We start from the raw sequence: 72,089 nt of genomic DNA, 5'->3' as shown, positions 1-72,089 counted from the left end.
GTTTCTGATGAGTTATGAGCAATACAAATAGGCCCTTGGTCGTCATCACGGTTTACGTTCAGCGCAGTACACGCCCTCCCGTACTAGAGGCGTTTTAGCGCGGACTTCGCGGTACAAAATTGTTTGTGCAAGAACGCCCTGCCGATCAACATGTCGTCTGCCGGGGATTCCAGTCTACTACGTAAGCAATTAAATAAACAAATTGTAATGTGCAGATAAGTCATTTATATCAGTTACTTATGGCTTTATGGTTGTTGAAAGTATTTAAGTGCCGATATACGTATTAAATGATTTTATTGTTGGTATACGGTACTGAAGAGTGTCTGGTGATGAACAAATTTAGTACACCTGTCCCACGTATTGTATATCGTGTCTTGTTATGGCGAATACGGCTTAGACTTACAATATAAGTGTCGGGTCTATGGCGACCTTTGGCACACAAACATGTAGCTATGAACATCTTTATTCGCTTATATAACAAAAATCATATGGTTATGATTAAAGGTGAATTAATATGAGGTGCATGTCCATCATTTTGTTTCATTAAATCCAAACATGTAGCTATGATTATGAACATCTTTATTCGCTTATGTACAAAAATCATATGGTTATGATTAAAGGTGAAATAATATGAGGTGCATGTGCATAATTTTGTTTCATTAAATATATTCTAGTCTAGATCGATCTAGTCTGTACTATATATTATAGACATCTAAAGATCTAGATTCTAGACTAAATCTAAGTAGATCTAGACCCTAGACTCTATAATAATTATTTTGTTATCATTATTAAACTGCATTAATTAATGTGTGATTGCGATGGAAGAAAAGACGCAACAGACGGTTTTCTAAGAAAAAAATTCGCCATTCCATGTCATGTTATAATCAATGTCAGAGTTAATGCAACTTTTGTAGTTTTTATAAATCTCACAATTAATGGCTGCAAATTGGATGTACATAAAATTGAATGGGGTGCACATACTTAAGTGCACATCAATGTTCTAGCCAAGCGGAGAGGTGTTAAATGTGAGTTAGTTGTTCAGATTTTTTTCATCAATCTTCCGAATAATTTTTGAACAAGTCACGCAGGTATTTAGTTTTAGATTCATGTTTAACATTTTTCATTTTTGTATGAAAAGTCTTGGTGCGCAGACTAGGGTACTTGGAATGTAGATTTCAAATCTTTTCAACACCACATAGCTGAACAATTCAAATTTGTTAAATTGACTGCTGTTATTTTTTGTTTACAGCTGAAACAAATGGTATAGACCTCCTCATCCAATGGAAGAAGGATGGATCCAGGCACTACGTTGATTCGAGAGATGTTTGGTTCTTTAAGAAGAATCCATTAAGGAAAGGGACCAACGTGAAGATGAAAGATGAACGTGGGCGTTGGTGGGCAGGGAAGGTACTTCAAGTGATTTATCGTACCTCATCAGGTAACTTATATATCATTTATTTTGAGTTGTAGAAAATATCAGTCATTCAAAATGTTAGCCATTAAAACATCAATCTTACATAAAATAAAATTTCATATGATTGAATGAGGAAAAGAAAACATTTCCCATCCATTCCTCTCTTTCTCAACTATGCAATGGCTAGTCAGCAAAACAAGTATTGAATATGAATTCTCTCTTTTTAGGGGATGCTGATAGTGTCAACACAGTTCTCTCCTTTGCCTCAGTGCAAAATGATGTCATGGATCCCGATGATATGCCTCTAAAGCACCTAGTCCATAATGGTAAGCGATTAACAAACATTCTTTACAATATCTGGAGGTGTATTATATTTTGAGTTGTAGAAAATATCAGTCATTGTAAATATTATGAATAAAAACATTAATCTTACATTAAATACATTTCATATGATTGAATGCTGAAAAGAAAAAAATTCCCATCTATCCATTTGTCTCCACTCTGCAATCGCTAGTCACTAAAAACGAGTATGTAATATGAATTTTTTTCTTTTTAGGGGATGCTGATTGGGACAACATGGATGCCTCCTTTGCCTCAGTGCAAAATGATGTCAGTGATCCTGATGATGATATCCCGCTTAAGCACCTAGTACATAATGGTAAGCGATTAACAAACAAGCTTTCTAATATCTGCATGCGACAATATCATTTAATTGGTATGTGTTTTACAGCAAATGGGACATTGATTTTTTTTTTTCACCTTTAAAGATGAAGTTGAGTTGTGGTCATGCGATTGCATTATGAAAGAAACGGTGTGGAACCGACCAGAAAAGGTTGATCATCTAGCATATAAGAATGTGTGTGTATTGCAAGGTTCTGGAATCATCAAAGTGATAAGAAATTTGGCCAAGTCTTGGTAAAGTTACAAACACTTGCACAGAAAGATGTATATGGGACTACACGAACACGTGGCGTAAAAAGCCGGCCCCCCGATTTTTACGATGTTACATGCATATTTAGAATATGAAGGCATTTGAAGAGCCATGCTTTTCAGGGAACATGTCTTAATTGATGTTCTTCCACACTTGCATAATAAGAATGAGTAATGCTCACAAATTATTTTTCACCTCTTCCCAGAACTCAACCTTCTCTTTAATTGTCACACTGTAATAATGTACACATTATAATTAAAACATCATTCACATTACTTTTTGCAAAATTAATATTCAAAGGACTAAGTTTTTAGTGATTTGAGGTATCTTTCTATTTTAGTATCATTTAGATTCATCTAATATTATTTGTATGCCACACAGTTAAATGTACTTTATACAAGTTTTCTAACAATAGCTATACATTGTAGTTATAATCTGAATTCAAGGCATAATTATATTTTTTACTTTGGTCAAATTCCTCACTTCTATTCAAATTATGCAAGGAAACCCGTTTACTTGCTAGACTTCACTGTCAGACACTATTGAGTGACTCTCTGACTGTTTTCTTTGGTAATAACATACATAAATATTAAAGAGAAAAAAAAACATACATAAAATGAGCTGTAAAGGGTACATGAGCATTTGCCTACATCAACAACCCACTTCTTGTAATGGCCAAAATTAAACGGATTGAATCTCTGCGCAGCACCAAACGTACAACGAGTCGGTACAAGGGTTTGAAAATCAGAATATTACCTTGGTGATTGCAATCACTAAAGTCGATTCGACAACTAATGGTCGTTTTTTTTCTTCCAACTTAAAGACATTTTTAAGCCCTTCGTTTTTGAGGGAATTTCTAAATTAGTATTATCTTTCAAATCCCGTTGGAATTTAACCTTTTCATTAGTTTGGCATGCAAATGGGACATAATACCTTTAAGTAACATTTTAAAGTTAGATTTATATAAATATGAAAACAGTGTAACTATTATTAAAACGATACCCCTCCCCCTCTATATTGTAGGTTCCTACAGCAAGATGAGTAAGCAGCCAAGCAAACGTGTGGCAGATAGTGCCATATCCCTGAAGCATGTGCCTGCTAAGAAGTCTTCCAAAGATATGAGCACTGACTACACAAAATGCATCATATGCCAACAAGAGTCTTTGATGAGTCTATACTTCATCCAGTTAACAACATATTCAAAGCTTATACAAGCCATGTTCGCTCGACAAGATGAAGTGTTTAACAGAATTCACACCGAGTCAGCATCAGAAACCTGGTTGGAGGAAAATGCACCAAGGTGGCATGCAAAATGTCGTAACTGGTACATACATGAGAAAGGCTACCAGTGTGCTGAAAAGAAACGTCTTGCTGATAACCAGAGTACAGAAGGTGAGTCTCATGCAGGATGCAGCTCATCGCAGTCGAAGCAACCTGTCAAGTTAACCCGTCAGAACACTGAGAGCTTTGAAGCAAAGAAGACATGTATAATTTGCAATAAGAAGTGGAAGTTGAAGGGAAAGGGGCCAGTGTGTAAGGTATCAACAAAGAGCAGTCAAATGTCGATTGAGGAGAGGGCAAGGAAGCTGGGCAAAGATGACATATTACAGAGGCTGATTGGGCAGGGACATGATACGATTGCCAATGATATAACCTATCATTCAACATGTATGAACAAATTCAAGGCTCTTCGCATTCATTCTGGTCAGCCAAAATTAAACCCTTATGATGTTGCATTCAGCCGACTAGTAGATGAGCTGGAAGCTCCTCTTTTCCATGATCCGTCCGGATTCCTCGTAGAATCACTCCGCGATAGGTACCGAGACATTCTTATGGAGCTTGGTGTCGATAAAGGAAATCAATACCGGGCGACTGTCTTGAAACAGAAGTTACAGGATCACTATGGGTCACGTATTTCAGTCCTCGATCAAACAAAAGGTTCGGGATTTATATGTGCTTCCACAGTACCACTTGGTGACGCACTGGATAAACTGAGGCGCCTAGAAGGAGACGATATCGATGAAAAACACCATACACTTCTGCAAGCATCAAAGATTCTTAGAGCAGATTGTGAAAAGTGTAAGAAAGAGACTCGTGAGAAAAATTCAACTGAGATTTCCTTCACATCTGCATACAACATGGTTCCAGACTCGCTTTTCAACTTCTCAGCAATGCTGCTCAAAGACCATGTACCAGAATTGAGTGAAGGAGGTAAAGTTCATGTAGACCAGGCAACAGCAGAAAAGGCTATCATCATGTCACAGTATGTCCTACAGCATGTATTTGGCATACCCACACCTCTAGGAATTTCCACTGCATACTACATATTCAATCAGACACGAAGCAAATCACAAGTAGTGATGAACAACCGATCTGGCTTGGGGATCAGTTATGAACGTCTTCATCGGCAACTGACAGCACAGAGTGTGAAGGCCATGCAGCAGGTTGAAACTGATGGTGTTTACATCCCAGAGACAATGGCAAAAAACAGTGAAATTCCCCATGTGTTTGCCATGGACAATCTGGACTGGAAGAAGAAAACACTTGAAGGTGGAAGTTTCAATGCTACTACTGCAATCGTCATTGAAAACCAGGAGTTGGAGAGGGCCCAGGAAGGCACTAGACTGCGTACTTCCACGTCAGACAGAAGAAAAACTCTCTTTGATGTTGAAGACCCACCTCCTTCTACATGCCATATTTCAGCTAGAGACAGGCAGACATCTAGGTCACTTCAATGCATAGAGAAACTGGAGAGTCTGATGACTTCTTCAGATGGCCAGGCTGAGGATGTTTTGCTTATGTGGCGCCTCGGTAGAATGATCACTACTTCGCAACTGTTGGATGCTCGTACAGATTTAGGAGCAGGACTTCCAGGCTTTTCTGCGTTCTGTGCTGACCTCCACCCACATAGACAGGCGAGCATCATTGGCTACCTTCCTCTGATCCCATCCTCTCCAACCAACCCTACTATACTAAAGGAAATGATGATTCGACTTGTCAAGACATCACGTGCACTTGACGACAAATACACAATTATCACTGGAGATCAGGCAACATATGAGCTCGCCGTAGCCATCAGAGACAAGCATCGTAATGAGTTCAGCAATGTGGTCTTACTGCTGGGTGGCTTTCATCAAGCTCAAAACTACATGAAAGCAGTTTGCAAGATCATCAGGGAGGCAGGTGCAGAAGATCTTCTCGTTGCAGCTGGTCTATGCCAGGAAGGGACTGCCAAGAAGATGTTTGGTGAGAAAGCTGACTACTACCAGACCATACATGCCCTGAGAATCCTAAGCGAAGCTATGTGGCGCCTCTACTGGGAAGCATTTGAGACATGGGCAGCAGACAGAGCAACAGATCACTGGCAGCCTCAGGTGGAATCTGTCTTGAAGATGCTCTTTGAAAAAGACATCCCTGCCACTGAAAAGTTGCAAATGCTTCGGAATTCCCATGAACAGTTATCAGCCCTGCGGGAACAGATGATGCTTTTCCAAGAATCAATGGTTGAGCAGCCAACAGCAATCCTATGGTCCACCTTCCTGATTATGTCAGATGTTCTCCATAGATTTATCTACTACCAGCGAGAAGCTGACTGGGTAGGACACCTCTGTGAATCATATCGAATGCTACCTTACCTCACAGCAGCAGGGCATTACAAATATGGGCAGCAGTCTCTCCCACTCTATCTTGATGAGATGAAGAAACTTCCTGAAACAGCCCCTGATGTACATGAAGCACTTCTGGCGGGTGCATTTGTTGGAAGGAGAGCAGACGGCAAGCACAATTGTGTTTCTCCTGACATGCTTCTTGAACAGACTTACAATGCCGATGCCAAGGAAGCTAGCGGTCTTGACGGAATTACACTAAACCCTGCCGCACGGATGAAATGGGTTTACACTAAACCCATCACTGCATCTGTCTCTGCACAGTTGAAATCAATGCTACATCTTCATTCAACCAGCCCTCATCATGAATCTGGTGCATGTCGAGTAACAAGGGATGCAGAGATGGTCATCAAGGTAATGGCAGCAGTCGAGACGAATCCATTCAGTGCAACCACGACATCCCTGATAAATGTGGCAACTGGGCAATGTGCTGATTGCAAAGTTAAGGACAACTTGACCAGTGTTAAACAAATAGGCCTGGATGCACTCTCTAAGTCACTGTCCAGTCTTCAGAAGAAGACAAGTATTGTGAAGCTGAACACGTTCCACACACAAAACAAGAAACAAAAGAAGTCTGCCCCCCAAACAGCTAAATCGGGGAAGAGTAATGAAGTAACTGCTCTTCTGCGAATGACACAGATCGTTGCTAGTGGTGGAGAACTAGACATTGTTGACTTCATAGGGAACCACGAATGCAATGAATACCCACCGTCTCTCTTTCAAGATGATGGCAGAATGAGAAAAGGTACCAAATCAAGCCTCGTGAAAACCCTGAAAGAGGTGACCAAAGTTACCAGCACGCCTGATCTGCCCCAACATGTCAGAAAGACAGCAGTAGTCATTGATGCCATGTGTGCCATCCGACATTGGTCTTTCAACAAAGGCGAACGATTTGGAACCATTGCTGAACGATACAAATACCTGCTACTGAATGATGTGCCTGCTGGTACGGAGTTCATACACTTCTGCTGTGACAGGTACAGCGGACCAAGCTTGAAGTCTGCTGAGCAAGAGCACAGGTATGCCCGATCTAAACCCGCCCGGGAATATGAAGTCAGTGACCATTACACAGCTCCTGACCCACAGGAATTCTTTGCAGTGGCTGCAAACAAGGCTAATCTCCAAAACTATCTATGCGAGAAATGGTGTGAGAATAAGCATCTGGATGACAATGTAGGCCCAACCCATCTCTATCTGGGCGGTGGATTCACAGAAGAGACTAAGACTGTATTGATCACAAGAGAGTCTGTTATGGATGTTCCAGCTCTTGAATCGACTCAGAAGGAGGCTGATACAAGGGTAATTCTGCACACCCTGTACAGTGTCCAAAATGACAAAGTTGAAAGGGTAGTCATCCATGCCAATGACACAGATATTATTATCACGTGTCTACACTATGGAGCGACATACCTGAAAGATATATCGAACTATGGATAAGGACAGCCAAGGACTCATACTTGCCGATCCATGAAATGGTGGTAGCACTGGGAGCTTCACCGTGTCGTGCAATGCCCTTCATCCATAGCCTGAGTGGCAGAGATACTACAAGTTATCCATTCTTCACCGGCAAGAAGGCATGGTTCAAGCGCAGCTTGAGTCTTGACATACCCACGATTGAACAGTTTGGTGAGAATCCAGCTGACGTTGTATCTGGAGACCTAATCAAGGAGGCAAGGGCCATCACGACTGCTGTTTACACCTCAGCAAGTGATGACTTCAATGAGTCTGATCTAGGCAAAATCAGGGCATACAAGTTTTTGAACAACAGATCTACTCTCCTAAGGCTCCTGCCCCCCACAGAGGACGCATTTCTTCTACATGTAAAGAGAGCTGCCCTTGCAACGATGATAGATAAGACAGCACACATTGCCAAGCCTCAAATCCCTGCCTGGACAGAATTTGGGTGGAATCTGGATGGTCAGCACGTGCTTCCTATTCCAAGTACCCATGAAGCCTGGCCCGTTTCGATGAAGAAGGCTATATCATGCGGATGTACTAAAGGGTGCAAGAAGAACTGCTCATGTGCCAAGACGGAAATACCATGCTACATAGGGTGCCGTTGCCAAGGACTATCAAGCAAATGTAGCAGGGTGCAGGAGATCGAATTTGACATCGGAGCAGCGAATATCAGTGACAGTAGCAGCGACTCAGACAGTGATTTAAGAAAGAAAAACAGTGATGTCGGAAATGAAGAATAGTCGCTTTAAATGCAACTACGATATACCGGGGTATTGAAATATGTTCACAAATTGAATAACATTAACGACTTTTATTTTCATCTTAATTCCCTTTTCAGTTAGATATTATCATCATTATTAACATTTTTATTTACATTTAATCAGGTATGTGCACTGTAATTTTAGCCAAAACCGCTATAACAGTATAATTGGAAGGAGGTTAAGTGAACATTAAATACATTTAAAGACTTGGTGTTAAAAACCTTATTGATAGATCATTTGAACACTAAACATGTATATCTCCAAGTTTTGATTTCCACTATGCATTATCCATTCAATACATGTACGTGAAGTTTGCACCCTGTAGCTTGTTATGGTTACTGATCCTTGAACAAAACATTCAGGGGCAGCAATATCTTGTAATGGCGGGAAGGGGGGGGGGTTAACCTTAATAGATCCTTCCCCCTTCAGTTGCCGAGCTACCTAAAATATCGCACCCTCCCCAGTGGCGTACCTGGGGTACTCCGTCAGGGGGGGCAAGCGACCGAAACAAACAAAAAAGGCGATGCTAATTTTCACTTCTGGCGAGCGAGCGAGCAAAAAAAAATCTTTAAGTAACGTTTGGTATATAAACTGGTATTGTTGCAAGTTGGGGGTGGGAACATTCACTTGTTAGCGACGTTAAAATCATTTTTTTTGCAAACGAGTGTAGCGAGCAAGAAAAAAAATCACTTCTTTTTAAAGAATTGCCACTTAAACTTGGTTCAATTTTCCCATGCAGGGCGCGGGAACAATATTGTGTTTAGGGTGATTTTATACCCATTTTAGCTAGCGAGCGAAAATACATCTTTCTCTCAATGAATTGCTACATAAAATTTGTTTCATTGTTGCAGGTAGGGGGCGGGCACAATCGTGTTTAAGGCAATGTCAATCCCATTTTGGCGGGCAGGCAACCCCCTACATTTCTCTTTTTAATGATATTGTAGCAGGTTAGTTGTGGGCACATAATTCCACGAGCTAGCGAGCGTAGCGAGCGAAAAAAAATCACTTCCTTTTATAGGGAAAATATGGTACATAAAACTTGGGTTCATTGTTCCATGTCAGGGACGTGATTATTAAAAGCGGTGTTATTTCTATTTTGGCGAGCGAGCGTAGCGAGCGAGCAAAAAAAAAATCACTTCTCTTTTATAGGGAAAATATGGTATATAAACTTGGGTTCATTGTTCCATGTCAGGGACGTGATTATTAAAAGCTGTGTTATTTCTATTTTGGCGAGCGAGCGTAGCGAGCGAGCAAAATTTTTGTAATGATAATTGGTTCATAAATTTCAGATTTTTTTGTTGCAGGGCAGGGCTTACACAATCATGTCTAAGGTGATGTTAATTCCGTTTTGGCGAGCACGAGCACACCAAAACTTCTTTGAATAACGTTTGGAACATAATTATTAACTGGTTGTTGCAGGTTGGGGCGGGCACGTTTGCGGTGTCAATTCCATTTTGGCGAGCGAGCATAGCGAGCAAGCAAAAAAATAGAAATTAATAAATAAACTTGTTTTTATTGGTGCAGGTCAGGATGGACGCAATCGCGCGATTCAATTCCTCTTTGGCGAGAGGGCGAAAAAACTCTTCCATTTTTAATGATATTGTTGCAGGTCAAGGGTGGGCACAATTGTTTCCAAAGCAATGTCTATTCATTTTATTCGCGAGCGAGTGTAGCGAGCGATAAAAATGAATTAGTCTCTTTTAGTAACATTTGGTACATATATTGTGTGTTATTGTTGCCATCATAGCCATGGTTGCAGGTCGGGGCCCGTCGGGGCAGGCACAATTGCACTCTAGGCAATACTAATCCTTTTCTTTTTTCAGGGGGACGAGCAAGTGAAAACATTTAATACAAAATAGGCTAGCAAGCAGTTCGCGCCAGCGAAGAGTTTCGAATTTGTTATATCACTTATATGTTCCTATTTTAATTTTTCAGGGCCGTATGCGGAATATTTTTCTGGTGGGGGAGGGGGAAAGATGCGTTAAAAGTTTTCGAAGAATCTCAAAAGCAAAAGGAGTGAAGGGAGTTCGAGCGACCGAACTGGTCATGAGGGTACTTTTGCATTTTTAAAAGTAGAATTGAAGGATTTGGTATAGGCCTACACTACATTTTCAGGAAAAAACTGTACGTTTTCAAAATATCTGGGGTCAACTGCCCCTCCCCCCTGGTGCGTATGGCCATGGTCTTTTTTAAAAAAAATTCCCCATTTTTATTCCTTTCCTTTTCTTTTCCCTTTTTCTTCCTTTTCTCTTCTTCTTCCTTTTTTCTGTCCTTTTTTTCCTTTTTTCTCTTTCTTTCCTTTTTTTTCCCTTTTCCTTTTTTCTTCCCTTTTCCTTTTTCCTTTTTCTTTCCTTTCCTTTCTTTTCTTTTCTTTCCCCTTTTTCTTTTTTTCCCCTGGAGCCCGTCAGGGGGGGGGGGGCACTCTGCCCCCCCCCTGCCCCCCCCCCATAGGTACGCCAGTGACCCTCCCCCACTAAGACTTTGCATTTTGCATTTGAGAACATTTTGCAACGCCCTTGTGTAAATAGAATTGGGACGTTGCATAGTGACAGCACTTTCAATCAAAAACGAATATCAGGACGTGATATTGATTTCTATACAAATTGTTGTGTCTGTAAATTCGTATAGGTAGCCTGGAAACCATAATTTTTTATAATAATTCTACATTTCCCCCTAAAGTTTAGTGTGGGGGAGAAACTTTTCCACCCCCCCCCCCCCCCCCCCACGTCCCCTATCAATTACTGACCCTGCATTTCGAAGTTTAGCCAATGTTTTGGAGTTTACATTATCGAACACCTAAAAGACAAGATCGATGTCACACTAACTTAAGCAGTTCAGACATCTTATAGGCATATACCATTTCATATCTGTTTTAAATCAAAGTTTACTACGCTCAGTAGTGTAGCGCCCTGTGTGTAGCGAATATATTTCTAAATTTGGAGTAGTAAAATTTGTTTATTTTGTCTTTTCTATTCATTTATTTAACAATTTCAAACTTTCCAGAGGGGAACAAACCACCAAAAAAAATAAACTGGGGGACCGCCCCCCCCCCCACCCTTCCCCTACCCCCTTCGCAACTCCTGCAAATAATGATTGCACAGTTATTATGTAGAAATGGGAAACAAATCTAAAGAAAGAGATAGAATGCTCAAAATTAATGTTTCAGTTGCAAACAACCTTCAAACCCTACAGCAAGATGGCAACACATGTGCGCATATTGTGCGTCAATAGCATAAATACTATAGCCTGTGCGTATTGTAAAAAAACGTTGTATTAGTGAACATCAATATGTGAACTTTGGAGCGCTATATCTTTTTTGTTAGGAAAGCAATAAAGCTGTACTTTTCAGGTCATATTAAACTGATGTTGGGACAGTTTTCAGCAATTTATCGATTCTTCATTTTTAATTTGTATTGAGATATAGGAAATATGTATTTGAGCAAAATTATTTTTGTGAGAAAAAATGTTTAAAAAAATCACATTTCGGGCAATTTTGTTAAAGTATTATGACATCAATCAATATAAATGTAGTATCATCTTGTAGGAAATTGAATTACCTTTCATATGATACCAAACACAAGGTAAAATGAGGTTTTGTTCAAAACTTATCGTTATATTATTAAAAAATATTTTTTTATGGCGGCCATTTTGAAAAAATGGCCGCCATTTTTTTCCAGCAACATAATTTCGAGGTAGTCCACCTGGAAATTGTTAAGGGAGTTCCTCTGAACAGGTTGATACCCAACAACCTTTTACAACATTCCATGTCTCAAAAACCTGTCTTGCCCCCTGGGTAACAGGAAGAGGGTAGGGCCGATGACGGATCCCTGGGGGACTCCAGATGTTACATCCCTCCATGTTGATTTGGATCCATCAACTACGACTGCCTGTTGTCTATCAGTGAGGAGAGACATTATCCACTGGAGTGAGTCACCACTTATTCCATAGTACTGAAGTTTGGTTGACAGGAGAAGGTGTGGTACTCGATCAAATGCCTTCTTGAAGTCCAAGAAGATTATATCAGCTTGGCTACGCTGCTGTAGGATGGAGGACCAGTCGTGGACGGCTGTTGTCAATTGAGTGGTTGTTGACAATCCTCGTCGGAAGCCATGCTGTGCATCAGTGAGGATATTATTCACTGCAACATGCTTCGACACATGGCTCAGGATGATGTGTTTCATGACTTTGCAGCAAACGCAGGTAAGTGAGATCGGTCTGTAGTTGGAGGGGTCACACTTTTCTCCCGACTTGTGTATAGGGGTAACCAGTGCTTGTTTCCATTGGGCTGGAACGATGCCACTGTTGTAGCTTTGTTGAAACAGGAAGGACAGTGGAGAAGCGATCTCGCGAGCTACCAGCTTTAGGAGATTGGGTGGAAGTTCATCAGGTCCGCTGGCCTTTGAAGGGTCCAGTTGTTGGAGGCGTTTCTCGACACCGGTCCTGTGAACTTGCAGGTGACCAATAGTTGGAAAAGGAGAAGGTCCTTTCTGTACAAGAGGGTGGAGCTGGTGAGGGGTAAAGACAGACTGGAAGTAGTCGTTCAGTGTCTCTGCCTTGTCTAATGCTGAGGCGCATAGTTTAGATGGAGTACGCAAGGTAGGAATACCAATGTTTTCAGAACGACATGTCTTGATGTAAGACCAGAAAGACTTCGGGTTGACCTTAAGGCTTGCCCCGATGATGTTGTTGACGTACTCACAACGTGCTCTGTGCACATTTTTGGCAACTTGGTTCCTGAATTGTCGGTAGGCTGTCCAAGCTGTGGAGCAGCCATAAGAGGGTATATGCCATAAGAGGGTATATGCCATAAGAGGGTATATGCCATAAGTTCAGTTTTACGAGGAGAGTTCCAGAGTATGTAGGTCACTTTCATCCCTGATAGCTCTATTTATTGTTTTCCCATTTGATGCTTGGAGTTTTGCAATCACGCGACCATCACTAGACCAGGCAGTGAGAACATTCTTGATCTTCTTCACGCTCTTCAAAAGCTGTAAGTTGGCTTTTGTTAATTATTCTTGAATAGCAATATATGTGCCTTTCAATCTCCGACGGCGAGAGATTACCGCATGCCGGGTCCGATACGATGTAAACTTGACAACAATGGGGCGCGCTCTTTTCTCGGGTTTTCCATTCTTTCTCTTCGGTTGCTTGTTCGGGTCACTGACTTTATGCGAACGATCTATGTCATCCTTGGAAATGGTAACCCAAGGCAATCCCGCGCTAACTGGCAGATGATGTCATCCGTAGATTCATTGACCTGCTCTTCAACACCAAATATTTGCAGACAATTTCTTCGCGAATACTGATCAAGGTCAGCTACAAATAAGCGAAGGTTGTTCATCGTGGTGCGTTGATCCGTAACAATGGTTGAGAGACGTTGGATCTCCTCAGCCTGCGACTCGTTCTTGAATTCAGCATCAAACAATTAACAATTAACATCATCAAGAATCTCACATTCTACAAAGGTCTTCTTAAGAGTGTTATATATCTCCTGTCTCTGAAGGGAATATCAAATTGAATGATTAAATCATCAAAAGACTTGAGGACTGGGATAGGAAGATCCATATACAGTAAATCAGGTTAATCAGCAAATACAGAAATACCCCTTTCATATCATGAATCATAATAAAAGTATTCTTTTGATTTGGACCTAACATGCTTATTATACCAAATGCATTCACTTGTTAAAATAAAACTATATCAACTATATCAAACTATGATCCTGAGCTGCTTTCTCATGGAAAACATATAGATACCAACGTGTACGTTATGATTATTATGATTTAATAATGTACAAGTTGGTATCTAAACCAATCAGTCTAAAGATATATTTTTACAAAATGATGAATCGACTTCAAAGCAGATATTTCAAATAATTTTTTTTTTAAATAGAAATTATCATTCAGAATGTGTTTAAGTTAACCCAAATCAACTTCTGAGCATGGGCAAATACTTTAGGGTCAACCATTCGGAGACCCAAATTATAATCGAATTAAAGATAATTTCGTTTTATCCTGTCATTTCCCCAGTCCAAATAAATTTGAAAACAAGTGTATTATTTTCTATTTTAAGAATCCAGAATTGTGGTACAGAGGACCGAAAAAAATATATTAAAGTTGAGGTAAAGAAAGCGATTTGATGTGGCTGGTTAATTTATTTTATTTATTTGTATTTATTTTTAATCTTTTGACAGGGTAGCTCATTAACCAATAAGAAGTGGTCTTCCATGGGGGCCCTGAATAAAACATGAACATATTTACATCAAAAAGCATAACGTTTATACAAAACAGTTAAAAAATAATACTCGTTTCAAAACAAACATATATCATTAACCTAGTACAACAGTAATGTTAATACGCGAATATTGATTAAGTCGCAATTATGTGAATAAGTCATGTTAATATTACAAAACATGCACGTAGTGCATATATGTTCGGCTGAGCCATTCACAAATAACAACTTTGTTTAAACAATCTCTTAAATGAATTGACAGAGGAAGCCGTTCTCATCGTATTATCTAGCTTAATCCATTCAAATATGGACGAAACAATTGGGCTACACTTATAACAATCAGTGTGAAATCTAGGCACACGTAAACATCCACTGTCTATTTGCCTTGTATGATGCTGATGTACATCATTATGATTGAATAAGCCTACCTGAAGGTAAGAACGTGCTAAGGTATGAACGCATTTGTATATCATCATAACGCGACTTAAAGGGGCACGTTCCGCCAGCGTAGTTATCGGAACATGCCATCTGCGTAAGAGCCGTATTCTGTTGGTGTCAATAGGCAGCTATATACGCCGTCCGCCAGCGCGTACGTATTTTGAACGCCCACTGGAATACGGGGAACATGCCTCTTTAACTCAAACAGTTTGTCTAGTGTCATCCATTTAAGACTTGTGAACAAATCGGCCGACGGTGTGTCATATGTCTTGTTCAATATTATTCTTGCGGCCCTCTTTGATTTTTTTTGCAACTTAGTTGTATGACAATGAATTCTGTTCGACCATACAACAGAGCAGTAAACTAATCGTGGCAAGACTGTTATAAAGTAACTTTAAGGATTTTTCAGGTGAAAAACTCTTTGCTCTCTTTATCATGCTAATGTTTTTCTGGTTAAGTTTACTTACGTTTTCGATTTGTTTAGACCATTTCAATTCTTCATCTACCAAAAGTCCTAAGCATTTGGTGAATTGAACTCTTTTGATCAAATTGCCATTTTACCCCCCCCCCCCCCGCTTATTCAGCGGCTGGATGAGTCGTTGCGAAATTTTGGGCCCGATTTTAACCCCCCCCCCCCCCTGAAAAAATCCTGCGTACGCCACTGGTGGCCACTATTAAAGGCCCATTGGTGACTATTATACAAATCATGCATGCGCATGAGTTCATTACATGATCTATCCACACTCGAGTTGAGGCTGTGTGTATCTATTGCAAACATTCCAATTGGAAACAATAAACGTTAAGGCCTTAAAATTTGTTATTAATCAAATCCTGCAAATGAGAAATATGAATAGATTCATGGGGATCATGCTCTACTACTATTTAGAAATAACTTTCTTACTTTCTAACGAATGTCAAGCAGTCAATCGAGAATAGTCTGTTGCTTTGGCCGAACGTGGACAAAAGCTAGCAGGGAAAAGTACCAAGCTGTCTGAGCTGCGCTTCCGTATTGTGCGAGATACAAGATACCACACACCACATGATTCGTGCGTCATTTTACCTTCCAACGAATTCGTCATTCATGCCCTAACTCATCCACGGAAAATACACCTAGCTCATAAATAATCATGGAAACAGAAAATCATGCCATTTATCAACCTTCTTTGTAATGAGCGATCCAATTCCTTCAAAATGTATGAAGCGGTGGAAAAGAAGGATGTGTGATTTTGTATAATCCACTGATGCTGAATCTGTTTCGTTGGGCAAACGAGAGTATAATCACTTATCAGAGACCAACAGGTTGCGTGTGGTATAATGCCAAGTTGGGAAGTTTGGTATTATATTCGTGTCATGTGTAGTCGGCGGGAACACCCGTTGGGTAGCATATCATGATTGTCACAAGTTATAATGGCAACATGAAAATGCATTATTCCTGTCACAGACGTACGTTGCTCCGGAATAAAGAAAATCGCTTTAAAGGGACGAAGTACTCCGTGAAGCGAAGTACAAACAAATATTTGAAAATAGCAGTATGGTCATCGGAGCGGCATTATTCTCCCTAATCGAACCGGTTTCGTAATAACATAGTGACGAATTCCTATCCAAAAGGGGTTACATCCATGTTTCATCAAATTTGATTTGATTTTTCATTCAGACATGCATCATTCTTTCGTGGCTTCATACTAAGAAGCTTTCAAAAAGATGAATTGTAGAGAAAAAAATGACAAAGAAAACATTTGCACGTAGCAGCTCAATGTACCTACTGGGTGTTAACAAAAATTGACATTTTTTGTCAGGTACTTGCATGTTGTTTAAATGTCGATGGTTGACAGCCAGATTTTGTAAACAAAACTGTCTGACTTTGGAATTAGATGGTAGAACACGTTTTAATAAGCGACTTCGTAATTAGGATTTGCGCATGGGCAGATAAAGGTCATTCGTACTCAAATTGTAAAAGCATTGAGACGAATACTCGGATCGTGCTCATGAAAGTTATGTCATCAGTGTTCATTTATGCACCAACAGTGCATTTATCTGATACACAGGTGGAAGTATTCTTCTCAACAGGCAAACAAAAGGTATTCATGAAGCACTTCCATCCCTTTGGCAGTGGTTATTCATGTGGGACGTATCCATCGTGTAAAAGATCTGTGGATATTTTCGGGTCATGCGTTCCAGAGCTATTTACGAACTCGCTTATTTTGTCACTATTTTAATTCCTTTCAAGAATTTCTTCCCGTTCGCACAAAGCCACATGGCAATTTCGACATACGTTAACACTGAGGGAATATATTCATTATATATTTATATATATATATAATATATATATATAGTGTTTATACATATACATATATTGTATAAATGGTAATACAAATATATATAATACAACAAATTAATTTAGATAATCCTCCGTCACGGCAATATACAACTAATATTTAAATAATCGAAATAAAAATCCTAGAGAGTTCTCTTCTTCACTATTACCGATTCAACTGTATTCCTTCAGAAAGTTGATATTTTATATATTTTTTAATAAATTGTAACCGGTCATAGTGAAGAAGAGAACTTTCACGTACTTTCGTTTCGATTATTTAAATTACTATTTATGAATGTATATATATATATATATATTATACAAAATATATGTAGTTAGGTCCTTATATTTTAGCCCATCATTTCATTCCCAAGCCGCTGTTACTATAATTGTTTGTAAACGGCCAATATTTATTTTCTGCCGTAGAACAAACTATTTGTGTAATGGCCATATGTAATAGAATAATCATAGACAATATTACACCCCGCCCCCCCCCCTCACTTAAAAAGGGAAAAGGACCTTCATACAAGAGTAGCTCTGGTATTGTTTCTGTTTACACAAAAACACATTGTTGACTGCGATGTCGGTAATTCGTCAATAGAAAATAGGGCACAACTTTGGGAATCCCAAAGTTAGTCTCCGATCAATGACTATTCAATAAACATTACACAATTTCCAGCACTTTCGACATATTTTTATACATATGAATATATTTATTCACAATTTAGTTTTTTTCATCAAAATATATTTTGTTAGATCCTTACTTTTTACCCTACAAATTCATTCTGGACTCGTTGTTATTATCATTCTTTGTAATGTCCCATATTTATTGACCAAATGTAATAGAACAATCGTAGACAACATAACATCCAGCCCTCTTAGTTACTCTTGTATTCCCCGCAGTTATTTTTGTACTTCATGAATAGTTTTGTTTGCCGATTTATTTCATTTCCTCGTATCCTATATTAGACTTACAAAAATGTAAATGTAATGTATTGAAAAGATTCAAAAATTGTAGATTATATTGAGAAAAAAAAATCAAACTGAATTCGAATTCATGTTTACAAGTACATGTATATATTAATTACTCGCGTCCAGGGGTGGGAGGGGGGTGCTTCACCCCCTATGGGAATATTACAACAAACAAAAAATTTATTATAGAGAAAGAGACAAACAGACAGCAAGTTTGGAAGAAAGAATGGAAAAAAAATCGCTTCTTTTTCCAAGCTTTTGTTTATTAAACTATTCTACCTTTTTGGAATGATTAAGTGTTCCATTAATCACCTTCGTGGTTAGTTTAAGAGGGCATTGTATATCCTTGTAATATTGACATAACATCTCCTTTGGTCCTTTCTGAAATTTAGAATGTCTATGCTCTCTGTAAAGTTAAGCAGGGCTCCCACTTAGCCGAGTTGGAGCCTCGAGTTGTGGCGAGCGGGCGCGATCTTATGGCAAGCAGTTTTATCATTAAAACATATTTCTTGATATCAAGAAATAAGTTTACGTTGTAAAGCAATGGTAATTCTTGATATCACGAAATCGAATTCTTTATATCACGAAATCGATTTCTTGATATCACGAATTCATTTCTTGATATCAAGAAATATGGTTTAATGATAAGACGGCTTGCCATAAGATCGCGCGAGCTCGCCACAACTCGAGGCTCCAACTCGGCTACGTGGGAGCCCTGCTTTAGTCTAAGTAAAGAAAACTGTGCAGTTACCATAAAATGTCTTTTGATAGACATATGACTCAAAATGTGTTTAGTATCTCTCCTCCAGTTTACATTTGCGACTTTCGATAATAATTTGTTCAGGAAGATTTTTCCCCAATTAAGTGAGAAGAGAACATTCCGCTTACATATCGAAACAGTCATCTTTACTATGTTCTTATGATTTCAAGAAATATCCCTCAATACTGAGGGAATTTAATTCCAGCAATGGCGGTCGTCCATGTGACATTTGCTTGAAATACAAAAATGTAGGACCATTCTCAATATTCCGTAATTAACAAATATATACACTGTATAATGAAATCAAAGTTAAAGTATTTAAACTACAGTTCAATACAAAATTATAAACATGTATAAGCTTTGAGAGACAAAAATTGTCATTGAAGCCAATGATGGTTAATTCTATATTATCGAAAATTTAAAACTCTGAGTGCCACTCTTTCTGGCATGTTATTAGACACCACACGAATGTCAAGCAGTCAATCAAGAATAGTCTGTTGCATGGGCTGAACGTGAACAAAAGCCGGGAAAAGTACCAAGCTGTCTGAGCTGCGCTTCCGTATTGTGCGAGATACAAGATACCACACACCACATGATTCGGGCGCCATTTTACCTTCCAACGAATTCGTCACTTATGCCCTAACAGATCCACGGAAATTACACCTAGCTCATAAATAATCATGCAAATAGAAAATCATGCCATTTTCAACTTACTTTGTAATGAGCGATCCAATTCCTTCAAAATGTAGGAAGCGGTTGAAAAGAAAGGTGTGTGATTTGTATAATCCACTAATGCTTAATCTGCTTCGTTGGGCGAATGAGAATATAATCACTTATCAGAGACCAACAGGTTGCGTGTGGTATTATGCCAAGTTGGGAAGTTTGGTATTCTATTCGTGGCATGTGTAGTCGGCGGGAACACCCGTTGGGTAGCATATAATGATTGTCAACAAGTTAAATGGTAACAAAATTGTATGCATCATTCCCTACCTCACAGACGCACGTTGCTCCGGAATAAAGAGTATCACTATAGAGGGACGAAGTACTCCGTGAAGCCAAGTACAAACAAAGAATTAAAAATAGCAGTATGGTCCTCATTCTCGAGCTGCTGTTATTATAATTGTTCGTAAAGGGCCAATATTTATTGTCTGGAGAGTATATGCGTAATACAGAGTATTCGATGTCAATGACATAGATGATAAAGTTAAAATCTGGGAAGAATTGATCTTAGATATTACTAATAAGCACATGCCAATTTGCCATAAACGCGTTAAGAGTAGATCTTCCCCTTGGATGTGTTCTCAAATTACTAACTTGATTAAAGAAAGAGATAAATTAAAAAATAAGATATATAAGTTGAAATTTGAATTGCTTGAAGAAAATAATGCAGTTTTAAGGAAATCAAAAGAAGAATTATACGAACAATCATGGAGTAGTTACAAGAAACTTAGAAATTTAGTCACGTCTAAAGTAAGGAAACGTAAACGAAGTTATTATTCTGAGAGATTATCTTCTGCAAATTCATCCTCTGATGTTTGGAACGTTCTTAAATCTATTATGCCTAAAAGCAAATCTAAGCAATCTGTCATTTCAGAAATCTCTCAAGACGTAATAATAGCTGAACAATTTAACAAGTATTTTGCAAAGGTTGGTGAAGACTTAGCAGCTAATATTCCTCATGTTCCTCTTATTCCTTTTCATGGAAATGTTAAATCCTCATTTTTCTCTTAGACAGGTTTCTGAAAATGAAGTTATGAAGGTATTATGTGGTATGAAAAATAAGAAATCTATCGGGACTGATGGCATCCCTATGTACATTTTAAAACTATCTGCTCCAGTGATAATTCCTTCTTTGACTCACATTATAAATACTTCATTGTCACGTGGTGTAATGCCCCTACATTGGAAACAGGCCAAAGTTGTACCGATTTTTAAATCTGGTGATAAAACACATCCCTCTAATTATAGATCAATTGCAATTCTTTCATCCGCTTCTAAAATCATTGAAAAACTCGTTCAAATTCAATTAACCAATCACTTAAAAATAAACAATTTACTTTCATCTGAGCAGTCTGGCTTCAGAGAAAAGCATTAAACCGTTACTTCTCTTGTTAGAGTCACCGATGAATGGCTTCGCGCTACTGACAATGGCTTATACACTGGAGTAGTATTATGCGTAAGCTAGGCGTTCGATACTGTTGATCCATGTATTTTGTTTAAAAAACTCAAATCTTTTGGTATGTCAGATGATAGTCTTGTCTGGTTTAAAAGTTATTTGAACGACCGCAAAATATGTACATGTATGAATCTGGCTGTGTCTGACTTTTCAGACATCCACTACGGTGTGCCCCGGGGCTCAATTTTAGGGCCACTGCTATTTACTGTTTACATATTGATGTAATTAATAATATTGATCAATGTACTATCCATTTGTACGCTGATGACACAGTTCTTTATTTTTCCCATAAAAATGTAACAATTATAGAAAATACAAATCATATTTACAAATGGATGTGTTCTAATGAGCTAAGTCTAAACTTTGACAAAACATAAAGTCTGTTGATTGGGTCTCGTAACATGTTAAACAAGCGTAATGCACTTAAATTAATTATACAGGGTAAGTGCATCCAACCACAAGAAAGTGTAAAACATATTGGAGTTATTGTAGATCAGCAATTGAAATGGGATAAACATATTGAACTTACATCTGCAAAAGTTAGTAAGCTTATACATTTTTTGGGCCGGCTTCGTCATTATTTGAATGAGCCTAGCTTAAAATTGATCTATCAATCCATTATTCTTCCTATGTTTGATTATGCTGATGTAGTGTACGACTCAAGTAATAAAAAATATAGCACTCAATAGCAAAAGTTACAAAATAGAGCAGGCAGAATTATTCTTGGGATAAGTCCTTTCAAACACATATCAAATTGTAATATTCACCAGATGTTAAATTGGGAATCATTGGCCTGTCGTCGTTTAAAACATACAAACTCCATGGTTTTTAAAATCCTTCATGACCTCAGTGCCCCTTACTTAAAGGACTCCTTCACTTTGTTAATCACCAATATTCGTTACGTTCCATCGGAAATTTATCTTTACCTAAACCACATACCGAATCATGTCGTAGAATGTTTTCATATCGTGGGGCATCACAGTTTAACGTTTTACCTTTTACTTTAAAATCATCCCGAAATTACAATGAATTCATAAGATTACTAAATAAACATACGTTGAAAACTATCTCCCTTTGAAATAAAAGAATTTTAATATTGATAAATAATTGGGTGGGTGGGGGTTTTGGGTTTTGCTCTTGGGTGGGTGGGGGCATGATACTGTGTAAACGATGTTGTTTTTATATTTTATCAATATGTTAAGAATTTAATTTGTGAGATATCATTTTCTCTCATTTGTTTTGTATTGTAACTGGACCCCTCGGTAGAACAGCTGTGCTGTACTGGCACAGCTGAGCAGGGCGATCCATCCAATGTTATTTTCTCATGTTATCATGTATATTGTTATTTATATGTTTTTATATCGGTCAATAAAATAAAATAAAATCAAACCATGTAATAGAATAATCGTAGACAGCAAAAAAACCGCCCCCCCCCCTTAAAACGGGATAAAACAATTTCTTAGAATAAAAGTCCTTCATACAAGAGTAACTCTGGTATTGTTTCTGTTTGTACAAAAACACATTGTTGACTGCGATTTCAGTAATTCGTCAATAGAAAATAGGGCACAATTTTGGGAATCCCAAAGTTAGTCTCCGATCAATGACTATTTAATAAACTATTCTATAATTTCCAGCAATTTCGACATACGTTTATACTGAGCAGACGCGTACGCAGGATTTTGTTCGAAGGGGGGGTTTTAAAATGTTACAATCACGCCGAAAATTCCGCAAAGACTCAGCCAGCCGCTGAATAAGCGGGGGGAGGGGAGGGGTTGTCCCAAAATTTTAAAATTGGGTCGATCGATATTTCGTTTCGTTGGGGGGGGGGGGGGGGGGGGGGGTAAGGTAAGCTTTTTTGGGTCACCCGTTACCATAATGATTTTTTTAACATAAAGAGGGGGGGGGGGTTCCTCCTAACACACACATACAAAAAGTTAAGGGGGGTTCAACCCCCCCCCCCCCTGCGTACGCGCCTGATACTGAGAATGTATATGTTTATATAAATATATATATAATACTACTACTACTAGTAGTAGTAGTACTAATAATAATAATAACAAAATTTATCAAGCACAACATATCCATCTCTATAGATGCTCAAGGCGCATACAAATACTTATATCAGGAACTTAACATTTTTATGATTACAAAAATATTAAATGTGTACTTACATGTCAGTTCATCGTGGCATCAGTATTTTATAGATCACAAAACTTCATTATGCCATGACACATACAATGTGGCACGGGATGATTATTTGTTCAGCATGCATTGCATAAAGAAAACTTACATTAACATTTAACAGTATGCATATGTATACATATATATATATATTTATTCATAATTTTGTTCTTTTAATCAAGATATATGTAGTTAGATCCTTACATTTTATCCCACCAATAAATTATGGAGTCGTTGTTATTATCCGTACCAGAACAATTACCCCCTAGGCAATCACCCCGGAAACCCCCCCCCCCCCGGAAATATACCCCCAAGGACAATCCCCCCTGAAAAATACCCCCGGAGAATTAACGCCGAGGAAAATTACCCCCCGATGACATTTACCCCCCAAGGACAATTGCCCCCGAGGACAACTACTCCCGAAGACAATTACCCCCCGAGGACAATTACCCCCCGAGGACAACTACCCCCCATCGACAATCACCCCCGAGAAATGTGTAACACTGTGACGTATAATGCGAGCTACTTTCCAACTTGCTATTTACAGAAAATTTTATGAACTTTCATTTTCTTGGTTATTTATGAAGTTCATTTCTGAAATGAACTTCATAAATAACCGAGAAAATGAAAGTTCATAATAATTTGAAAAGACTGAATCAGTCTTTTCAAATAATTCAATTTGATGTGGGGGTGGAAGTTGTCCAGTTCCCCCGTAGTTTTGCCACTGAGTAAAGAACAGAAATTACATTTCTTAGAAATTTAACAATATATTGCGCGCAGATGAGTAAACGTTACACCCTCTCTCACCAACAATGGCACAACAAAGACATTAAGAAGTAGGATTTCATTTATGCATCCTCTGTAACTTTTTTAATCAGCTGATCGTGTATGTGTCTATATGCAGTGGCATACTGAGGGGGGGGGGGGGGGGGGGGGGGGGGGGGGGGGGGGGGCTGGCAGACAAAAGAATCCGCATCACCTCAATCTAACATGCAGGCCCAGAGTAAATTTGCGTGTGGTCAAGGGGCAGAGTCCCCGGAAACTCAGGGGGTATGGGCATTTAACTACGGTCAGATGAGCATATTTTGATACATTATTCATGACACTGGCAGGTCACTAATTGGCGTAGGGTCCAGGGGACGGAGCCCCAAAAAAACGTTTAGGTAATAAATGATTGTCAGATGAGTATCCAGGGGCCTGTCTTAGGGCCATTGGTTGGGTCCAGGGGACAGAGGAAATCTTCTGTGTGCCCATGCCTTGAGCCATAATGCATGGCCGTCCAGAGGATTGTTTTATGTTGGGGACCGGGGTAAAATGCAATAAATTATTGAAAAATTATTACATTTTCTGTTTTTTTTTAAATTTATGGAAACTGCCCCTATCCTAGCCCCCGCTCGGTACAGTCATGGTTCAGTGACAAAGCAAAGGCCTCGTAACTGTGAGGCCCCAGGATCAAAACCGTGTTGACGTGCTATATTAGTGCCCTTTTGTGGGGCATTAATCCTCATTACTGTCATTTATGACTTGAGGGCGTAGGTCCCCTAGTTAATAAGCATAGTAACATACACATGCTTTAGCAGTCCCGCAAAACACACATTGGCAAATTATTATTCAATAAAATCTGAGATTGTATACTATTATCTAGATCTATTATTTTTAAATTATTTTTAGAATAATGCCATAAATTGGGGTAAAACTAAAATATTCCAACTTAATTTGAGCGACAGTGTATATCTTCTGATGTTTTTTTTTTTAAAGAGATGCGAAATAAAATTGAATTGAATTGAATTGAATGTCAAGAACATTTATAAATCACTTGTATGGAATTGTAAATAAGTCATGGTTTAATTTTATTGGGGGGCTAGCGCCCCCAAGGCCCCGTCCCCCGGCCCCCACCACCAGAACGCCAGTGTCTCTATGTATAATGGGCTCTCATCCATGATCCAAAATTAAGGTTTTCTTCACGTTATCTATATAATTATATTGTCATGCTGTATAATATGTTTTCTTGTACGGTAAATTATTTTGAAATAGAAATTGCCTTCAAGTCATATGTACGATGTCAAAAGAAAATAAATATCCGGTCTTTGGGGATTCATCTCATATGATTTTGTAACTCCAGAGCAGCGTTTCCATCGGGGTGCCGCAAGCGAATGTTAGTTACCTTTGGAAAACGTTGATTTTGTGAAAAACAAAGATCAGAAACGGCTAGAGTATATTATTACAAGAGAAAACAAATTTTTTTAAATAATGAAGTGTCTTTCTTCCTCGCTCGCGGACAATATTTTGACAGCAAGGCGCCCGAATGAATATTAAATATTTTATTTCGAGATTACATTGTTACCACACTCATTGCCTTTAAAATCATGATAAATAAGGGCAGGCGCGCCGGAAGCAGTTTGGGATGGGGGGGGGGGGGGGGGGGGGGGGGGGGGCAAAAGTTCGAGGGGGCTCACCTTCCAAGGGCAGTGGCGTAATGAGTAAAACAGTTTTTGTTGGGGGGGGGGGAAGAATCTGCATCACCACTACCACCAGAAGCTCAGGGTTTTTAGGCATTAAATTACGGTCAGGTAAGCATATTTAGATACCTTATTTGTGACACTGCATGGTAGGTCACTTTTATTGGCGGGGGGTCCAGGGGGCAGAGCCCCCGGAAACTCATGGGTTTTAGGTGTGTAATTACGGTCAGATGAGCATCCAGGAACCATCTTTAGGGCCCTTGGTGGGGTCCAGGGGGCAGAGCCCTCGGAAGCTAATAGGTTTTAGGTATTTAATTACGGTTAGATGAGCATGCGACATTGGCAGTCACTTTTTTTGCTCGCCCTCTCTCTCTCTCTCTTCTTTTTTTTTTTTACTCTTTAACATAATTTTTTTTAAGTGAGAGGGCTCCAGCCCCCTAGCCCCGCCGTGCAGCAGGCCCTGAAATGAAGGCTTTTAAATAAGCATATTTTTCGCCCGACTGTAAATTTGGGAATTTCTAATTTTCCATCAAACCATAAAAAGGTATATGATACACACACGCTTTCGCGTCTTCTCACAATGTTTCCACGACATGCGCGTATCGCATTGATAAATATAGGTGGCACGCAGAATGTTTAGGACATTTAATTTCTTTTAACTTTCCTTTTCTTTGGATGGAATACAATTTATATGTGATTCAATTCAGGTTTTATTATTTTTATGTTCTTTTTTGGTGAAAAAATAAAAAACATCTTTACTCATTTACTGTTATTGTTTTTTGAGAGGTTGGGGGGGGGGGGGGGGGCAAAAATGCGTTTCGCACCCCCCCCCCCCACTTTTTTGGTTGGGGGTGGGGACAAGTGCCCCCCTGCCCCCCACTTTCCGTGCCTATCAAGGGCAACGAGAGGCCCGAATATCCTCATATTCGTGTATCAAGGTCATGACCGAATATATCAGATTTTATTCATGTACATTCGGCGGCAAGGTGCCCGCATATGGTACTTTAAATCGTTTCCAGTGTGTGATTATTTTTCTTTTCATTTTTGCTCCTGGGAATTCGAAAATTGCGCAGACTGTTTTTCGCTCAGTGGGGAGGGGGGGGGGGGTAGGTTGAGCACTTACTTTTTACTTTAAAAAAAAGAGAGAAAAAAGGTCGGGCCCGGCCCCCCCCCCCCCCCCGTGAATCCGCGCCTGCTTTTCCTCGCAGTTATTTAGATTCAATTCATTTCCTCGTATCCTATATTAGACTTACACAAATGTAAATATAATATATTGAAACATTCAAAAATTGTATAGATTCTATTTAGGGACAAATCTAATTGAATTTGAATTCATGTTTACAAGTAGGCCTACGGTAGGCGTACGGGGGTGGGGAAAAGAGGGGCTCTATCCCCCTATGGGAATTATTACAAAAAGAAAAATATCATAGAGAAAGAGACAGACAGAGGTTGGAAGAAAGGTTTGAAATAGAAGGGGGAGAGATAGGCACTAAAGATGAAGAATATCAGGGGAAGATCCCAAAAGGATTGCCATGGGTGTTAATATAACTAGATGGAACTTCAACTGCGCGCAGTCGAAAATGATGCCTCCGTCATAGAGCAATTTTACAAACCAAAACAGAAATTTTTCAAATTCAAGTTCAATTGTAATCCATTAACAGGTTCTCAGAATATCGTGATTACAAGCAATTTCTCATATACATATGACCCTTTGATCTTTGACCTCATGACCCTAAAGTCTACTCAGTTCATTGGCTCTGCAAGATGTCCTGAGTTAAATAGTAATCCATCTGTCAGTTCTAATGAGAATGCGTTCACAAGCTATTTTTGCATACATAATGAGCCGCATGACCTTTGACCTCGTGACCCCAAAATCTAATCAGTTCATCGGCTCTGCAAGTAACATACATGACCTATTAAGTTTGGCAGGAATCCATCAATCGGTTCTTGAGATGACGCGATCACGAGCTGTTTTTGCATACAAAATGAGCCCTGTGACCTTTGACCTCGTGACCCCAAAATTTAATAAGTTCATTGGCTCTGCAAGATACATACATGACCAAAGTTTGGCAGGAATCCATCAATCGGTTCTTCAGATAACGCGATCACGAGCTGTTTTTGCATACATAATGAGCCCTGTGACCTTAGACCTCGTGACCCCAAAATCGAATAAGTTCATCGGCTCTGCAAGACACATACATGACCAAAGTTTGGCAGGAATCCATCAATCGGTTCTTCAGATAACGCGATCACGAGAACGGGACGTACGTACAGACGTACGGACGGACGGACAACCCGAAAACATAATGCCTCTGGCTACTTCGTAACGGAGTCATAAAAATGGTGAACTAGGGGGAAGGGAAACCAAAATGGATGAAGACATAAAGGAGGTAGATAAAATGAAAAAGGAGGAATAGCCCCTAGAATACAGGACAAACAAAAAATGACGTACAGAAGGGACAAGGACAAGACGGAAGGGGGCAGCCACTTAACCCCGTCACCGTGGCCGCACCGACGGCTTTCAAAGTCGATTAAAAAACGAAAATATTTTCCATTTAGATATTGTTTTATTCATTTAATGTCAATTTCAACGATTCTTTCACATGTCCCCCCCCCCCCCTCCCCCTCGATAGAAACATACACACACATCACAACACACATACCAATGTCCACACATGTACGCAAACACAAACACCAAAGTGAAAATACATTCACATGTAATAATTATGAGAATGAGATGGGAACAGGGAATGGGTGGAAGGGACGGAGAGAGAGAGAGAGAGAGGGACAGACGGCGAGCGACAGGGGGGAAGAGAATTGAGGGAAGGATGGAGTGATGTCCTGAGAGTGTGGATGAAGATAAGAGAAGGTAGTATAAACAGACCGACAATAAGAGATGAGCAGAGATAATGGGAGAGGAAGGGAGATGGGGGAGATGAAGGAAATGGGGAAGGGCGAGCTTGCATACAGACCATCTCCATTTATTACACATATTTCACAGGGTGGGCGGACTCACTTGTGAAGAAGGCCGGAGACTATTATTAAAATGAATTAAAGCTATCTCCAAACTCGTCAATTTCGCATCTAAAATTGTGAACCGCTTCTGCAGTTTTAATTAAAGATTGATCCGTAATACCCTTGGTCACGTGATACCCAAAGAAATCACACATGAATGAATACAAAAAGAAGACATTTTGTATAAAATCAATATTATATATTTGTTCAGAAATCTGTGCAAGACCTTATAGAAAGCAGATGTTGTTGAATTTAACACTTACAAATATCAGCTGATCGTAAACCTTGAGTCAAAATTGAGAGTCTCACTTCAATTCCTGACAAGAGGCATATATTATGCAGTAATAAGTGAAAACTATATATTATGATAAGTTTGTATCAATGAAAGCCTCTTAATGCATTTAATTAAACCATCAAAATTACCTTGCAAATAAATGATATACGGAGACATGAGATATAAAAAATACAAAGTGTAAAAAGAGTTTTTTTTTTTTTAAAGAATCCTCACCATGGCATGGCAGACATAATACACCTCAACTTTTAGTAATTATAATATTTTGCATATTATCTAAATCGGCAGCTTGTCGTATTTAGCTGTGAATGGAATATCAGATTAAATATTGTCATTAATGCCCTCTTCCACCTTTCAGTGATGTGCTTGAAGAAGCTTTGAAGCATGCAGGAGTGTTGTGAGTTCATAACTGATCATCATTTCGTTTGGACCCTTCAGCCTCTCAAGGGCGTCACTGATCCTGTGGGTCCACAATCACATACAAGTCATGAATTGCTTCTCTGATCAAGTTTACTATCTCTTGGATATCATAGTACTCACACAGAATTGTCAAATCTCCAGCTGCATGATTAAAGGTGATACGCTATGTATACATATATATATATATATAGTGCCCTTTTCACTATGACATTTTCCATGTCATATTTGCCCTTTACAATTCAAATATGTTACAGAATGATTCATATGATGAAAGTAATCTTTACAATGGCATCCACTATTCATCTAAGAGGCAAACTTTTACCAATTCTGCATGAAAATTTCAATTATGCCTTTACCTAACAATTTATTTCTTACAATTTATAATCTTACATAATAAAGGAATCAATTCATGTGAAGGAGAGTATTGTACAATTAAACCTCATTCAAGGTTATATGCAATATAGCTAACAAGAGAGTAAATGAACACTAGCAAAGGTCAATTCCAAGCAATACAGAATGATATTTCAAGATAAACTTTATTTAGATATTATAGACATTGTAATAAATAAAACCCACAAATTAACAATATGATATGAGATACTTTAACAGCATTTGGGTTTCCTTTCAATAATTCATCAAATTTATGGAATATTGAATTGTATAAAAGTTTGGTAGGGAATGATTTACACTAGGTTTTGTTTTTATTCATTTTGTAACAAAGCTGTATAAATGTGAATGTTTTACAAATTCAATCAATGATTGGCAGAGAGCTCCATAAGGCATTACAAAAAAAAAAATGTTGTCTTGCCATTTGCGAAAGACCCCAAAATCACGAAATCTATGGGCGGTTTTTTAAAGGGATTACTGTTTTTTAGAGAAAAAAATGTTAAATGAATATAAAAATAAGTATTGAAGCATTCAAAACTGAGAAATATCAGCCCAAAGTGGAAGAAAAAAAATTAAAAAGATTTCCGACTGACTGAGCCATATTTTGGCACCTAAAGAGCAATAAAACATCTTTTTTTAGGCCTGATTGTGAAAGTACCTCAAATTAGTTTGTTATAACATAAGTTTGTAGATTTTCATGAAACTATCTATAGTACGTGTTTTTGAAAATATATATATCTGGAAATGATATTCAGTAAAGCTTGGAACTGACTGAAAACAAACACTTGAAAAAAAGAGTTCTTCATTCCACTAAAGGCAACTCATCATGAACCAACCTTTGGAAGACCTCACATGATATACTAAATTAAATTAAGAGATGGTCTATTACCTATATAGTCACAAGTATAAGCTAACGTCTTCATTGGGTGTGTGCACTGAAAGCTGACTTAACTTTACTCTGAACTTTCGTCTTAAGCCCCTCAGTTAATTGAGCAATAACCTCTATATCAGTATTTATGAAAGTTTAATTGGCATTTCGAACTCCTGCATCATCAAAATATTCCCCTCCTATTTTTAATCTGTTTCCACCAATCAGATTCACTGAAAGAAAAATGAATATGCATTTCAACTTGAAAGTAGCAAATTGTGTAAGGCACAGTCCATGCAAGCTGCTGTAAAGTGAATTCAGAAGGCTTTGAAAGAATTTGCCTTTCTAGATCTATGTACAACATCTATCAAATGTTTAAAACTTACATTTAGACTGCTACAATGTGTTGAAATTGATAAGTTAATCCTCATTTAATCAAGTATCCCATCCTTGCAATTGAATGTTCTTTATACAAAATGAAAATACAATAAAATAGTGCTGTGTCCTCAGAGGAGTTACAAGACCTACTCTGTACAAAACAACCACAAACAGGGTGTAATTAGTCTAAACGGTTGATTATGAGAGTCCGATTATTGATTTTGTATAACAGTAAGGATTTGTTCACATAAGTCAGTAAAAACTGTATAGGCCAGTATTCTGAAGTCCTGACTAAGTTGTTGTTTAAAGTCATGTCTAAGACTGGTCTTAATTTAGTCATGACTGCGACCTTGTGTTTAACTCCTGTCTAACTCAACAGTTGTTTAACTTTAGTCATGACTAAGTTAGAAACGACTTAAGAATACCGGCCTATGGGTTTTTGAAGCATTTTAAATCTTACAATGAACATGTGGACAGGTAGGACCAGTGCGCGAAGGAGCCTGGTGGTCGACTCACTTCATGGAGAAGACAAGATCAGGACGTTTATACATCATTAGGTCATCTTTTACAATGTAACCAATTGTCTTGAAGAGAAACTCCATACTGCTGTACCATTGATATTCTGGGCTCAGTGGGAAGTCCGTCTGTGACCTAGATCTGTCACTTTTCTTTTAAAGACTGGTTTGAGGTCAGGCTGTGCAAACAAAGAAGTGGTCTTGCTATCATCATAGGATAGTTAAAATTCATGTGAAGTTTGAAGTGCAAGTCCAAGTCACTCCCTTTAACTTTTTATTTGGATACCCAGACAATTTGTGCTTAGTTGCTACAGTAGCTTTATTACATTGTGATGGTAAATTACAGTGACAATGACATACATGTACATAGAGTTTACATGCCTCCAAGGAATGCAAGGAAGATACCTTTAGGTTGCTTGAAAATAATGTAATGCAGGATTTACTCATGGTCACATATGGTCAACCAGTCATTTTGAGCACTAAATCCCATAGTATACTATTTAAGTATGACAAATAAATTCTTGTGTGTCTGGTCGAGTGACAAATCTCATCATACCGTTACCTATAAATATGTTAAAGTCTCTCCTATACCTGGGTTCCACAATAAATAGTATCACAAGGAAGGGGAGGGGGTCCACATTGAATCCTATATAGTCTCAAGAGATGGAATGTGGGGGGGGGGGGGGGGAGCAGGCAATGTGTACAGGGTGCATGAGACATGGCTGTACTGTACATACAAATTTTACACCAAACAATCTACACATATTAAAGGAAAGTTCACACTGATATTAAATTAGTTTCAATATCAACAGAAGAATGAAGGAACAGATCAGTGTGATCAATCAAAACGTAAAATGGCAACTCTATGAAATATATTGTGAGGTCCCTCCCTTTGCTCTGTAATTGTTTTTAAATCAGAATTACAATCTTCCCTAAACAAAATTTTCTATTATACATGTACCTGCACCATAAATCATAATACTGCAAACATGTTATTATACAACCTTGCATGAAACTAATCTATTCTGCCCTCAATAACTAAGAAAATAAAAGTTTACACAAATGTATAATGTGACAAACATTTTTAATAATGACTATCATAAAAGCGAGATTTCTGACAGTGATTTTGACATAATAATGGTATTGATTCTTTATTCATGCATTTGTTCAAACCAGAGCTCTTATTGGTTTTTGAAGAGCTCTGGTAGAAAAAGATAATATATGACAACTTACTGTCAGAAATCTTGCTTTCATGAAAGTAAATGAAAATAAAACTCATGGGTTTGAAACAAACAAACAAGCATTTTAAAAAGAAATTACTGTTACTTGTATTTACTATCCCCATGTTTTCCTTTCATGTTTGTACTGAATAGCTTCCTTTTAAAATCTTGACTGAAAATATATATTCATAAACTTCACACAAACTTAGCACTCTCCAGTGTGAGTTGCATGCATACCACAGAATACTACATTTGTACCTTACCATGAATACCGAGTGCACTCATAAGCTTCATGATGTATCGTGACATAATTGATCGATCAATTCCTCTCTTTGTAGAAATAATAGTCCAATGTCCATGTACATTTAGGTATCTTGAGGCTCACTTGTTCTTTTGTCTTTGTTGGGACGAGCTTTCTTGACATGTTTATCATAATAGCGATATAAAGCTCTGAAATGTCTGTCTTTGAGCAGGATATGAGGGCGCTTTGCTTCCATGAAGGTCTGTGCTTCCTGAGGAGTACAATGGTTCATCTAAACAAAACAAAACAAAAGACAAGAGACCAGATGAATGCGACTGGTTCTATAAATGGCTTTGCCTACCGGTAAATGAACATTCATTGATCACTGACCTTTACCATTTGACCTAGCAAACACATACTCAAATCATCTTTTCATGCCACAGCACTAATGTCCTTTGGCAAGACATCAATCTACATTTGCCAGACTCCCCCCAGGTGAGGTAAATGGGTACCTGGCAGAATTAGTCCTTGAAATTCATTGTGCGCCGATTATAACGGATGCCGGAGCTAATGCTAAGGGTAATAATTTCCAAAGCTCTTTTGAAGCACTCATAGAGGTTAAATACAGTGCGTCCCAGAAAAAACAAAACCAAGATTTATCAATGTTTTATCATAACTTAATCACAACTATAATTAATAAATGACACATATTTTTAAAGCTTAGATCCTTCTCTTTCATTTGATGCAACTCATATGATGCATATTTCATGCATGAGTGATTAAAAATGATTTGAAGAGAGGGAACCAAAAAAGTCATTTGGCGGGCGGTATCTGAATTTCAAAGAGAAAATCACATTTCTAGAAAGTTTGTGTTCTGCCCTTTCATATGACACCTCAATCAGGAAAAATGAGCCAGGAATAAAACAGTTCTGTTAGTTTAAAGTAATGCTTGCATTTCCATGATTAGATTTAACAAAATCGTTTTCATTGGCTGCCTGTCGTAGCAACAGAGTTGACAAATGATTTAACTCTGTTTTGTTGACGATCAGCCATGCACAAAGAAGACGAAATACTTGAAGCATGGCTGATCGTCAACAAAACAGAGTTAAATCATTTGTCAACTCTGTTCATTGCTACGGCAGGCAGCCAGTGAATGGTGCAACATACAAAATGTGGCCTCTTACCATCATAAGATAACAGCCCACTAGTGTAGCACTCCTAGTTCTCCCTGCTTTACAATGTACGTACACACTGCTACCATCATTAGCATGCTGTTGAATGAACTCTACACCTCTTTCTAAGTACTCCAGGCTAGGGGCCTCGGTGAAGTCTACTGTAGGGAGCTGAAGATGCTCTATTCCATGATTTTTCCATTCCTATAGATCAAACGAAGAAACAAAAAGATAAATAGGTACATAAAGCACACATTATAGAGGGGTTCTACATAATTCATAGAAGGATAATAGATGGACACATCAAGCGCATTTTTCTTAAGGATACAAAGCGCTATATTCAACATTTGTTATTTTCCGCAGCTTTAGTCTAGCTACATGTAAAAGGACCATGATATTAAATCACCAATTTGAAAGCATTCCTAACATTTCTGCAATCTGTTCTCACTTGGATTGACAGGAATTTGAATACCCGTACCACAAGAAAGAGAAATGGATCAGTAAACATTTGAGAAAAATCAATAAAAATAAGAAAGTTTTGTAGCTTGAATCAATCAAACACAAATTGGCAAGTCTGTGATTGTGAGGTTCTCTCCCATTTGGTTTGTACACCGTACTAAACATTTACAAATTTTTTTTTCTTCATCAAATATGCATCCTAAATAAAATCAGAGCAAATATGTTTGAATATAACCATGTAGGAAACATAGCTATTCTTTCTTCAGCAACTAAGAAATAAAATTGATTAGATATTGTGATAACAAGAAAGCGGGACGGACAACCCAAAAGCATTATGACTCTGGCACCACCTTTGGTGGGCAGAGGCATACAAATAAAGAATACCTTCCTACCTCTACAGTAGGAGCATGTCTTCTCAGCTCATGATCTTCATTCAGAGATATAACGCCTTTTACATTCTCTTCTTTTAGCTGGAAGATACAAAGGATGCATAGAATGGAAATAGATTAGCAAAGGATTAAATCAATCAAAGAGTCTTTATTTCATATGTTCCTATGTTCATTAACCAAATGATTTCAACCCATAATCAGTTTGTGTTAGCTGTTAACTTTTAAAAAGAAGATTGCATTCATGAGCTTTCTCAGCAGTCATGAGACCATCCCCCTTTCGTTAGGAAGTTTAAAGGGCCAACATTGAAATATTGTACCTATTTGCATTTTGACAGAAATAAGGTAGTTTTAACTGAAATTTAAAATACATGTATGGCTTTGTAATTTTTTAGTTTTATGCCATGAAGTCCTTTAACAAAGCCTTACCATAAAATGGTCAATACATGTATGTTGATTGTGTACAATTTTTTTGTTTAAATAAGTGTATTTTCTTATTTCATGCCACCTTCCCTCCCAAAATGCCCAGTGTTATTTTGCTTTCACTATCTTGTTTGGTCTTGTATGTTTATCTCACCAAGGATACACACAACCAGTCAGAGAGTCTTGACAATGCTTCATTATGATCATCCTCTTATACTCAGTAATACTCACAAACAGTACTCCACATTTGAATTGCACTTTTAAATGCTCCATACACTTCTCATGCCTTTGATAAATTGAAAAAGTAATGGAAATGATTTCATTCCTTTAAAGCCCGTCTGCACTAGTTTGGCCAGGAGGGATAAGACCACCCAGAATGGTCACGGACAGGTTGTTATCTCATCAACTCAGCTCTCAAATAACATAAGAAAAGAGGATCATGGGGGACCAACGAGCACCACTTAGGCATTGCTTTCTATTTAGAGGGGAAAAGTGTATGTATAGCTACAAGTAGTGCAGTAGGGCTTTAATAAGGATCTAAAGGCATGTACATCTAAGACGTGGGAGGGTTCAGGTCACACTGTGTACTAATGAGATTATGGTGTATCTCATGAGAAAAGTACATTGTCATGAAATTCAACAAAATCTTTGCTTAATAACAAAAGACGCCATCACCCCTGGGGAAATCATCCACATAATAGATTGTACAGGTACATGTAATTCACTCAATAGTGCAGAACATTTGAAAATAACTTTAAATGTGACCTTGTTAAGTACAGCAGACTGATATGGAGCAAGCAGGAGATGTGCATGTAGCCTGCATTGAGGTAAAAGCCAAGCACTTCATCCATTGTTAACAGTGCCCTCAATGGTTATGGTTCATTGGCTACATAATAAAGAATGACCTCATCAGAAGGGAATTTCTTTTATCCAGTCTTTGTCCTCAAAAGTATGCGTTCAAATGGTACACTTAAAACTGGTAATCAAAATTATCAAATACATATATTATCAAAATACAGAGTGTACAGTGTAGATGTAGATGCATGTACTTTGATTATCTTGAATATATACATACAGTAACTGTATGATGACTCTGGTTCAATTTTTTAAAAGCACCGTAATTCTGTCTTTAAACAAAATGAAAATGAAAACAAATTTCAAGCAGAAAACAACTACTGTGAGCCTGATTGAATTTGATACAACTGTATGATTCATATTTTTATATGTGATTTCAAAATACACCATGACATGGTATTGTTTGAATTGAAGTGTAGGCCTACTAACCTGGTCGATATAACTCCTGAAAGGTAAAGCACCCAATATGACGGTTGAATCTATTCTGTCATATCAGTTTCTTGTTTTACTGTACTAGTCTACATACTAACCTGGTCGATATAACTCCTGAAAGGTAAAGCACCCAATATGACGGTTGAATCTATTCTGTCATATCAGTTTCTTGTTTTACTGTACTAGTCTACATACAACCTGGTCGATATAACTCCTGAAAGGTAAAGCACCCAATATGACGGTTGAATCTATTCTGTCATATCAGTTTCTTGTTTTACTGTACTAGTCTACATACTAACCTGGTCGATATAACTCCTGAAAGGTAAAGCACCCAATATGACGGTTGAATCTATTCTGTCATATCAGTTTCTTGTTTTACTGTACTAGTCTACATACTAACCTGGTCGATATAACTCCTGAAAGGTAAAGCACCCAATATGACGGTTGAATCTATTCTGTCATATCAGTTTCTTGTTTTACTGTACTAGTCTACATACTAACCTGGTCGATATAACTCCTGAAAGGTAAAGCACCCAATATGACGGTTGAATCTATTCTGTCATATCAGTTTCTTGTTTTACTGTACTAGTCTACATACTAACCTGGTCGATATAACTCCTGAAAGGTAAAGCACCCAATATGACGGTTGAATCTATTCTGTCATATCAGTTTCTTGTTTTACTGTACTAGTCTACATACTAACCTGGTCGATATAACTCCTGAAAGGTAAAGCACCCAATATGACGGTTGAATCTATTCTGTCATATCAGTTTCTTGTTTTACTGTACTAGTCTACATACTAACCTGGTCGATATAACTCCTGAAAGGTAAAGCACCCAATATGACGGTTGAATCTATTCTGTCATATCAGTTTCTTGTTTTACTGTACTAGTCTACATACTAACCTGGTCGATATAACTCCTGAAAGGTAAAGCACCCAATATGACGGTTTAATCTATTCTGTCATATCAGTTTCTTGTTTTACTGTACTAGTCTACATACTAACCTGGTCGATATAACTCCTGAAAGGTAAAGCACCCAATATGACGGTTGAATCTATTCTGTCATATCAGTTTCTTGTTTTACTGTACTATTCTACATACTAACCTGGTCGATATAACTCCTGAAAGGTAAAGCACCCAATATGACGGTTGAATCTATTCTGTCATATCAGTTTCTTGTTTTACTGTACTAGTCTACATACTAACCTGGTCGATATAACTCCTGAAAGGTAAAGCACCCAATATGACGGTTGAATCTATTCTGTCATATCAGTTTCTTGTTTTACTGTACTAGTCTACATACTAACCTGGTCGATATAACTCCTGAAAGGTAAAGCACCCAATATGACGGTTGAATCTATTCTGTCATACCAGTTTCTTGTCTTAACTAGTCTAAGTGTACTAACCTGGTCGATATAACTCCTGAATGGTAAAGCACCCAATATGACGGTTGAATCTATTCTGTCATACCAGTTTCTTGATGTCACATTCTTCATGAATACATTCCAGTACAGAGTAGGATAGAATAGTGCTCTTGATCCACCCATCTTTCTTCGATCCTAAATGAATTACAATAGAAAAGTGGCTCTACCATTACTCAAAGATGATGGAACTTATTGAACTAGTTCACCCAGATTAGCAAGCATAGATTACGGGTGACTTCCTAGAAACTCCAATTTACTATTAAAATACCGTTAGCTGTTTGAAATGTTGTACAAGATGTACACTGTAGTTCTGTCAGGAGTATGTTCAGATATAGTCACTCCATTCTATCCATAAGATTTGATTCCTCAAAGTACAATTTCCATGTAATGTAATTCATGACAAAAAAAGTTGTCAGTCTGACTGTGGCTGTCAGTCACTCATGTTTGGCCCTCTCACCCCCCCCCCCCCAAAAAAAAAAAAAACTAGATGGAACTTCGACTGCACGCAGTCGAAAATGATGCCTCCGTCATAGAGCAATTTTACAAACCAAAACAGAAGAAATTTTTCAAATTCAAGTTCAATTGTAATCCATTAAGAGGTTCTCAGAATATCGTGATTACAAGCAATTTCTCATATACATATATGACCCTTTGATCTTTGACCTGATGACCCTAAAATCTACTCAGTTCATTGGCTCTGCAAGATGTCCTGAGTTAAATAGTAATCCATCTGTCAGTTCTAATGAGAATGCGTTCACAAGTTATTTTTGGATACATAATGAGCCCATGACCTTTGACCTCATGCCCCATGAATCTACTCAGTTCATTGGCTCTGCAAGATACATACATGATCGAAATTTGGCAGGAATCCATCAATCTGTTCTAATGAGAATGCGATCACAAGCTATTTTTGCATACATAATGAGCCCTGTGACCTTTGACCTTTGACCTCGTGACCCCAAAATCTATTCAGTTCATCGGCTCTGCAAGATACATACATGACCAAAGTTTGGCAGGAATCCATCAATCGGTTCTTGAGATAATGCGATCACGAGCTCTTTTTGCATACCTAATGAGCCCTGTGACCTGTGACCTTTGACCTTGTGACCCCAAAATCTAATCAGTTCATCGGCTCTGCAAGATACATACAAGACCAAAGTTTGGCAGGAATCCATCAATCGGTTCTTCAGATAACGCGATCACGAGCTGTTTTTGCATACATAATGAGCCCTGTGACCTTTGACCTTTGACCTCGTGACCCCAAAATCTAATCAGTTCATCGGCTCTGCAAGTAACATACATGACCAAAGTTTGGCAGGAATCCATCAATCGGTTCTTCAGATAACGCGATCACGAGAACGGGACGTACGGACGGACGGACGGACAACCCGAAAACATAAAGACTCCGGCTACTTCGTAACGGAGGCATAAAACAGACCCCAATGTTGGGGCGATTTTATCCTCTACATCTAGCCCATGAACCAAACTTTTTCAGTAGGTAACATGTAGTTTTGTCAAACTGGCTTTAGTGACCAACTGACTACAAGTCCAAAGACCACATTTTTGGGTTCCTTTGAAAATGTTTTTTCATGGAAACATGTCGTAAAGAAACCTGTCTACAAAGACCACTTAGATGGGTTTTACTGTAGTATGACTCAACTATTACAAAACACACAAAAAGTTACAAAAGTTTTAACGCTGGGATTAAATGTCAGAAGGAAGAGCTATGGCTGTACATTACATTCTAACCTTTATAATAAAAAAGAATTTAGTTCAATTCAGTTCAAATTTACATTGTGTGATCAAAGCATTATAAAGTGGGGGTAATGTGCAATTTCAATTGAAATAATCATTTCATTAATAATTTATTACATTGTAAACATAATGTATCGCCTTATCAAAATGTATACAGGATAATGTACATGGAAACACAGTCATTAAACCTCTGCACTTGTATAAATGTATGATAGAGGAACTTGTTAGGTACATGTATCTCAGCTAGTGCTAATCTGGGCTATGTGACTGCCATGCTGAAATTTACCATTCATGTGTTGATTACACAAATAATTTGAATATTCCTCTATTGTTACTTGTTCAAGTGAAGATGGCTAATACCTTTAGTATTTTGGGCTACTTTTAAGAAAGATAATATCTAATGAGAAATTTAACCTTAAAGGGATCAGGTAACTTTGTCTCAGATCCTTAAACAAAAACTTGATTTACATGTAGCTCATGCTGCAATCATAATTATAAACCTTTAGGTCAGTCAGGAATCCCATGACTTTTACAAGCTGATCGCCTGTCTGATTATCAAGATATTTATGATTGAAAATCGAAATTTAATTTTTGCATTTTCATAACACTACAGTCTATTGGGGAAAATGAGTACCGGTATGGTAAAAGCAGTCATTCAAAGATTTTTTCTTTTTTGAGGCACTTCATGATCATTTTGAAGCGCAATTTTTTTTTTTTAATTCAAAATTACACCATATCACAGATACTGATAACACGTAGGGCCACGCATCTCAGATTTAACAATTGTTAAGTGATGTCTTCAAGGTTCAAAATTTTCACGGGCCCTTAAGCGGACCTCTGACCCCAAGCAATAAAGGCGTTGCGCTTCCATTTTCGTACATTTCACGCCCCCCCCCCCCCCTTTGGAAAATCCTGAATACGCGCCCCTGCTCAATAGCAACATTTAGAAGACCTGCACTACTGTTACATGTATGACAAGTTCGTATACAGCACAAGACTTGTATACTGCGCACATCACATCTTTATTTTGAGTTAGAGTTAGAAAAGGGAAAGAAGATAGCTTACTTAGCAGTGTTAGCACTATCCACTGCACTATGTATGATCTCTTAAGTTCCCATAACTTTGGTAGAATGGGGAGTGTTCAGGGGCATGACATCGCACACAATAAAGAATCATTGAGCCTCCACCCTCATATTATTCAATAAAATCAATGAATAGAAATCAACTACAATGCCCGCACCCTCAGATCATTCAATACAAACCAAATCTTTGCATTTTGGAAGTTGAATGAGTCAACATGTAATTCACAAATACAAGTGTGCAGAGTCCATGACTACATGTATCTACACTGTATCTCAGTAAAGTGCTTGATTAATTTGAATGACAATAAAGATTACGGTAAAGTGAATTATTACAATACTGATAAAAAGTAAATTATTCTAAATATGATGAATTAAATTATTACAATCATGATAAAGTAAATTATGATAGTTATGAATTATAACTGTAATCATTCTCAAAGGATACAGGACACCAATAAAACTAGATCAATAATAAATTTATTTTGTACTCACCTACCTTCATGTACAGTACATTTTGCATACTGGTAATATCATTATAAATGAGACCCTTGTTATGTGCCGGATTTGTTGTCAAACCTTGATAATGCTGGGATCATATATGCCAACATTACCTGTTCAGGAAATAGGACAGGTGACTTGCATACCCGTTAATGCCCAATGAACGTATTCTTTTCATTTGATTCTTTTAATAATAATGGCAATGCCCTCATTACAAAATAGATACTGTAGTTGAATTATCGGCAATGGTAAGGGGAAAGGAAATTCTATAAATCATTCAAATCTGATTTAGTGGCCACCTGTAGAAAGACCCCCTGTCTACAAAGACCCCTTTTTTGTCTCTCTTGGGTTTGTACCTGTAGTTATCTATAGAGAGTATTTTATGTTATTTGTTTTCTTCTTCTATTTTTTTTCCTTTTACTGGGGGGGGGGGGAGGGCATTTTACAGAACTGCTTTAAAGGCACACTGTCCTACTTGTAGCTACTTGCTCCCTCTATATAGAAAACTTCCCCAATCAGTGCCTGTTGGTCCCCTGTGATCCTCTTTTTCTTATGTTAAATGAGAGCTGAGTTAATGAGATAGCCACCTGTCACAGTGACCTCGCTGGCTCGCTGGGTGGTCTAATCCCTTCTAGCTGAAATAGTAAAGCCTGCCTTTAAAGAACATACCTGACAGTAAAGTCAGATTAAAGTAGAGCGTGTGGCTTTCTTTTAATGCAAAGATTGTAAGATATAGAAGACAATGTTTATGTCAATCTTGAGTTGCTTTGAGCCCCATGGCTACAGCCATCTCAAAATGAGAGGGAAAACTGTGAAAGGTGAGCTCATTTTTCATGCCTAGAATAGAATAGATGAAAAATGGGTATTGCGATGTTGAATGTGAATGAGCTGCTAAGAGATCACGCGACTGAACATGTGTAGCGTAGTCTCACACCTAGTCTCTTATTCTCACAGCACTAGACACGGTGTCATGTATGGGAATTTTTTAAAAAGATATTTCAGTAAAGATGACTGGATAACAGTCTATACTCCAATTGATAAATTATGAAGATCATGTGTTACGTGTAGAGAGAGAGAGAGAAACATATACTGGTACGTACGTAGATATAGATGGAGTTTCGAGCACTGCAAGAGGAATACAGGAGGTCATTCTTGTTGATTGTAGACTGAAATCATTACTCATTGGGAAATAAAGTTATTGGAATATCGGAATACAACTCTAATCTACGGTTATTCTTAATCAATTAATCTTGATTTTTAATGAATTTTTAAAGACTGCATGTTTTTATTTGAACTACAATCACCGTTGGCTCGTACGCACATTGATGGGTACATTTCAGGATTGCGGCTTGTCTGTGTCAGTGTCTGCGACTGATTCAAGACTAGCGATTGTACTCTCGCACAGAGTTTAATTGTTATTATGGACTTTGTCCCGGCAATGACATGCCCATTCCCTCCGGCCGGTCTATTTCTGAACGTAAATTAGTGACCATGAAATTTAAGTTTAAGCCTCTTACGGACAGATTAGCACACAGAGAACTTTAACAATTAACGCAAGTGCAGATCGTTCATCCGATCTCAGCCTTATTTTTATAAGTTGGCGCCTAGCCTAGCCGACATGGACCCTTCAGATTGGCTATTGCTGTTCTCGATTGACTCAATGCTAGAAGATATTTGTGCGAGGAGCAAGCTTGCGATTTTTCTGTTTTTTTTTCAATACCAAAATTATGATATTTCAGTCAAACCCTCTATTTCACTTAAAGATACTACATGTATGTCCCTTTTGCAGCCAACCTCAAATTCTGTAGAACTTTGCAGGAATTATCAATTTGTCATGTATGTCCTATCTGTCAACTTTAAACGTTAGCAGTGTCCTAGTATTCAAATTATGCAAGGAAACCCGTCTACGTGCTATACTTCACTGTCAGACACTATTGAGTGACTGGCTGGCTTTTCTTCTTCTTCAGTAATAACATACATAAAATGAGCTGTAATTGTAAAGGGTACATGAGCATTTGTCTATATCAATAACCCACTTCTTGTGATGGCCAAAATTAAAACTGATTGAATCTTTGCGCAGCATGAAACGTACGACCATTTGGTACAATGGTCTGAAAATCAAGACTATATTACTTACTGGCTCTACATTATACATTGTACATGTAGCTCCTTGCAGTCGATTTGACAACTTTTTTTGGCCTGCAAATGGGATATAGTACCTTTAAGTTTTACTTAACTATTTATTAAGTTTGAACAATTCTCATTTTCGTCATATTCAAGGTACTACAAACTGGAAATTCATTCTGAGATGTTCGTTGATTTTTCTATTTTATGTGTTAGCAAAGCTGTGTGTGCGTCAGTTATGTTTGAAGTGTGTCACCTGACCTAAATTGCGCTTTAATAACTTAAGTAGGCCCTCTCTCACTTAAATTCGAAGCCACTCGAGCGGATCGGCCAATAAGAGCGCTTATACTAGTGACACTCCTGGCGCTCCCAACAGTGTAGTACACTGTTGGGAGCGCCAGGAGTGTCACGTATGACAGACATGAGTGCTATACAAAAACCCACTAATCATTATTATTTTTATTACAGCGCTATGTAGTATGTGCGCAAAGTCCTCCGTGCCGAGTAGCGTAGAAAGAATCCCCAACTTTGGAGCTATTTTATGACATTACTGGAGTTGGTGGATGGGTGAGTTGTCTTATGCTATGGTCACATTACCCAAAAGTAGCCTGCTGGGCGGCCGAGCGGCGAGTTTTTTAACCAATTCTGCCCGGCGGCCGTCGCCCAGGCACCGCTCGTTTTTAGGGCATCGCTTAGTCGCCGCTGAAGTTTTAGCGCGGAGTTAAAATTTGGGCGGCGCCTGCTCACCTAATCGCTGGGCGATGCCTAATTCCAGCAGGGACCATGCAGGCTACTGATCGGTCGGTCGCTGCTCTTATTTGTGACCATAGCTTTAGATAAGACAGTTGCTTTCTTTTAAAACTAGTTCTATCATTGATAAATGTGAAATTAAGAATTTAGCTTTTGGTATTGGCCTCCCTATTTATTTTCATACAAAAATGACGCTGTTTTTTCATCAACCTTCAACAACAATGTTACAGAGTCACAGTTTAATATAATTGTGACCCCCTGACTGACTAAATCCAAAGAATACTGGCTAATGCTATTTATTTTAAATATATATATATATATAGAAATAAAATTAAAAGTACTTACCGGTTCACACTTAGTTTGAGACTGTCTGTAAAGTCACTGAGTTGAGCGGAGAGTACCTGTGACTGCAGGCTGCTAGCTGCTGAGAGCTGAGCTACGGTTCACTGCCACACTTGTACGCCGAGAGATAGGGCCAGTGAATGACCAATGATGCCGCTCATGCATAAACACAAACGCGAGTGATTTTCATGTTTCCATTCGTAACTATTTCACATTATGTTGATGGACGTGAAGTAGGTTGAATTGGCATAATTCACAGCGGCATTAGCTAAAGAAAGAGATGAATAAGGTTTGCTTTAATAGAGAAGTATTCTGAAGCACTGGCTTTCTATTCTAGTCTCGATCAGGTGCCTGCGATCAATGAGTCGAGTCGAGTCGGAATATGATCTGCACTGAGCGCGTATGAGCTGCTGATGGCGCTATTCAATTTCAGTGCTATTGATTCTTTGAACATTGCGACTGCAAAAGTAGTACATTATTGAGAACGACATTGCTTCACGAAAATAGGACTAGAACGAAAACGCCTCAACCAGAATTGACAATTTGTATGTCATATCATTCGGAAAAAAATATTCTATCCAATAAAACAAAATTTAGTTGCACTTTGTCAATAAAATCGAGAGTAGAAATTGTATGCCATTATACCAACCCAAATTATAAAATGTATAAAATCGTATATAAATTTGCAACAATGCAGAATATTTTGATATCGTATTTTCTGTGGAAAATATGTTTATATAGTTATGATTATTACAAATGAAAACATAAACACAGTATTTTACATGTAAATTCATTGCATAATAACTACATGCATGTATATGCATTTTATGAGTTAAAATTTCCATGACTATCGTAACCACCAAAATGCGATAAATTTGTATGAATTGGCATTTTTCACTAAAGAGCTGCGATCGAACCTTCTAATTAGTGACATATCCCTCCTAAAATGTTTTCTTAATTTGATACACATGACTCAAACGGGTAAAATTGCACTTTTGTTCGCTCTGACTACATTGTATTATTCGCTTTGTTGGCCATGATAATGATAATAGACACACTTTTTTGGCAAATGAAAGCTTAAATCACTTTTCCAAGCAAGATGTGTTTTTGTTGTTTCTGTTTTGTTTTGTTTTTGTTTATGTTTTTGATTTACTTTAAGAATAGGCATTAAACATTTAGCTCCGTTATTATGGTTAAACTTGAAAAAGAAGTGCAGTAATAACAAAAAAAGGAATTAAAAACGAGTCACTGCTTGAGGCCTGTCTAACTATATTTAAAGGAAGGGCATCTATTCTGTTATAAATAGGTAACTAAGGGCATATCAGATGAAAAGAAGGCGATCAAGAGGGGCATATGGTTAATCAAGTGATGGGCGTGTGTTCTGTTCTCTGGGGAAAAAACGTGCGATTTTTCAAATTTTCGAGGGCCAAAAGAAAAATGTGCTCACTAAACTACCCCCCACCCCCCCCCCCCCCACCCCCACTCCCTCCACTTAGCGAATTTTCGGCCGGCGCGATTTTCAAATTTTCGGAGCAAAAAAAAAAAAAAAAAATAGTGCTCACCCCCCCCCCCCCCCCCCCCCCCCCAGAAACCAGAGTGTTATTATAAAAAATACAAATTAAACTAATTATGCCTTGGCTTTCGAGAAATTCATATTATCAAAGCTTTGAGAACAGAAATATATGCTAATACTGAAAACTGTCCCCATAATGATCTTGATATCAGTTATTTACAAAGGTTTATAATGCGCCCTGTAAAAGCATTTTATTGGCAGAGTGGAGGTATAGAAGAAGGAGGAGTAGTAGTAGTAATAGTTGAAGTATAGTAATAGGGACTTTTAGATTCTGCACGAAGAAAACGTGGACTGCCCTTTTAAGGCAATGTGACGTCCTTTTAAGGCACTGGCAGTGACGTCACTTTGCCTTTAAAGGGCAGTCCGCGTTCGATTTCTCGTCGTGCAGAATCTAATATTAGAAGTAGCAGGCGCGTACGCAGGGAGGGGGCGGGGGGGGGGGGTATTGTGGGTTTAATCCCCCTCAATTTTCTTTTTATGTGTATATTTTGGAGGAACCCCCCCCCCCCAAAGGGTGACAAAAAAGTGACCTTACCCCCCTCCCCCCCCCCCCCCCCCCCCTACCGAAATATCGGTCTTCAGGGCTTTTCCAAAACTGTCAGTGCTTCCAACATCTCGAAGCTGGTCAGGAAGTTAGTTCCACAGGACAGGCACGAGAACCAAACGTTTAGGTTGATGTGGTAGGGACAGTCATGAAATTCTTTGTTGAGGAGCGGAGATTTCTGCCGGGCATGTAAGAACGAATAATATCAAGAAGATAAGTCGGGAATTTAAGAATCATTACCTTGTGACGCAAGTACGCAACATAAGAACTTTATAAACAATTCTTTCTTTTCCAGGTAACCAGTAAAGGCGAGTCAACATGGGTGTTACTGGATCTTTCCCCAGGGAGTGGAGAATTTGCATATATTTTGTGCGAGCAAGGCTTGATCCGATGACCTGGGTCATAATATATCTGTAGAACGTTTAGAGACATCGTTGATGTATTTAGCGCTAAAAGTGCATTTTATTATTAACATTATTAGTAAGAAAGTATAAACTTTCAGGAATGATGTTGAAAGAAAACACTCATCACTTTCTTATTCCTTCATCGCAAGTGACTTTTTTCGCATTTACTGGGCTGCAAGCGCAAAGCTTCATACCGACTCTGTTATTAAGCACTCCCATATCCAATCAAAACACACGGTCATTTTAAAAAGCCTAAAATGACCGACTCAGTGATCTGAGAAAGGTTGTTAAAGAGTTATACTTAATTAGCCATATATCCGGATATTTCATTGTTATTATCATCAAAGTTGTTATTTTTATTATTACCATCGTTATTTTATCAGTTATTCTCTTAAGTGTAAGCAAAATACACTATGCAGATCTCTGAAACATTAATAAGATATCAATCATCGTACGTTGTTAATAGCGTCAAGCAAATTTATACCATTTTAGACATTGGTATAACCCCACATTGGGCGTACATTATCAGGGATTTTTCTCTCTTTAAATGGTCCAAGTAATGCTTAAGCATTATACTTTGCAGTTGGGTGTAATGGTCTGAATATTTATATATTCATCTTTATGGGGTTTTAAGCACAATCTAATCATGACAGACTAAAAAGATCTTTCTTTGCCTTAGAAATGCCGTATACTTTTACATAGCAATAACATTTCCTTCAATACAGCACATATAATTTAATTGTTTAAAGATTCCTTACTGTTGATGCCAAGGGCACCTTTAAATTATTTTGAATATTCGTTTATCGATTAAGACCTACACTAAGAAACATGGAACATAATATTGAAACGAAATATGCGCACTGTAAAGATATAATCAATCTTATTAACTATTTGTATAAATAAAGCTGACAATGCTTACCTTATACACACCATTGCTAGTGGTTAATTTATCAAACATGCTGTATATTTCGTTGAGGAAATGAATAACTTGGATTGGTTCACAACGGGAACACATGTCTGTAAACTTCACGAATTCACTGAACATAACAGTTACTTCTGGATATACACCTAAAAAAGACAGGAAGGAAAATGTTATCACCGAAATATTACAACTAGTTCTTAAAGTTTATATCAGAAGACATATTATGGTCCATCGAATATCATAGTCATTTCTGGAAAAGTCTCCATATACACCTATTATGAATTTGAAATAGTTATCTCAACTTACCAGCTTTAAAGGGATTTGGTAACATTGTTCAGATGAGAGAATGTGGTGCTAAGGTAGTGACCTCAATGCCAGATGTACAATTAAAGATAATCTGAAAATTTGAGTGAAATCGGACCATTATTAATGATACAAATCGGGAACAACTGATCAGATCAATTTCTTAATTCTTCCAACTATATTATTACAAACATATTGATAACATGTTAGGTATATGTAAATCGTTACAAAGCAATAAATTGGCTCTACATACCATTCCAGACATTTAAGTGTCGGAAGATTTTTAATAGCCTATTTTATGTCTTTTTTTTCATGGAAAAATGTTTGGGAAAATTCAAAAATTATGGGAGAATTTACTGCTAATCACTGTTAGAGCATGTTGTACAGTGACGCTTTCATAGAAAACCATAAATACCTTCGTGGTTTGAGAATTTGTTTAGGATTGTTTACATGTCAGAGGGTTAGTACAGTTGAGGGAACATGATAAGTAACATTTTTATACAAAAATAAGCATTTTTGTCATCAAACTTCAACAATGTTACCATGTCACTTTAACATATTTGCCTTCTCGGAGATCATTGGCATATTCTTTCGGTAGCATATAAAATAACAAGCTGTCTGTCTTTTTTTTCCTCCATTGCCAAGTCTCTCATTAAAGTACGCAACTCTCTTTCTTCTGCTCCAATTCTTTCGCGAACCCCCACCCGGGTAAATTAAACAAAGTCAACACGTTAAGTCGATAAAGTTATGGTAAAACAGGGTTGTTAGAAAAGGGGTGGAAGAAATATTTGGTAAACATGAAATTGCATGATACCTCCCCTTGCAACTGAAAGGGAATTTCATCGCCTATTTCTCCTTTTCCATCGGCTATTTATCCTGATTTTTCTCCTCTACACCATTCAAAGCGGCCGTTTCATCGACTTTGAAAGGGGTATAATTAATTCACTATTTGTTCACACACACACACACACACACACACGTATTTTATCTTTTAGGCCTTATCGCTCTGGCTCACTCATACAATGTACCTATTTCTCTCTCGTTCACCCACACACTCACTCATTCTTTCTCTCTGTCTGGATATATTGACATCAGTTTCTTTTTGATAACTAAAAGACACAACTAAAAAAACCAGGTTCATCAATAAAACCCGTCACAAATGCAAATACAACATGATAATGTTAGTTTAGCCATGCGTGCGAACGGTGCGATCATGCCAGGCGAATATTGTTCATTTCTTTTATTACACACATTCAAGTGAGTTCCTGACGCTGTGTACATGACTGTGTTATTAACTTCCTCGTAGGTTCTACATGTCGTGCTGTTCGGAACGCAGAATAGGCATTTGAGAACGTTCCTAATTTCTCTAGTCGAGCAAGTTTTATCGGATTTTGCGAATTAGGTGAAATCTGAGCCGGAAATGTCAAGAAGTCGGCTGGAATTGTTATTTATAAGATTCATGTTGAAAGTGTCGCCATTTTTGCAATTTACACCAATTTGAGCTGCATGCACCGCCGTACTTAAGTTTGGATTTTACTCCACGGACTATATCGTTAGACTTGTTACACAGCAGCTTATAGTACATTATTCCTCAATAATTGTTACGTTGACATAACTCGCCATGCACCTGAGCTAAAGGCGGCGAATGATGTCATTGATCTACACGGACAAGTCTATTGCTTGATAAACATATCGTGAGTAGTTCATACTAGCCGTAAGGGCTTGGTGATAATGTAAAATATTGATAAAGATATCACCAAGCCTTAAACGGCTCCCATGGAAGTGGAATACAATTCATCGAGGCCACTGTTCAATATTGGTTGGTGTTACGATATACGATATCCAATATATCCGGTATCCGTCGTAGTTCAATAAACATGGTCACCATCATCACAAACCTGACTGCCGACTCGTCTATTATCATGAGTATCTACCAAATCTAAGACCCTCGAACCCATCATGGTGGCAGCTGCTGGGATCTTCGAAATCAAGTTTGATTTTTGAAGACACAATTGATCCAGTTCACGACAGTTGGGAAGTATAATTAGCAAAATTATCGTCGATTAGCGATTTGTCACGTCGCACTTTTTCGTATGCATAGTACGTGCATCGTACATACCGCACAGTGTACCGAGACACTGATGCTACTGCATAATCCCGATGAACTCGTACGTGAATGGTGATGTGTGTATGAGCATATAAAGGTTCATAAAGCCTGCTCAGAATAGCCTAATCAAGTTATAACTGTGCTCAATCACTGACACAGGGGTCTGCATAATAACCCGTTCAACTCGGGAACCGAGATTTCTCGGGTCCCGAGGTACGTACTCACAAACGGGAACCGAGATTTCTCGGGTCCGAGCAAGGGCTTCTTTTATTGCAGAAAAGTACATCTATTCACCTTCTAAATACAATATAAACTACCTGTATACAAACCTTGAACCTTTGGCTACATGCATCTCATTTTTTACCGACTGTAGATGCCTAATTTTTGTTTTATTACAAGTTTAGCATGAGAATGCACGAGTCCTCTTTCAGGATATTCGTATAGAACACATGCAAGTCAGTTTACGTTATTTTCATAGATTTTCGGATTCGCTGCTGCTAGCTAGCTAGCTGGGTCTACTATGCCTAGGACTGTGTAAGCCGGACATAATGATTTTGCAAGCAGCGAATTCCACACTCGCTCTGGATGCGCATCCCGCGCGTTTCCGTTTTACACCCTGCCCTAGGCTTTTCGGCAAGAAATTACACGAAACATGCTGTATCCGAAGTCTACGTTTGTTTATATCGACGTCAAGAATAGCGAAGCCAAAGCTTATGTACAATTTCAATTGGGGATGCGAGGGTCTTCTTGTTCAAGACGGTTTTCCCGATATATTATTGTTTTGTTATCGCTGGGCTAAATTTTGCGAGCTGATCACGCATCCTCACGCTCTTAGAGTATTGCGTATTAATGGATAAAAATAAATGATACGACTAGGAAGATCAACTAGTTAGTATAGAGAGTTAGCTAGCGCTACGTGACGTTTTCAGAGTTCTGGTGGTGTGCAGAGCGCCGAGGCAAGATGTGGACGACTAGACTCCGAATACCAGTCGGTTTGTAAAATTTTATTGGAGAAAAGCCTAGGGCAGGGTGTAAAACGGAAACGCGCGCTCTGGATACCTTTGTACTCGGCACGCGCGGATACACCGTTCAATGCATGAGCCTTGGCCTTATATGGTCATTGACGCCTATTCATGGTAACGGGCCGATTATTGAAAAGCTTATAGTATATTACAGTCTCGTTCGACCTAGCGCTCTCAGTTCAGTTTACTCATGCGTACGTATACAGGGTACCGGGCCGACCTATTATTGGGGAGATTAGCTAGTCTCGATATAGTCCATCCCTTTGTTTCGTTTCAAGGTTGTCGGCTATTATTTACTTATCGTGCTATAAAGTGTCGGAGTTTTACTATTTAGTTCAGCTTTTTGATTTTCATGATAGTTGGTTGCACAAATTAGTTCTCAATTATTTGCTTATAACTGCTCTTTATCTATGTAAGATAGTTTCTCAAAATGTCTCGTCATCGGAGAAAGCCTATTTTTAGCGTTGAAGATGCTCGAGAAGCGATCCTTGACTCGGACTCAGAAAATGAATATGATACAAATGGACTTATCAAGCGAAGAAGAGTATTCATCGGACGTAGAAAATGAAGAATATGAAACAACGACATTCGATGATATTTCCATAAGTTATCTATAAAGCCTGTCGTCTCAAAAGTTTTGACTCCACAGCTATCTTTTACGTCATTGTATTTACATGACAATACGCTTTTCATGTTATCAACTTGACCAATTTAGCGAATCATTCATGTATGGACCTCCTCTTTTATGAAAGGCTTATCCAGGCTCCCTCAGCTGCCCCACGCTAAGGGGGAACAAAAGAATGTAAAGAAGTAACTACTCTGGAACATTGCCGTTTTGAAAGAAGAGGATGTAGGCGTAAATAGGTCAATTTACATTACAATACAAACAACCACTCTAACTTATACACCTTTACGAGGGCATGTAACAGTTTTAGAGCAGGTTGAAGTAAAATATCTTGATCAACCTAAAGCCGGTCTTGGCTTGAGCGGGCATATGAAATGTTCAAATGTTATGTTCTGAAAAACGACCCCTTACTCTTCCTCTCTCTCCCTACGGAATATTACTCTTGTCTTGAGCAACTCCGGCGGTAAAGCCACGAATATGAGACTTTTCCCGGGCAAAGATGCTACCATTGTTGAAAAAAATGCAAAGCAACATAAAACAAGTTTTCTGGCAATGAAGAAAAGCGAGTGCGAGATGAAGAAAATAATTGTTATTATTATTATTACTATTTTATTACAATATTGTAAGCATCATCTACATCATCATCATCATCATCATCATCATCATCATCATCATCATTATCATGTATGCATGTACATGCCATCTACAGAACTGATCATGAAACGAGGATTATCTAAGTTTTATTGACACGATAGGTTGAACAAGGACACAGATGGAGACGAAGACAAATAAAGTGAATTATCACGTTGTTTGCACTTCTTTCTTTATTGTTCCGTAATATAATGAATTACTATATTTTCAATATCATTTATTTTCGAATAAATAAAAGACTACCAATACTACTGCGATTAACTCCTTATTAGCCGCACCCTTTCAAAAAACAAAAAACAAACACAACAACGCGATACGGAAATAAAATACACTGAAGCACAATTCCAATTTCACGAAATTCCTGACGTATTCAGAGAGGGAAGGGGGAGGATAGAGACAGACAGACAGAGACAGACAGATAAAGATAGATAAATAGATAGAAAGAGAGAGAGAGAGAGATGATTGTGATGAATTATGATTTTGTTCTAATCTCTGTCATTTATTTATCTCTTTCCGTTACATACAAAACAAATAAAATATGCGTACGATGATATTTAATGATATTTGTCTCTCCGGTCACCCCCCCCCCCCAACTCTGATTTTTTTTTTCTTCTTTATTTTGTCTCCTTTTTGTTTGATTATATCTTTTTGCTAAAGTATAATGTCCGACGTATAACATCAAGGATATGTTATAATAATTAATCTCAAGGAAGGGATGATGTCGGCATACATGCAAATGGCGGAATAGACAACATTATGAAGATGAAGATGGAAAACGACATAGACAGAGAGACAGACGGACAGGGAGAGAGAGAGAGAGGGGGCGGGGGGAGATAGAAAGTTGGACGTAGTCTGTACTGTATTTATTACTACGATATTTTTCTCACCGACCCCCCCCCCCCCCCCCCCCTCAAGCTCACATTTTTTCTTTCCATTTTTTTGTTTTGTTTTGTTTATATCTTTGGGCTAAAGTATAATATCCGACGTATAATAGTACCGTCAATATAGCATAATAAACAATTTTTGTATCAATCAGTTTGATGCAACAGGGATTTATAATCAAAAGTTTTACTTGGTATAATTGTTGTTCGGTAATGTTCTTCTCATTTCGACATTATCAGCCGCTCGTTCTCTATTTCGTTTCCTATATAAGATATAATGTGTACATCATCAGGGATAATTACGTTATAATAATTAATCTCAAGGAAGAGATGCTGCCGGCGTACAGGCAAATGGAGGAATAGAAAAAATTATAAAAAAGATGAAGATGGAAAACGACATTGCCAGATAGACAGAAAGACAGAAAGAGAGAGGGGGAAGAGAGAGAGAGAACGAGGGGAGAGAGAGAGAGAGAGAGAAAGGGGAGGGGAAAGCTAGGGGGCGGGAGAGATAGAAAGTTGGACGTAGTCCGTACTGTATTTATTTATATAATACTTGTCTCTCTGATCACCCCCCCCCCCAGCTCCGATTTTTTTTTACCCTTTAGTTTGCCCTTTTTTTCCTTCATCATATAGATATCTTTTCACTGAAGTATAATGTCCGACGTATAATAGTATTGTAAATATAGCATTTTAAACATTTTTTTTATATCAATAAATTTGATGCAACAGAAATTTTCATTCAAAAGTTTTACTTTGGAAATATATTATTGTTCAGTAATATTCTTCGCATTTCGACATTATCAGCCGCTCGTTCTCTATTTCGTTTCCTATAATAAATATAAGGTATAATGTGTACATCATCAGGGATAATTACGTTATAATAATTAATCTCAAGGAAGAGATGATGTCGGCATACAAGCAAACGGAGGAATAGAAAACATTTAATAAAAAAAGATGAAGATGGAAAACGACATTGCCAGATAAACAGAGAGACATATAGAGGGAGAGAGAGAGAGAGAGAGAGAGGGGGAAATAGAAAGAGAAAGAGAGAACGAGCGAGAGAGAGAAAGAGAGAGAGAGAGAGAAAGGGGAGGGGGAAGGGGGCGAGAGAGATAGAAAGTTGGACGTAGTCCGTACTGTATTTATTTATAAGATATTTGTCTCTCCGATCATCCTCCCCCCCCCCCCCACCCCAGCTCCGATTTATGTCGCCTTTAGTCTGTCCTTTTTGTTATCATATAGATATCTTTTCGCTGAAGTATAATGTCCGACGTATAATAGTATAGTCAATATAGCATAATAAACAGTGTTTATATCAATTTGTTGCAACAGAGATTTTCATTCAAAAGTTTTACTTTGGAAATATAATTATTCGCATTTAGATATTATCAGCCGCTCGTTTTTCACTTCGCTCGCTATAATAAATATAAGGTATAATAAAGTGTGTACATCATCATTATTTTATAATAATCTATCTCAAAAAAGGAATGTTGGCGGCATACAAGCAAACGGCGGAACAAAATTGGCAGATAGACAGAGAAAGCGACCGAGTGAGAGATAGAGGGAGAGAGAGAGAGACACATAAACAGAGAGAAAGAGAGAGAGAGAAACAATCATTTCTTATAATTATCTATTTGTCTGTGACATTTTATCTTTATCACATATTCTTGTCCATTCCTTTATCGTGCATGATTGTTGTCTTTGAATGAGTGTTTCAGATAGGGTAAAGTCTGGCTTTACGTTATATGATTTTTATTTATGAGAATGTCGGAACGTGATCCCATTTAAAAAATTTAAAAACAGCAACGACAACTGCTATAACAACAAGACCCTTCCATCCCCAAAAACAACATAAAGCAGGGTTATACATGAATACAAAGTCAGTTCATTGTTGTTGTTGTTGTTTGGTATTATCGGCGTTTCATTCTTTTTTTTAGAATATTTACGCCTTTCACTTTATTTATTTTTTTCTTCTATTTGTTGGTACTATTTGTAAATTCATACTCTTCTCTTTTTTTTTTTGATAATATAATCTCAGATCTGTCATCCAATTATTCAATTATACCCTTACCTTACTTCCGCTCTTTAGAGTTTATAGCCATGACAACGACCCGTACCCTCAGCAACGTTCATTGTTCCTCTTACGTAACTCAGCTGTGGGAACATGCATGGGCCAAAGACAAAGACAAAGCTCTTTTCGCACATTCTATATAGGTCCCAAATACTTGCAGACATTTCTGTGTCGGTTTTATTTGTATTTATACTTTGTCAATACATATACTTACAAACTACAATTGTCAAAATTTGGCAATATATTCATACATATTGATATTTATATGGCATAAACATGCTCAAAGCGCTTTACATTAGTAAATAAAACAAACTAATTGTTTTGCTCTCCAAATGGCACATCGGTATAGTCTGTACTGTATTTATTTATTATTATTCTATTTTGTCTCTCCTTTCACCCCAACCCTCCCCCATTCTGGATTCTTCTTTAGTTTCATTTTATCATGTCTATATCTTTTCGCTATAGTATAATGTCCGACAAAATAATATTATAACCGTCAATTTAGGCTGGTAAATTATTTCATATGAATATGATGCAACAGAGATTTACATTCAAATCCTTAATTTCTTATTAATTGTGTATTTTTCTCATAAAATTGAGTATCTAAATAAAAAGAGAAAGAAGAAGAACAAAATAAGAATGAGGCGAAGAAGAAGAAGAAAAGATAACGAAGAAGAAAACCCTACGAAAGAGCTGAAAGAACTGAGAGGCTTGGAGCACAGCAGAGAACGGCCGTGCAACGTGTTCTCGACATGACAAGACCAGATTGGCAAATGATCTGCGCATGCGCTAGGTTCCCGTTAGTCGAAGCCTCTGGCCGCTTGAACGCACACGCATTGTGGCGCGCGCTGAGCGGTCTCACGGTACGGCATGTTCGATTTTTAATCTCGTTTGTGAGATGGCTATCAGGCTGAATAATGCCGAGCTGAACGGGATAACTTAACTAGTAAAGTTTAAATCTAAAATTAAACTAAATCAGAGGTGTGAACATTCAACCTGTTTTCAGATAATATTAACAATAATATCTGGTGTGTGAGGAATTGTCACTGTCGGACATATTGAGTGAGAGTGATCAACATTTTCATTGCATGAGACACCTAATGACATTCACACAGGTGTGAGAGCGTACACAGGTTTACGTGTACGAACCTTATCAACACCAGCCGGTTAGGACCTGTTCACACTAAGATAAACAACACAAAGATTTACACTCATTCATATAATCTGTCGTAACCAATACGCACACGTGACATATACAATGAGTACTAAGTATCCAGAGATGAACTGGGAGGTACCAGACCTACCCGAAGAGTTCAAGCTATTTAAGCAGAGAATGGAGCTTGTGTTGGCAGATCAAGAAATAACTGAAAACAAAAAAAAAGGCTATAAAAATCAAAATCGCTGTAGGCAACGAAGGTTTGCGCAGAATCAATGCGTCTGGGCTATCAGAGGCCGACCAAGAAAAACCACAAGAGCTGTGGAAATTATTTGAGAAACAAATAAAGGTAAACATTAATTTTCGGGTCCATCGTCTCGAGCTGATGCGATATCGGCAGAGACAAGGTGAGAGCATTGACGCATTCGTTACTCGATGTAGAGACAAAGCCAACACATGCGATTTTGAGGAATCCGAGCTTGCCGAGCGGATAATGGAGGTAGTCATCACCTCAACACCAAGTCTAGAATTCCAGAAATTCCTATTGGACCAGCCTAAAGGATATCTAATCGAAGCAATTCTTGTAGAGGGTCGAAAATACGAGGCAGTTGCGGCGAGCAGAAAATGCCTAGAAACGCTTGAGCCGGCTAAAGAAAGCATAGATTCATTCAAGCGGAACCAGGGACGAAAGACGTGTGGAAACTGTGGACGTATCCACAAACCTCGTCAGTGCCCTGCGTAAAACGATGTGTGTCGTGCCTGTGACACAAAGGGCCATTGGGCCAAGTTCTGTAGAAAGGCTAAGAACGATCGAAGTCGAAAACCAGATCGTAGATCAGATGACCATAAATCTGATGACCGTCAACCGAAACACGGTAACCAATCACGATCAAAATCAAAGGGTCGAAAGTATAAACCGATAAGTGAAATGGACACTGAACATGATACTAGCACAGATCATGAACATCAACAATCAGCAGGTCCATCAAACTTCGAGCATTTTGACACCATACACACGATCGGAACACACACAGTGATCAACTCAAAGGGTACAGTAGCTTTTGCAAACATTGACATCATATGCCCACAGAAATCAGGTCAGCATTACCTATATCTGAAGATAGACTCTGGGGCAAGCGCTAATACTATCACAGTACGCACAGCCAAACAAATATATGGTGACAAGTGGAGGCAAGTAGTGAAACGTACACCAGTAAAGCTAGTAGCATATGGCGAAATATCAATACCATGCGTTGGTACACTAGACATAAAGTGTAGATACAAGAGTCCAGAATGGTATACACATACATTCTACGTAGCAGACGTGAATGGACCAGCTATCTTAGGGTTGTTAGGTTGCACAGATCTCGGGATTATCACAATCCACACAATGCACAAGGACACACCTACACATACACCTATCACAAGTGTTAGTGACCTCAAACAAACATACCCAGATCAGTTTGATGCCATAGGAAGCTTTAGCGGGAAAGCAATGCTGCATCTGAAAGATGATGCAGAGTCAACCATAGATGCACCTAGAAAGTGCAGTGTCCATCTGAAGGACAAGATCAAAGCCGAACTAGATAACATGGAGAAGCAAGGAGTCATCAGAAAGATAGAAAACCACACAGATTGGTGTAGCTCGATGACCACCGTTGTGAAGAAATATGGATCCATACGGATATGTCTTGACCCCAGAAGGTTGAACGATGCCTTGAAAAGGTGTCCACACAAAATTCCAACCTTGGAAGAAATCCAACCAATCTTCGCAGGAGCTCAATTCTTCTCCAAGCTAGACGCAAAGGCTGGATACTGGTCAGTACACCTAGCAGAGGAATGCCAAGACCTGACCACCTTCAGAACACCATTTGGAAGATATTGTTTCCAAAGATTACCCTTCGGCTTATGCACAAGCCAAGACATCTTCCAGCAACACATGGATAGGATCGTCCAGAATGTGCCTGGCTGCGTATGTATCGCAGACGACATTGCCATTGTCGGGAAAACAGAGGAGGAACACGACAAGAATCTCCACTTACTCATGGAGACAGCGAAACAGGAAGGACTCGTGTTCAACAGCTCCAAGTGTACTATCAAGAAGGAAGCTATCAGCTACTTTGGATCCATGTACACAAGATCTGGAATCTTCCCAGATCCAAGCAAGGTTGAAGCTATCAACACAATGCCTTCACCCAAGGACAAGGAAGATGTTCAGAGATGCCTAGGATTATTCACATACCTAGCACCATACATTCCTAATCTATCAGAGAAGTCAGCACCACTTCGTGAACTCCTTCACAAGGAAATTCCATTCGTCTGGGACGAGGATCACGAACATGCCTTAAACAGCCTGAAAAGCGCAGTCTCATCGGGTGCATGCCTGCAGTTCTTTGACCCAAAGAAAGAGACAACCGTTGAGGTAGATGCATCAATGAAAGGGCTGGGAGCATGCCTGCTCCAAGATGGCAAACCCGTAGCTTTTGCATCCAAAAGTCTCTCCAATGCACAGTCCAACTACTCGAACATAGAGAGGGAAACCTTAGCCCTAGTGTTTGGTATCGTCCGATTCCATACATACCTATTCGGGAAGGAATTCACTGTGATAACAGATCACAGGCCTTTGGAGACAATTTGGAAGAAACCTCTAAGAAGCGCACCACCTCGTCTACAGAGACTATTGATCAAGGTACAAGGATACAGATGCCAAGTCAAGTACCGACCTGGGAAAGAAATGATTCTTTCAGATACCTTGAGCCGTCTTCCTAACCCCAAGGAAGCACGCGATGTTCCACTAGACATCAGAGTGGAATCAATCTGCTCCGAAGTTGAAGACACTCATCAAATCGACTTGATCTTCTTCGGACAACACAAGAGAACAGAACTCCAGAGGGAAACATCCAATGACCCTGTTCTTAGGTCATTGTGGCAGACAGTCACCCAGGGTTGGCCTGAAACTCTTCAGGAGCTGCCGACATCCCTCAGGGAATTCTGGTCTTACAGAGATGAGATTGGAGTATCTCAAGGAGTACTCTTCAAAGGAAGCAGAGTCATCATACCGAAGACACTTCGAGAAGATATCCTCAGACAACTTCATCTTGGACACATGGGAATCGAGAGCACGAGACGACTAGCTCGTGAGACAGTGTTCTGGCCACACATCAACAAGGACATTGAACAGATCGTAAAGCAATGTGCTGCATGCCAGGAACACCAGGCAAGGCAACAGAAAGAGCCGTTGCTTCCCCATGATGTACCTTCAGCACCTTGGACTAGACTAGGAACAGATTCGTTCATGCTAAACAGACAAGACTATTTACTCGTCACTGACTATTACTCCAAGTATCCGATAGTCTACAAGCTGACTGACACATCAAGTGCTGCAGTAGCCAACGTGATGAGTGGAATCTTCAGTCTATTTGGTCCACCAGAGGAGATCGTATCCGACAACGGTCCACAATTTGTCGGGAAGCACTTCAAGGACATGTGCCGGAAGTGGTCGATCACCCATACAACCTCTTCACCTCACTATCCAAGATCCAACGGACTAGCTGAGAGAATGGTTCGTACCGTCAAGAATCTGTTGAAAAAGTGTTCACAGACTGGCCAAGACAGTCAACTGGCTATGTCACACCTAAGAGCAACGCCCGTTGACAGTCACATGAGATCACCTGCAGAGATGTTGTTTGGAAGACCCATCAGAACAACACTGCCAAGTCATCATCTTTCAAGAGAATCTACCACCACTGATCATCTCTTGAATCGACAGAGTAAGATGAAAGAAACGCACGATCGACATGCGGGTCCAGATCTTCCACCACTCCACGTAGGACAACCAGTCAGAGTCCTACATCCCAAAGATCATACTTGGATACCAGCCAAAGTATCCAAAGTCTGCGACGAGCCTAGGTCGTATGAAGTATCAACACCTAACGGAGGAATCCTGAGACGAAACCGATCTCACCTGAGGGAGATTCCATCGTCAACCAACCCTACTCCAAAGCGTGTTAGGTTCGACGAAGACTACACTTCATCTACTCAAGCAGAAACACCACAACAGAATGGCAACAACCATCAGCCAACACCAGAAACTCAGAACATTCAAGCTAAAGGACCAACATCAAACTCGCAAACCACAACAAGATATGGACGCAACATCCGTACACCAGCGAGATACATGTTTGAAGATTGAAACTGAACTCTTAAATTTCTTCAAAGAAGAGAGAAGATAAAGAAGAACACAGAAGACGCTTAGTTTAATGTAGTCTAAGAAGTTTATTGTTCATATGTATGTATAATCATTGTACAGTATTTTTGGTATGACAAGCATAATGTTTATAAGTCTAAACAGATGCTAGCCCAAACATGTTTCGTTTGGAAATTCATTTTATAAAGGAATCAAGTTATATCAAAACTATGTTCAATCTTGCAGATCAACTGTGAAGTTGAAAGTGGAACGATATAATTATATAGACAGTTAAATACTCATTCGTTAATACAATACAAAAGAAACGTATTGAAAACAAATCAAGATTTTATGTTATATAACCTGATTGGAAAAAGTTTATTAGGAAGCAAATAACCAAAACTTGCATACTACCAAAAGTATTGTTATCAAAGCAATATGTCATTAATCATCGATCAGTGATGTTCACTGATTCCCAATCTTTCCAGAGGAAGGGGGATGTTACGATATACGATGTCCGATATATCCGGTATCCGTCGTAGTTCAATAAACATGGTCACCATCATCACAAACCTGACTGCCGACTCGTCTATTATCATGAGTATCTACCAAATCTAAGACCCTCGAACCCATCAGTTGGATGTGGGAAGGGGTGATTTCGGACGCATTTTAGGGTTTGTTTGCATGGCTCTCCGCGCACGTCTATGGGAGCCGATTAGGCTTGGTGATATCAATATCAATATTTTACATTTTCACGAAGCATTAAGGCTAGTTCATACCCTTTCTTATTTTTGAATATTCAGAATCAACCATAACAAGAACAACTATTTCACTAGATCTACCATCAAAGGCAATTAGTACTTCAAGAGAATCTGCCTCCAAAAACAACAAAACCAAGAACTGAATCTACCATCAACAATAACAACGCTAGAGCTGTATCTACCATCAAATATAACATAACTGTAAGATAAAGTTGAATTCTGATCATGCGATTGCATTGTTAAATAAATGGTGTGGAATCGATCAGAAAAAGTTGATCATATAGCATATAAGTATTAGTGTGTACTGCAAGGTTCTGGAATCATCAACATTTTCAAAATTGGCACAGTCATGGTAAAAGTAACAAGCAATGATAGAAAGATGCGTATGGGGCTACACAAACATGTGGCATAAAAATGAGGCCCACATTTTTAAGCTGTTACATGTCATATTTAGAATATGAAGGCATTTGAAGAGCCCTGATTTTGGGGGAACATTTTTTATCTGATGTTCTCCCACACTTGCATCATAACAATGAAAACGCTCACAAATTACTTTTCACCTCTTCCAGAACTCAACCTTCTCTTTAATCTTCCACTCCTAAAGAATAAACGTCTTCGGTCGAATGCATCATGAGAAACAGCAAGAGTTCTCCTAAATCTACGAACAAAAAGGACATATTAATAAATGAATCTGCTGTGAAGGAAATGATCCACACTTACTGTTTCCAGACACGTGGGGCTGACATCAAGAAGACAGCTACGGTTTCTCTCAGGCAACTTTTACTACGGGCGGGTGATGTAGAGATGAACCCTGGGCCCAAGTACAGGTAGGCTTTTTTCAAAGGTAGTATTCCAAAAAGACAATTCTCCAATAGTAGGCCTACTTGGTATTAAAGGCCAACTCCACTACAAAAATAATTTACTTTCAATAGAAGCAGAAAAATCAGACAAACCAATCAAAAAAAGTTTGAGCAAAATCGAATATCTAATAAGAAAGTTATGAATTTTTGAAAAAGTCTGTAAAACTATGAAACAATGAAAGTCACAAGACAAATTGGAAATTCACTCATGAGTCTGTGACGTCATGTCCTCACTATCCAATAATTGTTTTCTTTATTTTGATAATATAAATTTCCTATTTTCACCCCTAAGAATCGTATTTCTTCACACCACCATCCGAGTTAGATTGATAGTTATATGTTGTTGTGTAGGTGCACTAAATATAGAGTTTGTTTTTTTCCAGTTAATGATTTTTTTTTTTTTAGATTTTTTTTTTGATGAACAATTTATATAAAAATCAATAATTATGAATATATAACATTCAGAAAAGAGTATCATTTCTTCAAAGTTCATAAAAGATTTTGTGCTATGTCATGCACGCAATATGATACAAATCATATAACCTGGGCAAAGGCATGGAAAAATCAAGTTTTTGGGGATAAGAAATGAAATTAAAGGTTAAACTATATAAAGCAATTGATAAATAGTAAGGACATGACATCACAAACTGATTACCAATTTGGCTATTTGTGTAGTGATTTCCATTCTATAGTTTTACATACTTTCTCAAAATTCATAACTTTCTTATTAGTTATCCGATTTTGCTCAAACTTTTTCGGATGAGTTTGTCTGATTTTTCTCCTTCTATTGAAAGTAAGTTACTTTTGGAGTGGACTTGTACTTAAAATGGTTTGATTCCAAGCCAGATGGGGGCCTGATAGGAGTTAGCCTTAGTAGGTCGATGGAATCAGATGGTGTACAACGACTGGTTATTTTGTCAGGGGGCACGACGTGTACCTCAACCCATCCTCTCTGCTTGCTTCTACTTTTGATTCTTTAGATACACCGATAACTAGGGCATTCGTAATGCATGTACATTGACTAGTATGCATGCATACTGCATTGTAATCCTGATGATTTGAGATAAGAAGTCTCGAACAGTTTTCTTTTTAAGCCAAAGTTGGAATAAGTTTATCAGATTACATATGACTCATTAAATCATGAATGGACATTAACTAGTGAATGGGAAATTGTAATGTATTTAATACGCGATTACGATCCTCACAATTTCACTGTTGTTTCCCTTGTGTCTCCATAAGATCCATTGGTCCTTTACAAGAAAGAGAGCTGTTGTCATTGGCACATGACGTATCTCCCGAATATTACAACACTGTGTGCATTGCTTTGGGGTTCACGCATGCACGAAGTAAAATTATTCTGACAAAGAACCTCCTGGACGTCAGTGCATCTGTCTTCGATATCTTATGCATGTGGAAAACAGAACAAACTAAAGGTTCTGATTGCCGTCGTGCTCTTGTGGAAATACTACGAGGGGAAGGCCTTAATTTGCTTGCAAACAAAATATCAGAAGGTAAAAGCTCTTACATAATAATGCAACCATTAATCGTACCATAGAGGCTCGTTCTGATCTGACACGGTAAACCGCCATGCCCTTTTTAAAAGTGTGAATGAATGGCAACTTCACACAACAAAAGTCCTCTGTGTATTGAAGATTCATTTTAATATTCAGAAAATGTGAAGCGTATTAGGCCTACACTTAACGTCACCATCAATAAATTAACCGCCGCAGTTATGCCGCGTCATATCTGAGCGAGGCCTTGCATTTCAAAGTTACATCGACGAAACGTTTAACAGACCAAACAATAAGAATAGTGGGTTTTTGTATAGCGCCCATGTCTGTCAAACTTGAAACTCCTGGCTATCCACAATAGGCCAACAGTTGATCAGTTTGGAATGGTTTTGGAATCGGTTTAGCGATGTGACCGAGGACAAAAGTGCTTCTTGAGAAATCAAATGCCACACGTGATTGTGTTCTTTATTAGAGTAAAGCAACCGTTCACAGGATATATTTTCAATTCTCTGTTAATCAAAAAGGAAATTCCGCGATAATCCATAGCTAAGGACCCTATTGGAAGTGAAAAATGAAATAGATGAATTATATATCAACAGTCATTCAAACAATTTTGTTCAATATTATAACTTATTCTCTTGACAGGAATCTACAAAAAGTTAACAGAACAGTACACTTCTTCACCAACCACTGTTGAAATGTGAGTAGATCGAACCCAATAGGGTTATTCGATGTAGTACTTTTTGGAACTGAACATGTTGAATACTGTAGGCAAGGTACAATGCATAACTTGAATGGATATTTTTCACTTTTTTGTGGATATTCAACTTTTTGGTAGTTTCAGTGTATGAGGCTACTGGAAATGTGTACATTAATGCAATCAAAAAATTGATAAAAATGGATGTACTACCTTCAAGAAACGAGCTCTTCATATATATATATATATATATACAAATATATACATTTATCTATCAAATGAACAAACCCGCTCTTAAGAATCTAGCTGCTAACTGTTAACGGCTAAATTATTCATACCCTTCGTTATTTAATTTCCTTGTACAAAGTTTGGGCTTATCTAACAAATGTGAGACTAGCCATATGCATGTGTTAATTTGGTCTTAATTCCTTTTAAAATCCTGATTAATGCTCTAGTGCTTCATTGGTTAAAGTGATCCATTGTATCTAAGCTTTCACGCCAGGATATCCTTCAATTATTGTATTAACCAAAGATATTTACAGTATACTTTCATGAGAAGATCACCTCTCATGATCTGGGATAAACAAAGCAAGTGCTTCACCATAGTTACAATACGTACCTTCACGGTTGTTTCATCGCAAAGCATTTCGGGGCATCTGATTAGTACGGAAGTAGATTTAACTCTTAAAGATAAAGACCAGTATTGGAAACGCCCCAATTTCAAAAAAAATGAAATGGAAGCTCTCATTACCAATCATGTGAAAGGATATGTTTTGACTAATACATGATGATAACAAATTTGCTAGGAAACCGCCTACTAATTGATATATTTGGTAAATTATTATATCTATTTGACTGTGAGAGATATAGGGTAGTCCCATAAACATCTTTCTGTGTATAGTGCTTGTAACTTTACGAAGAATGGGCCGAATTTCTTGCAGATGCTAGATGCTAGATGATCAACCTTTTCTGATCGATTCCACAACATTTCTTTCACAATGCAATCGCATGACCATAACTGGTCTTTACCTTTAAGCTGCCACCCATACAATACACCCAGTGCCACAGTGCTAATCCCTATTGTGCTAGCCACAAATCCCCTGTATGCCAAGTTAATTTTAGGGTTGGTTCAAGTGCGTGTTTTTTAAATCTTTACCATTAGGCCGTGGGCTGAGCGCGATTTTAGGGCTTAGTTTTCTTGTTTTGGACTGACTTTGTGGTACATAGTTTTTGGTAACCAAGAAATTAGGATAAAAATCTTTAATTGACAAGTTATTGGGCTGGAAATAAAAAAAATACATATATCGTTTTTTATAATTACAATGAATATTTAGGGACTCTAATTCTGTAGGCCTATTCTTAAAGTACCATTGCATTGCTAATACAAGAAATGTTTTCATCAAAAGTTTTAATTACACAAAAATTACTCGAGTCTTCTCGGTACGGAGCCACTGATCTCTACACAGATCAGTGTACATCGTATGTACATTCAAGAGAATTGCATACGATCCTTACAATAATATCAAATTGGCAACGCGCTATTTCTCGTCTGTTTCATGGTAGCTATGACCGCCCATTTTCGAAATATTTTCACCCTGACGAGGTTTTCATTAGTTTTCGCAGTTCATATTTGCAAAATCATATTATTTACATTAGCAAATGTGATAAGCTTTGGGAAATATTCGAATGGATTACATAATTTCTTCGTACAACGGAGACGGAGAATGTGCTGTTTCACACTCGTCGCACGGCGAGTTTATACACGTGTACGAACGGAGAGTTGGCGGTCTCGTTCACGTACATTTCTCTTAAATAACTTGTCAATTAATCTTATGTTTTATACGAACGACAAGGATTCAGTCGCGGGGATAAGCTGATTTTGGATTTGTGTATTTTTATCTTCTTATTAACATTATCTAAATCTTGTACCGGAATCTATGCAACGAACTTGAACGAAAATCGCGCTCGGCCCACGGTCTATATGTTCGCTAATTAAAATACTCGAGAAAATCCAATCTGGCTGTTGTTGACTAAGACGCGTAATCGAAAGCCGATAATCTGAAGCACGCGATGCTACTTTCAATAGCGCTGCAAAAGCACTGAGCACGGTGCAATGGGCATGAACAATAACTGTTGTTACATATATATGCGTGCATGCGTGCACAAAGCAGACAAGCGGTAGCTCGCTAGCATGAACGTAGCAATCAATCGATAGCGCGCTCGCGTGTACAAGGCACTATAACAATAGCGCGCTACCAGTATATCCTGTCCAATCAAAATCATAATCTTGTACAGGATCCGTTATTCTGCAGTGATTTTTGTTTATTCCATTATCATTTGTTCGGTAAGAAACCAAATACATGATTGATGAAAAAATTCTCTGAAATAATCAGCCTAAATTTAAATTGAAAAGCCCGCTGAATGATAGCAAAGACGGTTTTTGTTACAGATTAAAATGTTGAGCATGCGTTATTATATTCAGCTTAACGTACAATGGCGTCTTTCTTACAATCTATATTGAAGCTAGAGCTGATACCTTTATATCTATTATAACGCTGCATTTTTCATTAAATTAAAACAAAGTCCGAAATCTGGAGTCAGTCAGCAGATCAATCAGTAACAAGAACGCTGGCATTATAAGAGAAATAAATGAAGAGGAGACGACGGAAGATGCATTAAAAATGTGTGCATTGCTTTGAGATATCGTCTGCTGATGCTTATTTGGTCCCTGAAATTACTTATGTCAGCAGTGTTCGGGGAACTCTTCAAGCGCGAAAGTGGGGCGGCATTTTACCGTTTTCAAATTGATAATAACCGTTACTTTGAATGTTTCAATGCGGATAATCTTGATAACCTTGTTTGATCAATCCTTCAACTATGCAATGATTCAAATTAAATAAATCTTTAAAATCAATGAATGTCTACTTTAAAGTTTCATTTAATGCCTATAAGTGGGCATTATCCGGTATCATACACAAAGACTTCAAACCACTGCTATACATTTAATTGTAAAATCGGTCAAGTGAGACTGTTGTATAAAAAGTAACATGTCATATGATCTCCATTCAAACATAGACCTACCAACGAATACAGGGACCACGATTCTGACAATCTTCTCAAGAAAGTAGCTGAGCATATTCAGAAGGATACTGACATCTACAATCTAGGCGGGAAATTAGAATTTGATCATTCGGAAATAAAACGTTACATGGAAGCGAACAAAATAGGCAACACTGTTACATACATGGGAACACTTGATATGCTCCATGATTGGAAGAAGAAGACGAAAAGGTCCGAAGAACGTGAAAAGTTGAAGAAAGCCCTGAATGCGATTAATCACCAACGTCTGGCAGACGACCTCATGAACGACGATGTGGCAAGTTAGTATGAACTAGGAAAATAGAAATAATACAAATAGTTACATATTTTATATTTTGTATCGATTGAGTTTGTTCCATGCGTGCTAATTTACCACTCTTTATACATGTAGGTACAAAGAATGAATAAATGCAAAACCCATAACCATATTACCACACTTTAGCCTTTTTAAAATAGTTTTCTAACGGTAGAAGTAGCCTTCAAAACAACAGAGACTTTGGCAAATTCAGTCACAACTATAATTCTTTTTATTGTACTTTGTATGTGACTCCCTTTTTTGTTTTGTTTTTAAATTGGGATAATGTGAAACAATACTCTTCAACCGATTTATTATTCAGATGTGATAATACTGGTATAGTATCATCATGATATATTTGCTGCATGTGAATGTAGTATATCCTTCTGATCTATGTCCAAAAAACGAAAACACGGGCTACAAAACGTATGCAGCCTATCTGTAACATTAATTATTTCAGCGAACTCAAATTCTCCACCTCTAAGAGAAACGGACTTCTACTTCTATGGTAAAACTCATCAACGCCTATTCAGCATCTAGATGATGATAAAACATAGAGTTGTTTTTATACAGCTCTATGCGGCACAGTTCCTGAAAAGGGAACTAAATTGATTCAAGAGCCACCTTGAACTGCTCCAAGTCCAAAGGAGGCAGTTCGACGATGTTCTGAGGTAGATCGTCCCAGTCCTTAAGTGTCCTGGGGAAATAACTAAATTTGTAAGTGTCCATTGAAGAGCCTATTCTCATATATCGTTGTTGTTGACTCCTCCTTGTAGTTCGCTCCCTCGGTTTGATGTAATCTGGTATTGGTATCGCAATTTTGTTATTTGCTATCTTGTAGAACAATGACAATCGTGTCCGTTTCCTTCTTTCTTCAAGAGTTGGGAGATTAAGTTGTTGTCGCATGGATGTTATACTGGCATCACGCTGGTAGTTTCCACAAATGAAACGAAGTGCACGTCTTTGGATCTTCTCTAGTTGGGCTATCTGATTCTGCTTGTTGGGGTCCCATACTACCAAAGCATACTCTAGCTGGGACCGTACGAGAGTTGTATGCCAGTTTGTTCACTTCTGTTGGACATTGTCTTCCGAGATTTCTCCGAATGAATCCAAGGGTCCTCGATGCCTTGTTTGTGACCGCATCTACATGCGATTTCCAGCTTAGACGCTCATGTAGCTCGATTTCAAGATATGCTTTGCTGGCCACACTTAGAAAGATCATCTCCCCTCATAGTATAAGTGTGCATAATGGGATGCCTCTTTCTGTGAATTCGCATTGAGTAGCATTTCTTGGCGTTGAATTGCATTTGCCAACGATCAGCCCACTCCAAAAGACTGTCCGTATCTGATTGAAGTTTTATCGTGTCATCTACAGATGCTATTCTCCGCATCAAAAGGCAATCATCCGCAAATAATTTGATGGTAAAATCGGCCTCGTCACCAATGTCATTTATGAAGAGGAACATCAGAGGATCTAGAACTGTGCCCTGAGGCACTCCTGATATGACATGAATCGACGTTGAAGCCTCTCCATCAACAACCACTCGTTGAGTCCTGGTAGTCAAGTTCAAGTTCATTTTATTTCCATTTCTCGTATAAAAATACAGTTAACAATACATTATACATATAAGCAAATATATAAATATAAATAATACAAAGAATATGGAGGAGCCAGCAGAGGCCATTGGCCTTTCAAAGGCTGGGCTCCAGTGTCCTCAGATAATAATACAAAGTACAGAGAAACAAAAACAATGGGTAGTAAATATAAAATATAAACAAATGAGTACAGGCTAATTAAATTAAACATACGATAGGAATTCCTTCATTAAATAGTTCTTGTATTTACGTTTAAATGAGGCAACATATGGGCACATTTCTTATATGGGTAGGTATTGCATTCCAACTAATTACTCCGGAATATTTAACTGATCTACGTGAAGTATGGTATTTTAACAATGGAATATATAAATCATTAGCATGTCTTGTGTAATGAGGATGAACATCCTTTGTTATTTTGAACATATTATCGAAAATAGAAGGTAACATATTCTTATTGTACATATACATAAATGATCCAACTTGCAATTCATGTATTTGAAATATGGTAAGTACATTTAATTTCCTAAAAAGCGGTTCAGATGGGGTTCTGGGGTAAGAATTTGTAATTGCACGTAGTGCTCTTTTCTGTAAAACATAAACTTGATTCATTAAAGTTGTTGCACAATGTCCCCATATCAAAGTACAATAGGACAGATGAGGAAGAAAGATTGCATTGTAGATTTTAATCAATATATTTAAAGGAATCAAGTGTCGTATTCTATATAATACACCTATTGCACATGAAATCTTCCGCCGGGTATTATTAATATGTGGAGCCCAAGTAAGATTTTCATCAAGTGTCACTCCAAGAAATACAGTATTAGAAACTTGTAATATATTATAGTTATTAATTTCATTGTCACAGATTTGACCTGAAATTTTTTTGTTTTTCTGCTTGAATATCATACAATTAGTTTTTTGGGAATTTATAAGTAATTTGTTAGCCAAAAACCACAACTCAATTTTTGGTATTTCTAAAGTAATTATGGTTGATATTTCATAGATATTTTTACCAGACACAAAGAGGTTTGTGTCATCTGCAAATATGATTGGGCAAAGGTTTGGGCTTACGTATTGAATGTCATTAATATAATAGAAAAATTAATGGACCTAAAAATTGACCCTTGCGGAATACCTCCAGCGAGTGTCAATAATGTGGAGTTAACATCATCTATATAAACAAATTGCTTTCTGTCAAATAAATAGCTATGTATCAATTCTAAAGAAATTCCTCCAATACCATAAAATTTCAACTTACGTAACAAAATATCATGATTCATTGAGTCGAATGCCTTTGATAGGTCCAAAAATATTCCTAGTCCAATATTCTTATTTTCAAAAGCTGTATTAAGTTGATCGATAAATTTAAGTAGGGCCATAGATGTAGAATGTCCAGAGCGGAAACCAAATTGTCTATTGTATAAAATATTGTGTTTACATATATAAGACATAAGTTTTGCATATATCAATTTTTCAAAAAGTTTATCAAAGACCGAAAGCAGGGACACAGGTCGATAGTTTGTACATAAAGATTTATCTCCCTTTTTAAATATTGGCAAAACTTTAGCAACTTTTAAAGCATCTGGAAAGCATCCTGTTTCTATAGAGGTATTGAAAATATGAGTTAACACTGGAGCAACAATGTGTATACATTGTTTTAAAACTTCGGTGTCTATATCATCGTAACCTGGGCTTTTGCCTTCTTTTAAACTTAACACTGTATTGATTACCTCAGATTCCTTAGTACATGTGAAAAATAAGGATTGTGGATAATCACCACACAAATATTTAATAGGGTCTGTTAAAGTATTAGGCATATTGTTTGCAACATTCTCACCAACAGAAACAAAATATTCATTAAAAACTCGCAACACTTCTGATGGTTCCTCAATATTTTGTCCATCTTTTAAAAGAGTTGGACAGTCAATTTCTTTTGTTGTTTTAAAATATTGTTTATAACACGCCATGTTCCTTTCAAATCATTTCTTTTACCATAAAATTTCTTTTGATAATAGTCACGTT

The 72,089-nt window shown here is 38.1% G+C and overlaps 2 protein-coding genes across 3 annotated transcripts; one reads left to right on the top strand and one right to left on the bottom strand.

Annotated features, from left to right (window-relative positions):
- Positions 1-28,952: 28,952 nt before the first annotated feature.
- On the bottom strand, positions 28,953-45,176 carry LOC115928067 (phosphatidylglycerophosphatase and protein-tyrosine phosphatase 1-like). Of its 2 annotated transcripts, XM_030994734.1 has the most exons (6): positions 44,804-45,176; positions 38,296-38,384; positions 38,133-38,196; positions 35,120-35,197; positions 34,281-34,472; positions 28,953-33,388 (listed from the first exon to the last, which is right to left on the bottom strand). In XM_030994734.1, the coding sequence occupies exons 2-6, from the start codon at positions 38,370-38,372 to the stop codon at positions 33,221-33,223; spliced, it is 579 nt and encodes a 192-aa protein (XP_030850594.1). In that variant the 5' UTR covers positions 38,373-38,384; positions 44,804-45,176; the 3' UTR covers positions 28,953-33,220. The 2 variants fall into 2 exon arrangements, with proteins under 2 accessions (XP_030850594.1, XP_030850589.1); XM_030994729.1 differs by lacking the exon at positions 38,133-38,196 and having other exon boundaries at positions 38,232-38,384.
- A 17,405-nt stretch (positions 45,177-62,581) lies between these two features.
- LOC105438990 lies at positions 62,582-68,459 on the top strand. Its single transcript, XM_030994433.1, has 4 exons — positions 62,582-62,833; positions 64,106-64,377; positions 65,023-65,077; positions 68,150-68,459. The coding sequence occupies exons 1-4, from the start codon at positions 62,637-62,639 to the stop codon at positions 68,457-68,459; spliced, it is 834 nt and encodes a 277-aa protein (XP_030850293.1). The 5' UTR covers positions 62,582-62,636.
- Positions 68,460-72,089: the final 3,630 nt, after the last annotated feature.

This window comes from Strongylocentrotus purpuratus, unplaced genomic scaffold (genome assembly GCF_000002235.5).
Source record: "Strongylocentrotus purpuratus isolate Spur 01 unplaced genomic scaffold, Spur_5.0 spur5_contig_851, whole genome shotgun sequence".
NCBI classification, from domain to species: Eukaryota; Metazoa; Echinodermata; class Echinoidea; order Camarodonta; family Strongylocentrotidae; genus Strongylocentrotus; species Strongylocentrotus purpuratus.
Note: the sequence above shows the minus strand (reverse complement) of the source record. Positions and strands in the feature narration are given on the sequence as shown.

What these genes read in the sequence shown, in the direction of transcription:
- LOC115928067 (XM_030994729.1), bottom strand. Translation starts at nt 38,372, where the DNA reads ATGGGTGGATCAAGAGCACTATTCTATCCTACTCTGTACTGGAATGTA. An exon ending in GACATGCTCCTACTGTAGAG is followed by an intron (nt 34,473 to 35,119) that starts GTAGGAAGGTAT and finishes TTTGATCTATAG; the next exon opens with GAATGGAAAAATCATGGAAT. An exon ending in TGGGCTGTTATCTTATGATG is followed by an intron (nt 33,389 to 34,280) that starts GTAAGAGGCCAC and finishes TGTTTTGTTTAG; the next exon opens with ATGAACCATTGTACTCCTCA.
- LOC105438990 (XM_030994433.1), top strand. Translation starts at nt 62,637, where the DNA reads ATGAGAAACAGCAAGAGTTCTCCTAAATCTACGAACAAAAAGGACATA. An exon ending in AACCCTGGGCCCAAGTACAG is followed by an intron (nt 62,834 to 64,105) that starts GTAGGCTTTTTT and finishes TGTCTCCATAAG; the next exon opens with ATCCATTGGTCCTTTACAAG. An exon ending in TCACCAACCACTGTTGAAAT is followed by an intron (nt 65,078 to 68,149) that starts GTGAGTAGATCG and finishes ATTCAAACATAG; the next exon opens with ACCTACCAACGAATACAGGG.